The sequence below is a fragment of the Sprattus sprattus genome (genome assembly GCF_963457725.1).
Source record: "Sprattus sprattus genome assembly, chromosome: 3".
Classification (NCBI taxonomy): domain Eukaryota; kingdom Metazoa; phylum Chordata; class Actinopteri; order Clupeiformes; family Clupeidae; genus Sprattus; species Sprattus sprattus.
In genome coordinates this window covers 9,321,090-9,392,656 of record NC_137922.1, presented here as the reverse complement: position 1 = coordinate 9,392,656, position 71,567 = coordinate 9,321,090, and the positions used below count along the sequence as shown (strand labels likewise).

The following is a 71,567-nucleotide window of genomic DNA, read 5'->3' as shown; positions in this document are numbered from 1 at the left end:
CCATATCTCTTGTTCATTTATTTATATTTTTTATCTAGCACACCTTTTATAAATGATCCTTCCAGGTCTAAGGTCATTAGTATTCAATCAGTCTGGGTTGACTAGTGTTTGTTGACAGAGTGACACAAATGCTCCTGTTGCTCCTGGCCAATGAGATCAGAGTAAATATGATGCCACAGCCTTGGCACATTTAGATCATCACTGTCACCATCACAATCTGGCAACATGCTTTCAACATTGGCAGCCTCATCTAAAGGGATCAGATGGAAAGCAAGGGCCGTAGCATGTTAGCATTTGTGCTCCATTTAGCCCAGTGAGTGAGTGAGTAAGTGAGACCACACTTCCCACACATGTCTCCAATCACCTCTCCTGCAACCAGGTGGCTGAGCTGGGATGCAAGGCCTTCGCCATCCTGTTTGACGACATCGACCACTCCATGTGCCAGGCAGACAGTGAAGCCTTCTCCTCATTCGCCCACGCCCAGGTCTCAGTGACCAATGAGCTCTACAGCTTTCTGGGGGAGCCACCTGTATTCCTCTTCTGCCCCACAGGTGGACACCCTCTAACAGCACCACACTACATTACTCTTTTATCCAGTCTATGTGAACAGCCTCACTCTTAAAACATAATGATGAGTATGTTTCTATCAAGTGTATATGTGTCGGCAAGTGGACTCAAATTGTATTTGGGAGGTTAACAATATTGAGGAGTTATTAAAACATTTCAGCTTGGGTCACTAGGCAGCAACGGAAACCTCCATGAATGTGATGATTCCATGGCACTCTCCTCTCTCTCTCTGCTCCCCCATTCTCCCAATGCTGTGTTATGAGCACGTGTTACAGTACAACATAACACAATGATATGCAGAAGCAGGCACCTAATTTCCCTGATGTGTGCCATGTTCTGTCAGCTAGCCACAGGAAGACATTTTCAGTGCATGTCTTCATAGGGTGTTGTGTACTAGTTGACATTTTACTTTAGAAGTCTATTGTGTGTTTGCTTACTCATGTAAGAGGTAGCGTGTTGGTTCAGTGTTATGTTTTGAGTTGTGCTCCTCTTCTGTCTACGATCTCCAGAGTACTGCGACTCTCTGTGCTCCCCAAGTGTGGCCAAGTCCCCGTACCTGCTCACCATCGGGGAGGACTTGCTGCCTGGAATCTCTGTCATTTGGACAGGTCAGTCACACACACACTAACACACACACACTAACACACACACACACACACACACACACACACACACACACACACACACACACACACACACACACACACACTCACACACACACACACACACACATTATGTGTTTCCCATCACCCTTGGACCCATAATTTCCTAACTATGTTGAACACTATGTGGCTTGTGACCGCGTTTCGTCCATCCCTGTTGAGTTGTTTGGAGGTCAAAAGCTCAGCATCTCTTGGTTCTGGACACCCTGTGATGCTGTGGCTGATATTTGATTTGACAGATTTCACAAATCACAGCCATATCAGGACTTACAAAAATACCTGGTTTTGGACCCTGGGGTCCAATTTATCAAGACACACACGGTGGCATATTTGTCCCACATAGGTAGCCATGGTGTGTTGGGTGTGGCTTAAGCGGGTCCAGCCAGCCCAGTTCTGTCGACTCTGTGGGGTCCTCCACAGAGATCAGGGGCTCACTTAAGTCTTGACCATTTCCTTATCAGCTCAAGAAACAGAACGGCAATGCTCTTGATGTACTAGAAAATCCATGTATAAGATGTCTTACTATGGTAATGTGCTTGTAGTACATTGTAAAACATAATGTTAGACAATATAAAAAATACAACCTGAAACAGAACATAAATATAACATAAAACATGAAGTACAAAGTCTCTAATAACCTGCTTTAGAGTTGTGTTTAATTCAATAGTAATCGTAGATCCACAAATAAAAACTGTAATCATAACGTGTATATGTCCTTTTCAGAGAATAACCTTGAAAACATTATACTAAATCATATTTGCATTCCTTAAACAGGAAGTAAGGTAATTTCCCGTGAGCTGAGTGCTGATTCGCTGTCTGAGGTGCGTTCGGTGCTGCAGCGGCCGCCTATGCTGTGGGACAATCTCCATGCCAACGATTACGACTCACGCCGAGTGTTCCTAGGGCCCTTCAAAGGTCGTCCCCCTGGTCTCCATGGACACCTGCGTGGTCTCCTGCTCAACCCTAACTGCGAATTTGAGGCCAACTACATTCCACTGCACACACTGGGCACGTGGCACCAGTACAGCAATGAAGACAAGAAGGGTAAGAGGAGAGGAGAGAGGAGGAGTGGAGAGAAGAGGAAAGGAGGGGAGGAGACGAGAGAAGAGCTGGAGAAGATAGGAGAGGAGATGTGAAGAAAAGCAAAGGTTGACAATTGAAGGACAGGGAAGGAGAGGCAATTGGATAAGTATAGGGGAAGTGAAGACAGAAATAGAAGTGGAAAGAACAGGAGAGAATACCGTTAAGAAGATGAGAAACAATTCTCGCCTCTCCCCCAATAGACAGGCCTGTGAAGGAGAGATGAGAGAGGAAAAAAAGATTGCAAGAGAGCTGACATATCATGCTTCAGTTAGTTATCATTTGACCTGAATGACCCTCAGGCCAAAGGGCAGTGGCTATAATTATAAGTGACCATCCATAAGTGATAAGGTGAACGTGTTTAGCTGTGATGCCCTCACAGTGTTAAATACACCCCAGCCCTGATTTTATTTCCAGAGTGGTACTCAATCTCTGTGCCTATTGTATATCAGGCGCATACATAAACAAGAATGCCTGAGATATCACATATTAGTGGATCTTCAGATTGTGTGTGTGTGTGTGTGTGTATGTGTGTGTGCGCGTGTCTGCGAGAGAGATATTAGGCACTACTATGCCTCTCCATGTCAGTGATTAACACTCTACTGCTATATAGATAATTGCTCATCAGACTGTGACTGTTAGCATGGTTACCCAAGAAGATGGCTTGTTCTGATATCCCTGAGGCTGTGTTAGAGCCAAGGCCTGCACGGAGATGGCCACATGTCCAGATATTTTTGTCTTCCTTACTAAGTAGATGGACCATACCAATGGAGTTTAGTGCTGGGGGTAAATACATACAGTATGTAGTACCTATTAAATCCCAGCATTAGGGGTGATGTTTGTTTTACAGATCTGGTTTCAGTGCAGATATGTAAAAAGCCAGACAGGCAGATAGAGACAAACACACACACTTGCTTATGCATACATAAACACACACTCTCTCTCCTTCTTTTTGCTTCCTCACACAAACATAGCCATAGGCTATGTACAAACAAAGTCATCTACGGTTCCGAGTGTAACTGTGGTGTTTTCTGCAGATGATGCAGGGGAGTACTGCTCAGAACGAGCTCTTAATACTGCCCTGCTCGACTGGATGGAGGAGCTCAACCAGCCTCTGCTGCCTGGTAAGACCTGAGTGTGTGTGTGTTTGTGTTGAAAAGAGTGTTCTATAGAAATGATTGTAAACAGTTCATCATTCCCTGTCTCCTGTTTTGTCTCCTTTTTGCCCTCTTGTTCCCTTTTTATCTTCTTTCGTCTTTTTCCTCTTTTGTTCCTCTCCCTCGCCTCATCTCTCTCTTTTGTCCCTCTCGGCCTGCCCAGGTCGCCAGGTTCGAACCTCCAGAGCCTCCCACACCTCTGAGAGCACTGCAGACGGCTCTAAAACGGTGGATCCAAAGCCCCCCCAAACCCCCTCAGAGCCCCCACAGAAGGACAGCACTGCCCCTGACAGCCCCTCTGAGCCCCAGAGGCCCGAGGGCAACCAAGAGACCCCCACCTCTTTCTGTAGCAATGGAGATCATGCTTTGCAAGGTGACAACCAGGCTTCCACCAGGTCGCCCTTGGAGAAGCCCAAGGGAAGAGGGCTCTGTGCTGGGAAGAACCCACTAAGCGAGTCCCAGGTCAGGCTGCTGGTTGGCCTGCACTACCTGCCCCATGAATATGGCCCAGCAGCTAAGAGTTTGCTGCAGAACCTCACATGGCTCAAGGCCAACTGCCAGTATGTCAGTGCCAATGGCAACAAGAAAAAGGCACTGCCTCAAAAGGTCAGTCAGAGGTCATTAGAGATCATATGAAGTCTTCTTGCTGTATGGACTAGATTTTGTCAAATTTTTCGAGAATGCAGAAGTGCTTGGTGCTTACATCTGTCTTTTGGAGATCAAAGACATCCAGAGGGGTCCGGAGATACTTAGAGAGTGGTATCGACTTTTCTGTCAATGAAAACATTTCATCTCCTTGAGGCTTGAGGAGATTTAATGGACTCAGGATCGGCTCTTTAGCTTGGCAATACTTCACTAAGACGCACTGCATGCAGTAAATTCACTCAATCTGTAGAAGCGGTAGGTAATACTGTTTCTTTTCATGTAGAGCTAAATCAGATGGAATTATTAGGGGTGTAAATCACAGCCTTCCCAGCAACACCATGGAGATTGGTGAGGCAACAATTCAGTTTTAGCTTGTAACATATTATGATGTATAATACAGTTCTATACACTGACCTAATATGGATGTGATCCATATGATGTGATTGTTAGGTGTAGATGAGTCATGGTAAGATCGTATTGTTTGTCTATTGTATTCCTATCTTCAGTTAAATATGTGCTCTGACTGCTATACCAGTGAGCCTGACTCTTTAATGTTGTGGTCGGGGAGCAGGGTAATTGCATCGGAGACTCAGGTTTGATGCAGGGTGGGTTGACTGCTCTCTCCCTTCACCATAACTGGAAAGGATAAATGGCATTAGGGGGATGCAAGGTAAAACAAAAGAGACTTACGGAATAAACCAGAAAGGAAATGGGGGCGTTGGTTTTATAGTGATCTCTGATTATTTTTCTTTCTGTCACTCTTGTTTCCTGTCAGGTGGAGGAGTGGCGTTGCCGGGCAGGGCAGTTCCTGACGTCGTGTGATCAGGTGGTGTATTTACACGAGGGCGTGGTCAACAGTGTGAACCGGGCGGTGCTCTATGATCTCTACCCATACGTGTGGGACCTGCGCAACACACTGCTGGTGGCCAAGGCCTTCATCAGCTGGCTTGGTGAGTGGTCAGATGGAGGGAGGAGAGGAAAGAGAGAGAATGAAGGAGAGAGAGAGAGAGTGACTTGGAGAGAGGTACAGGAACGGGCCTTTCGATTGTTTGATTGTGATGTGATCCATGTGCTTTTCATGTACCCTGTCATTCTGAAAACCTCTATTGTTATATCTTGTCTTCTCTTCTCTTGTCTTCTCTTCTCTTGTCTTCTCTTCTCTTCTCTTCTCTTCTCTTCTCTTCTCTTCTCTTCTCTTCTCTTCTCTTTTCTTGTCCTCCTTTCTCTTCTCTTCTCCTTTTGTTGCTCCTCGTTCTTCCCTTCTCCTCTGCATTCTGCCATGTAATCCCAGCATCTTCTGAAGTCATCCTTTGCTTTCCTTTCTGATGGAGTGCATGTTATCTGATTCTTATTTGTGTGTTTGTTGGTCATCTATTGACAGACATGCAAAACTGTTGTCGCACTGCATCTACATGACACAACCTGATGGTGATGATATACCTGAATCTTAAACTCTCCTCTCTTGTCAGTCTCTGTTGCCTCTCGCTTCTCTTAACCTCCCTCACCTCTCCTTTCATTCTGTTTCATCTCTCTCTCCTTTCTTCCTTTTCTCCATCCTCTTTTTTCATCTTCTCCTCGTAGAGGGCCGCGTCTTGAGTGACAGCTCCTCCTCAGGCTCCTGGAAGAACTGCTTCCAATGTGAGTGCTCTCATTCACATAAATGCCCATTAACAACACGTTCACATAAACATCCATTAACTACCACTCAGTGTCTTACAAACAAAGCTGTAAACAGTTCAGACTGAGCTATTCATGAAATTGGAATTGATCTTCTCTGGCGGAGTTACAAAGCCATCCCAGAAGTTGGCCCTTTTAGCATTTTAACACCGGTGACTCCGTAATACAAGCTCTGTAAAGTGCCTTGTAATTGTAAAAACACCATAGCTGACACTTAGGTTCCATAAATCACCTTGACAAAAATGTTCATTTTTAATGGTGCTTTAAAGAACAAAGAAATTGTAATCATATTGAAATGAATGGAATTGAACTGGTACTGATAATGGATTGATGGAGGATAGAGATGAGGTGAAAACTGAGAGGCTCGGATTCTGCTGTTCTCCCTTCTCTAAGGGTGTGGTACCACCAGTGGCTCGTTAGATTCTGTTGTTCTCTCTTCTCTTAGGGTGTGGTACCACCAGTGGCTCGGAGCTGCTGGGTGTGGAGGCGGAGCCTTGGGCTTTTAAGGGAGGACTCTGTGGCGAGATGCAGGTAGGAACACATTACTTGTTATGTTGCCAGGATACATCCTACTGGGGAGCACCTTGTATTTTTTTTTGTATTTAAGTTTTTTTTTTTATGCTATTACATATATTCATAGAATGTACACATATATGTTACAAAGGGAAGCACCTTGTTAAAGGGTTTCAAATTCTGTAACACTAACTTTAACAAAACATAGTTTAGCATAGCACAAGAATTTAGCAGGAGGAGAATCCAATTTAAGTGTGATTATTTCTGGACACCTGGAATATACTATACTGAGTCATGGTGCAACATCTACAAATTAACAAAAAATACTGTTTGACTAATAAAGGAGTATACTGTACTGTTGAAAGTGATCTTTTTAGTCACTCAGAATCTATAGCTCATTTGACAAAAGGACATTTTACATTTCAGACTTTCTTTCCACTTTACGTTTATCTCTTTCTTTCTCTCTCCTCTCAGTTGCTCCTCCCATTGGGCACCACACCTGAGCTTTTCATCCATCCTCCGCCCCTGTTCCCCAGTGCACGGCTCTACAACATCCGCCCCTTCCACAGTAAAGACAAGGTACACACACATGAGCACACGCACACGCACACACACACACACACACACACACACACACACACACACACACACACACACACACACACATGCTAACTCACATACTGTATATACTTGGCAAGTTACATGAGAGAGCAGTAGCATAATAAAAAGTGACTGTAGCAGTAGTCATTTCTCTACCGCTACTTACTAAATATCTGTACTCTGTAGCTAATATTTACCTGTCCTGTAGGTAGAGCTGTATCGTATGGTGCGACAGCTGCACCAGAGGTCACGAGGCCAGCCGGACCTGAGTGTGATCCATCCTGACTTCTTTGGTGATCGGTAAAGAATCAACCTTTCAGTCCTCTTTGATTCACTTCAGAGGAACACTTAAAAGCAATTTGTTACACTTGTACACATAATGTATTTGAAGTGTACATGCATTATGTTTTAATTATCCATTTAATTATTAAAAATACATATTTAAAATGTCTTTGATTCTTCTGTGACAAAAGCATACAGTATGCCATGGGAATTGCTTGTATTGTATAATTATAGCTACCTATGCTTGGCTGTGTCTGCATGTGTGTGTGTGTGTGTGTGTGTGTGTGTGTGTGTGTGTGTGTGTGTGTCTGTGTGTGTTTAGGTGTTTGGGGGCGGCCCTGGCTTTGTGCCCAGAGTACAGCTTTGTCCTCGAGGATGAGCTGGGAGTGTGTGGGTGTGTGCTGGGCATCCTGGACGTGCGCCACTTTGCCAAGCGCTGGCAGGCTAGCTGGCTGCCCGCAATGAGGGACAAGTACCCGCCTCAGGCCCCAGGGAGCAGCGGGCACGGTGGCTTAAAGGTCAGGGGTCAGGGCATAGGTGCTTCCAGCAACAATAATATTAGCATGCTAACAAGTGTTTATCAGTCAGCCACGAGGAAGGAGACATGTGTTTTGTGTCTGGTGAGATTTTTGACAGCAGTTTTAGTAATGACAGTTCGTTCTCCACGTCTGTAGGAGGCGCTGCAGTGCTTCCAGGAGGAGCAGCCGGATTACCCAGACTCCCTGCTGTTCCATTTCCCCTCGCAGCTGCGGCTTGACGCCCTGCCAGAGCTGGTGGACTGCAGTGTCAGCCGCAGCCTCCTCACTGCACTCCTGACCGCACTGAAAGCCAACGGTCAGTGTGCGTGTATGTGTGTGTAGCATTTAAATCGTTTGTGTGGAACAGTCAATCAAGCCACAGTTTTCATTCATCAAAACGACCTCTGGTGTGCGTGTCTATATTCGATGTGCATCATTGTGTGTGTGCTGCAGGTTCGCGGGGTGTGTTCTGCGAAGTGCAGCCCATGGACCAGCTGAGGATGGAGTTCCTCACCAAACTGGGCTTCCTGGAGATCCTACGAGTGGAGGCCAGCGCCAGGGAGGGCCTGGTGCTCGGGCGCCTGCTCTAAGCACTGTTTGTGTGTGTGTGTGTGTGTGTGTGTTTGGCTGGGGCAGACGCAGGGCACCTGTTTTAGTATTTGAATGTATGTGTTTAGGAGTGTGTGTGTGCGTGCGTGTGTGTCAGATAGGGACTAATGTCGGTACAGTGCTTATGAGAGTTTTTTGGATCAGGTTGCTAATAAGGGTAGGTCTATGTGTGTGTGTGAGTCTGCGTGTGTGTGAGACTGTGTGTGTGTGACTGAGTCTGCCTGTGTGTGTTTGTCAGGGACCATGAGCAGCTAGACCACCTCCTGGAGTCTTGTTTTTACCGTTCTCCTTAATGGCTTGAATGATTGTAGTTATTTTTTCCCACACATTGCACACTCCAGCACTCTTTAGCTCTTGCTAGAAATATGGCAATCATGGTTAAAAGATTAAAAGATTTTGCACTGCATGTACACTGATGTTCAAATACACACGTTCCAAAGAACACTGAATCATCTCATAAGTGTAGTCGTTTGAATCACAAGATAATTTTATCATTCAGCCTTTGAATCACCTACCTAAGGTATGATAACTGAAGCACAGTTAAAAGAGAGAAAAATTATAATATAAAGTGCCCTATAATTGCAAGTAAGGGTCGGTTAAGTATGTTCACGGAGTAGTATGTGTAGTATGATTATATTTGTCCTATTCTATGAGATGCTGTGTGACAGCGTTTGAGATGCCTTCTACCATGGTGAAGACCTAGGTCTTGTCTAACAGATTAGTTGCCAGGCCAGTTTGAACATTTCCTAACGCATTAGTCGTTAGCTCTTTTTTTGTGGACTATAATTGGGACAGGTGTTGTTAACCTTTCTATCCAGAGAAGCGGCTTGGAGAGGCAACCTGTCTGGACCACGAACAGTGGGCCACTGCTCAAAGATGGTGACTGTGGTTCACATCCATTGTTTAATTACTGTGCGTACAGGTTTCGTATTGACAGTTTTTTCTTCTTGATGTGTAAGCATGTTTTTCTATGGGCTACTTGTATGGAGGCATAGGCAAACCATTACTCTCTTCTAATTAAACCCATCCTCGGAATCATTCATGTACATACACTGTGTGCACAATTATTAGGCAAGTTGTATTTTTGAGGATTCATTTTTTTATTGAACAACTACAGTGCTCTCATCAACCCTGAATGTCAAGAAACCTCAAACCTAAATATTTAAGAAAGTAAAAGTGAGGTTTTGGCTTTCTTAGGAGAATATCTATGTTTGAAGAATTATTGGGCAACTATGAGTGTGCAGAATTATTATGCAACTAAATGAAAAAAACAAATTTCCCATCTCACTTGTTTATTTCCATCTGTTAAAGTGAGAATAATAAACAAACAACTCAAAATGTACAAATAAACATTTCTAACATTTCAAAAAAAAAAAGTCAGTGACCAATATAGCCACCCTTCTTTTCAAAAACAGTAATAAGCCTTCCATTCATGGAGTCTGTCAGTTTCTTGATCTGTCGACGATCAACGTTTTGTGCAGCAGCAACCACAGCCTCCCAGACACTGTTCAGAGAGGTGTACTGTTTTCCTGCACTGTAAATCTCCTGTTTAAGAAGGCTCCACAAGTTCTCAATAGGGTTTAGGTCAGGTGAGGAAGGAGGCCATGTCATCATTCTTTCATCTTTAAGGCCTTTACTGGCTAGCCACGCAGTGGAGTACTTTGATGCATGCGCTGGAGCATTGTCCTGCATAAAAAATCATGGTCTTCTTGAACGATGCAGACTTTTTCCTGTACCACTGCTTGAAGAAAGTGTCTTCTAAAAACTTGCAGTAGGTTTGAGAGTTGATTTTGAGTCCATGATCAACCCGAAAGGGTCCAACTATCTCATCTTTAATAATACCAGCCCATACCAGTACACCACCTCCACCTTGCTGGCGTCTGAATCGAAGTGGAACTCTGTGCCCCTTACTGATCCAGCCACGTGCCCATCCATCTGGTCCGTCAAGAGACACTCTCATCTCATCAGTCCACAAAACCATTGAAAAATCTGTCTTCAGATAGTTCTTGGCCCAGTCTTGACGTTTCATCTTGTGTGTCTTGTTCAGTGGTGGTCGGGTTTCAGCCTTCCTTACCTTGGCCATGTCTCTGAGCACTGAACACCTTGTACTTCTGGGCACTCCAGGTAGGTTGCAGGTCTGGAATATGACAGCACTGGATGATAATGGGTTCCTGGTAGCTTCACATTTGATTCTTCTCAAATCTTTGGCAGTTAATTTGCGTCTTTTTTTCTCAGCACGTTTCTTGCGACCCTGTCGACTATTTGCAACAAAACGTTTGATGGTTCTGTGATCACGCCTCAATATCTTAGCAATTTCAAGCGTGCTGCATCCCTCTGAAAGACATTTTACAATTTTTGACTTTTCAGAGTCAGCTAAATCTCTTTTTTGGCCTATTTTGCCTGAGGAAAATAAGCTGCCTAATAATTATGCACACCTTGATATAGGGTGTTGATCTCCTTAGGCCACACCCTCCCTAATTACACAGATACACGACACCTGGTATGCTTAAATCCTATTAGCACCCAAGTTTATACAGCTTTGAGTTGGAAAATATGCATACAAATGATGATATGGTCAAAATACACACTTGCCTAATAATTGTGCACACAGTGTATATATTTTAAACCGAATCCCAACAAATGGCAACCACATTGAGAATTTCCATTAATCTCTTACGGTGGAATTATTTTCATTAAAATTTAAGAAATCAAGATTAAGATATTAGATTCACCAGAATATCAAATAAACATGTGGTGATATTAATTAGCAAAAACGCTGCATTGTCTCAGAAAAATTGATTTAAATATTTTAGGAGTATGGCTTGCCAACCACACTAAGCTAGGGACCCACATACTACCCACATGTACTTGCTGTTTGTAGCAGTTCACATGATGTAATTTTAAGCTGTCATTTTTATCTTCTTTGCTTAAAAACATTTCTATTTGCACAGGCACCTCTTGATGCAATTTTAAGTGATAGTTTGAAGGCGTCTCCTGGAAGGAGTTTTGTGAGCCGCACTATGAGAATTACTATAAGATGCGGTACTTGTGTGGCATTGCACAAATATCCAAGCTAAGATAGTATGGCCTTTGTCATTGAAGGTCAAACAAATTCACAAACTCATTGTCAGTCTAACAAGTTTGCTTAGAATTGAAAAAGGCCTGTTTAAGTTTGTGGAAATATAATCAGTTTACAACTTGGTTTTCTTCCCCTTTAATAGATTTACATGACATAACAAACTGTACACAATTTTTATATAGTATGTTATGAACTTTGTGTTACTAAAAAATAAATAGAATATTTTTTTCGGTTTTCTCTCAATTTCTCTGAATTGTGTGTGTTGTTTTTAATACACCATCTACAGTATCTTGGGTTAAATCTAAGAGCAATCTTAAGGATACCAGTTGTAACAGAGTTATGTCTTGGTATTGGTGGCAAGCTAAATACCTTAAAACATCCAGACATAATAATAGCAAATATCACCAACAGCCTGGTTGGCATTGATAAAAGCTTGCTCACATGCTGACTGGTTTCTTTTGTGGATATTGTTTGTGGTGTCTTGCTGTTAAAGCTTTTTTTAATTTCTTTCAGGTATAGCCTTGATGGGATGGGGTCTTCACATGGTCTTTTACCATCAAAATTAATTTAAAGATGATACCAAAAGCAGTTGCTTAAAAAACATACCTCAAAAAGTGGCAAATTGTTGCATAGCGTGTCTTTAAAATGGCAGTGCTGGGAAAAGTTCTCCATTTTAAATACATCAGTACTGATGCTTGAAATAAAGCAAAAATTATGCCCGGCTAGAAAGTAACTAGAGTGATGAGAGACATCTGCTCCATTCCAAAGGTCTGTGGCTTAGTGACTATAGACAATGATTTAAAATGGGGAAGTTTTATGTTCAAATAAAACCCCTTAATTGGAGCATTTTGGGCATTTTGAATGAAGTGAATGCAATAGAACTGTTTGATGTAGAGGTGTTGTTTAATACACTCCAACACACTGGATTAGATCATGGTAAATCTCTTGACAATGGTTTAAAAAAGCAACACACAAAACATCCATGGCTGGGCGTTTCAGAGAGGAGGGTCCCTCAAGACCACAGACTTTTGCATGAGAGAGTTAAAAAATAAGGGGTTGTGCCTTTCAACAGGGTCTACTCAAAAGGCAAGTTCTTCAGCGATCCAGCTTAGCTTTCTTGGCATCTGGCTCTGCCTCGGGTAGGGGTAAACTCACTCCAGGGATCTGTAGGACAAAACAGTCATTATAAACACTCCCAACCACCAGAGTCCTGTAGCTTAGCTGGTGCTAAACACACCAAGGTCATGGGTATGCACCCAGGGAACATGCTAACCACACCAAGGTCATGGGTTTGATACCCAGGGAACATGGTTACCACAACAAGGTCATGGGTTTGATACCCAGGGAACATGCTAACACCACCAAGGTCATGGGTTTGATACCCAGGGAACATGCTAACACCACCAAGGTCATGGGTTTGATACCCAGGGAACATGCTAACACCACCAAGGTCATGGGTTTGATACCCAGGGAACATGCTAACACCACCAAGGTCATGGGTTTGATACCCAGGGAACATGCTAACACCACCAAGGTCATGGGTTTGATACCCAGGGAACATTCTAACACCACCAAGGTCATGGGTTTGATACACAGGGAACATGCTAACACCACCAAGGTCATGGGTTTGATACCCAGGGAACATGCTAACACCACCAAGGTCATGGGTTTGATACCCAGGGAACACACCTACTCATGGGAACAACGTATATCTGTATTATAATATAAGTTCCTTTAGATAAAAGCATCTGCTTAAGGTATAAATGTAAACGCAGGCTGCAACATCACAGAGAGGGATCAAATGGCATATTCACATGTCGAACACCGGCCGAATAAAGCTGGCAATATCTGGACAACTCGTCAAAGCCCATGCAGATATAAACATGCAGATCAGCACTGAACAACTGCTTACCACCGGCTCCAGAAGAGACATCCTGATCTTCTGGTGCTGAATGTTGGACGCATCCAGACTGATGGTCACCCTTACACGGTCAAACAGGTTAAATGTGTGACCTTCTACTGTCAGTGTGGGAACCTGTGGAGGGAAAAAAAGATAATTTATTTTATTTTCACGACTGTGGTGTGTACTAGTGTAACTAAGAATCTTAACATCACTAGGCCCTAAGTAAGGGTGATGGTAGTATTGGTGATGCTTTCATACCTCTTCGTTGAAAGTCATCTTAGGACTGGGCTTATCTTTGTTTTCAAAGAACACTGTTCCTTCCAAACCAAACTTGGGAATGAGGACAATGATTGCATTCTTCCTCACAAAGAGAATGAAGCCTTCTTCATTCAGAATCCCTCTGCTTTTGAAAAACAACTGAACACACAGACACAAACACACACACACAAACACACAGACAGGCACACACAGAGACACATGCACAAACACATACATACATACAAACATACATACAGTGCCACTTTAAAGTATGTGAACCCCTTGAGCACTTAAGCGTTTTCTGTTGTTTTACCATGATTTTTTTAAACAAGAACATGCAAATGATAAACATAAACCTGACATTTCATCTATGGAAAATTGGTGATAAAAAAAATTAAAAATATGGTAAAATAACAGAAAATTGGTGATAAAAAAAATTAAAAATATGGTAAAATAACAGAAAACATTTAAGTGCTCAAGGGGTTCACATACTTTAAAGTGGCACTGTACATTAAAACAAGCTTAAAGTATAATTAAACAATAACTGTTTACCAACTTTGCTAAACTAAAGGTAGCTGCCAGACAGAGAGTAAAATAAGGCCAGTAAGCCAAACTTGACTGACTGTGAAAAGTCAACCCTAGCACAGAGGTGACCTCCTACCTGAGTGTGGAAGGCGACAGAAGCTCTCTGGGCGTATTGCGCCATCTTGTGTCTGTAGTTGAGGTTGTTGCAGAGGGCGCCCTGCTTGTGCTTGTCCATCAGGGCCGGGTAGGTGCTATCTGCTCCGATGGCCACGGCCAGCATTCTGTGCACGATAATGTCAGAGTACCTGTACCACACCCAGACCGTCAATCAAATATATGATACCAATACAATATTAATAGAGGTGGGGGGGCACGACATTCTGAATTTTATGGCAATATGTGCATGTGTGTATTTGCATAGAGTCATGTGTCTGTATATGAAGTATTTGTATTTTGTCAAGCTGTAGAGGCTATAGTAGCTGTGTTACCTCCTGATGGGTGAGGTGAAGTGTGTGTAGATGGGCGTGGCCAGGCCATAATGTCTGAAATCGGAGTCCAGGCCTGAGCAGAAGTAGACAGCCTGCATCATGCAGCGTGTTGCTAGGATACGCAGCAGAGTGTTAAAGTAAGGGAAGCCCTCGATGTCTGCCTGGTTCAGAGAGTCCGCCAGCTCTTTGGCGGAGTCAGTGTGGATCACCAGGTTCTGAAAAGACAAAATCAGCAGATCAGAGATAAGGACACATGCACCAGTCTGGGAAACACAACATAATATTGATGGAACTGGAATTATTGTTATTATTATAGGTAAACATGTACTGCTCTGTATCTACAACTCACTCTAAATGTGTACTACGTCTGTCTCTCACTGAGATCCAATGCAAATGACATGTGACCCTCCCCCCCCTCTTCCTGCTAGAGGCCTTGTGTCCTGGCATCCCCATCCCCCCATAGGTGACCATCTCACTCTATGAAACAGCAGAGAATACAAGCTGACGCTCAAACATTGCGAAACGGGACAGGTAAGCTTTTTACCATCTTTCTGTGTGCAGAGGTTGTGTGGGGGTGAGAGACAGAGCAATTTAGGCATAAATATATAGCACTTAATTCAGCCTCAACTCTTTACATATCCAGCGCTAGGCGTAAAGTGCACAGGCATCGTATTCCAGTTAAAACCAGAAATTAACAACGTTATAGTTACGCACGTGTTTTATGCAAACACCGTGCCGGACGTTGTCAGACGTTTTTATCATTCGCCGTTTAGTAGACCTATGCATTTTTAAAAGCACTGTGTCGGCGCTGTTATTGGGAAGGCACGAGTGCTAGACTGAACACTGTGTCTTGAGAGCGGCTTTGGCTCAATTTGTAACGCCATACAAATTGAGATAAGTCTACCATTGTCAACTTTCAACGGTTTAAATAACTTGGTACTGTACGGGTGTGAAAGAGATCTCTCATCGGCTAAACAGGCATCTGCATATAGAAAAAGTCCCGTTCGCTATAATTGACTTATACTATTCATTATAAGGACCAGGAAGAGTCGGTTTCGGTTGGTTTGTTTCAGCGTGCTATATGTTTGTCTGTTCCGTGTTTTATGTTCATTGTGTAAGCCTGTGTGCGTCCATCTGTGTTGTCTTTGTTCTTATAGTGGCCAGCCTTGACTAGCAGTAGCGACTCAAACAGCACCATCTAGCCCATTGTCTAAATGTATCTAACTTAGCCAGTTAGAAGGAGAGGAGTGAAGACTTTTAACAAAGCCTTCATCCTGGGTGTATATGTTTAAGATACATGGAAATAAGACGCCTTTTCGGAAAAACATACGTAAATGTATAGACACATTAGCTGGGCCCACAATAGGTTGGAATGCCCCTTTTAAGTAAAATCAAATGAGCTCGCTGTTCAAGTGATCTGTCGCTGTCTGATAGTCAAATAAAGCCAGTGAATGTTGAGGAGGCAGACTTCTGCTAACTCTCTGTTCTGTTCTGTGTTGCCTACATGTTGTAACCAGATTATTAACTTCTCTTGTCTTTGTTTCCCCGCGAGTCAGACAACGCGTGTTCTGAGCGAACAACTGTGCAAGCGCGCGCGCGTGTGTGTACGTATGTCTGTGGGCTGGCCAGCCGATGAATGAATGGACTTTACACAACTCAATGCCACTCACTGACTGAGTGAGAATATAGAACGACATACTTTTGACTGTTTTGTTTATATGACTTTTGACTGCTTTGTTTATTGTCTGGTATATGACTTTTGACTGTTTTTGTTTATTGTCTGGTATGATTTAAGTCTGACAATGCCTTGCTTTAACTTGTATTTACTTTTCAAAGGTGATATCTTCCAAGCTATCATATAGGGGATTTGAAGGCTTGTTGTGTTTGTCCCACCCGTATTCCTTTTTATTTTATTTGGTCAAAGTCTTGTGCTATTTTGTTTCCTGTATTCCTTTTTGTTTTATTTTGTCAAAGTCTTGTGCTATTTGTCTTTCCATTTTATTTTACCATGCCCTGTGCCTTCACTCATGAAGTAGTCTCGCATTTCCTATTACCAAACACCCCTCCCCCTCCCCCATACCACAGTCAAAAGCAAATGCTTGAATGTTCTCCAAACACCTCATGCTATTGTTGGTTTCTCATGTGAGACTTGATAAGTACCCGAAGCTAAGAATTTCAGGAACCTGAGATCACCCAATTCACTTCAATTCCGAGGGAAAGATTACCCCTCCCCTGCCCATCTGCAGCCATCAACACACCCTATCTAACACCTCCCTGTGTCCCGGGGCGTTTTTGGCTCCGGCTGAGGTCATGGACTGTCCAGCTCTCCTCAGAGTTACACACACTCAGCCTAAACAAAAGGACTATTGACAACCCTGTGACCACAATGGAAACCTGAACTCATCAACTGGCCATCCACGTGCTTGGTGTTCCTGATTCAGCACGTCTTGCCATGGTGACTACCCACCCAGAATACATGGCAGAAGGACTCTGCATGTGGGCTCTGGGTGTTTACAAGATAACTACTGATGGAACTACAAAATAGATATTACACTGTTAATTTGTATCATCCCTATCTCTAACATATTTCGATGTGTCCTGCCCTGATTGGCTGTTGCCTGGTTATTATTGTGCGAGCATATATATATTCTCAATTGGGGGACTGATGGAACTGGAATTATTGTTATTATTATAGGTAGACATGTACTGCTCTGTATCTACAACTCACTCTAAATGTGTACTACGTCTGTCTCTCACTGAGATCCAATGCAAATGACATGTGACCCTCCCCCCCCTCTTCCTGCTAGAGGCCTTGTGTCCCGGCATCCCCATCCCCCCATTGGTGACCATCTCACTGTATCCCCCCCCCCCCCTTCTCTCACCTAAAAGGGTGTGGCCCTTCCCCTCTCCCTTTGTACTGTAACCTGAATTGTATAAAATGCGGTAGCATACTGCTATCAGGTTAGACCGTTCTTGAACCAACAGCTGAGAGGGGTCTCCATGCTGAAATACAACCTCCAGAAACTGACTCTGCCTCCAGTCCATTCTTCAACTTTAGCGTGCTTATTAATATTCTATTAATATCATGAGCTTATAGAGAGAGTATGCCGACACAATGACTTATGCTGCTACAGCTAGTGTATTGACAAAAAACTCCAAAGATGATATCCCTTAAACCATACCTAAGGCCCCGTTCACACCTGACTTCTTTTTTTCAACTGCCAGCACCTTTTTTACCTTAAACCCTATGGGAAAAAGCAAAAGGTGGACGCCTTTTTAAAAAGCGCAACCCCCGACGCCTTTTTAAGTTCAATTTTCTCAAACTTTCCGAAAAGCACTGGGTGACGTCAAGCGCCTTTTTGACAGCTGACCAATGAGGACGAGGATGTAGGTATGCGCGTACCTTCCCTAGTTACCTACTACCTTAGTTAAAAAAAATGCCGGACCAAACTCCGTAGATCATCGTATTTGTACCTAGAAGTTTTTAGTTTTACTTTTTTTGCTTAGATTTTTAAAAAGTATCGAAAAATAGACACTGTACAATATAAACACCACATTATTGTAACTGAAAAATAAGTCTAAGAGACTTTGCCAGGTGTCTGAGCTACCTATCTAATGTTAGCATGCTACTAGCCGTTAATGATTAGCAATTCCTCTGTGTTTTTGCAAAGCATCTGCCCCAACTTTCTTTTCCCGCCATTTACATTTATCTTGTACATAATCCATAATGCCATTAGATACTAGTGCAACTCCTGTCAAAGAAATGTGTGTGTGTATATGTGTGAGAGAGTGTGTGTGTGTGTATCAGATGAATGTATACATATGTCCAGTGCATATGTCCAGTGACCAAATGCTGGCTGTGTATTGCCCCTGTTGCTTCCTTTCCCCTTCTGCCACACAACCCTTCCCCCCTTCCCCCCGTCCCACCTTCCTGTCTCCACCCAGCCGACCTCAAGCAGATGGGTCCCCCCTTATGTGCCGTGGTTCTGCTTAAGATTTCTTCCTGCCTAACAGGGAGTTTTTCCTTGCCCCTGTTGCCGTTGTGCATGCACTAAGGGGGTTCAGGCTCTGGGCTCTGTTAAGCGCCGAGAGGCAATTGTATTGTTATGGCGCTATACAAATAAAATTGAATTGAATTGAATTTGGAGAAGAGGGTTCAGTAGTGATCAGTCAACCTATGTGTTGTTTGCCAATAATGGCACTTAAGAGGTTGCAGTCTGCAGAGGCTCCTCAAACAGAGGAGGTTGCAGTCTACAGAGGCTCCTCAAACAGAGGAGGTTGCAGTCTACAGAGGCTCCTCAAACAGAGGAGGTTGCAGTCTACAGAGGCTCCTCAAACAGAGGAGGTTGCAGTCTACAGAGGCTCCTCAAACAGTTTCCTGAACAGTTGGAGGTTCCCACCTTTGTCTTGATGGCTTTGTGGAGGATGTCATAGTTGGAGGGAGGAGGAGACGGATGCTTTCTGAGTAGTGCGCACTCTGAGAACTCGTCGTAGATCTTCTGGGCAACGGAGATGTTGGCCAGCAACATGAACTCCTCCACCATAGAGTTAGTCTCCCTGTATGAGAGCGAGGATGATGACATCATCGTGCATCACTTAATAATATTAAGCCTAGCTGTGAAAGTACTTTCTGTGGGGTTTCACGAATTTCCAACAATCAGGAGCAAAATGCTTAGTTTTTCAATATCATTACCATGTCATCGAAAGGATAAAATTGATCTTTTGAGGATTGTAAATATTTGACTTTTTTAAAAAACATTTTTGCCTAAACACATGTTGATGGACAACAATCATGAGGGTGAGAGACTCACTGGAGTTCCTTGGTCTGAAGGTCGATGGGGTCGTGCGTTTCACTATCAATGTGGAAGCGAACTTCAGGAGAGGACAGCGTCAGAGCTCTACAACAATAGAGAGGTGGCTATGACTCACGTGACTCAAGACAACTGAATGCACCAGCAGCACAGAACAGCCATTAAGAGGTGCGGGTGTCTGCAGAGCTCCATAGGTCAAGTACTGACCTTTGAATGCAAATGAGCAAGGCAATCGGTTTTAAGAATATCTTACACATGTTGTAATATTCAGGAATAGTGAGCGTTCGGCTTAATCGTACTGTGATATTTGTGCACGCTTGCTCACCCCTTCTCAATTCTGCCCGCCTTCAAGATCTTCGCTAGCTTGTTCAGACCTCGTAAGTTCTTGGTGATGTCATCATTCATGTTCCCATCATCAATTCTCATCTGAGCCTCAGCATAGGTTAGAGAAGCCTGAAGCGACCAACACAACAAAACATATTTTAATACATATATATATATATATATATATATATATATATATATATATATATACACACACACACACTCACACATACACACAGTATATATATACACAGTAAATATATATATATATATATATATATATATATATAGATAGGAAGAGAGATCGAGAGATAGATATAGATAGAGTGGTAGACAGACAGACAGACAGACACACACACACACACACACACACACACACACAAAGAAAGCAGACAGGCATTTATGGGTTGCATGCTCTGGTGGGAAGTTGAGATTGGATCCCATTTGGTAGGTGCCACATGAGCAGCAGATATGAGATCATTCATACCATAAATAAACAAATGAATAATCGAAACAGGACTTTAAAGATTCCCACCCAATACCTTGGAGTTGATGACGCTTTTGGTGAAGCGGGTGTTGAGGATGTCCGCATTGTCATTCATCTCCCAGATGCAGGAGAAGGCCAGTCTATACAAGGAGGTTTACAACACGAATATATAAATCATAATTCATCAATCCAAACGTCAAACACAACACATTTTGCATATGAAATACGTGTAGAAAAAGACTTTTATGAGAACAACGAGAGAACACAAGGCTGCCGACTATGTATACAGCCTCTTACAACTTAGAATCCTAACGAAACATATTGTAATTCATCACTTTGTAATATAATACTTGTAATACATTAATCACGTAATACATGAGTTCATTAATTTAGCAACACAATCATTCACTGATTTCACAAACCTTATTAGTTTTTTGAACAATTAACTGATCTCTGACCAGCAGAGTCTTACCGTTCAACATTGGAGCGCAGAGAACACAGGTTGGAGCTCAGCAGCTCTGGAACCATGTCGATTCTCTGGAACCAAACAAACCCCACATGTTCCAATGAACTCAGGCAGCAAGATCAGAATAGACTAGGGGGGCATTCCAAGTGTGTGGTTCAGTGACAAACCTAGGTAAGTTAACTCAGAGGAGGTGGTATACCTCCTACAACAAGCAACCTATGGCTTTGTTTTGCTAGAAGAATGAAGCCATAGTGCTTTATCACTTATTCAGAGTTAACCTATCCAGGATTGTCATTAAACCAAGTACTTGGAATACCCCCCAGATCAGACCAACAGTTAACACGGCTGTTTACAACCAGTCAAATTTTCATGAGCTCCAATCAAAACTCAGTCAGACGAAAGACAAGTAGTACTACACAGGTTATATATGCGTGTGTTTACCTTTCCACACAGATACACGGTGGTCCCTCTGCTGGCAGCCTCTTGGTCCATAGCATTCCCTGGGCGAATGAAATGGCTGACGTCTGCTATGTGAACACCAACCTGCGAATTACCAGTAAATTATCAACACGCAACGCTTTTGGAATCAGAGCACTTTTATATTAATACAAACTCATTCACTCGCACACACACACCTCTAGGTTTCCATTCTCAAGTTCTCGACAGTGCAGAGCGTCGTCAATATCTGTGCACCCAGGGGGATCCACACTGCACACACACAGATGGCGAAGGTCCTCCCTCCTGTTCATGTCCTGTCAGGACGAGAAGCTACTTTCAGACTTGTTCAAACAAAAACATACAAGATTAACCAGTAAGATGGAACACAGCTCCCATCCCTCAAGGTTCCTATTGAAGTAAACGGAGGCACTCACGTCCTCAGTGATGGCCCATGGCATGCTGGGTAGGAAGCTGAGCACGTTCTGGGAGAAGGGGAGATGAGGGACATCGTGTTCCAGCAACAGCACCTCCGTCTCGGTCTCCTTGTCTCCAGCACTGCCCAGGTTCTTCATGAAATGGCCCTGAACAAAGTGCCAGTAAAACCACATGAGCACAGAGACAGAGACAGCACAGAGTCAGTGTGTTTCCGTCACTTGGGATGATGCCCAAATCATCATAGCACCACATGGGAAAGTGGAATCTTTTTTAAGGGCAGGGCTGACATCCGACCGTGTGGGTTGTCTATGCGGGGCTTACCCTTGGATATCTGGAGTTTTTGGGCCAGCCGTCAATGGCCACCATTATCCTTTGGCCTTCCAGGGTGGCTGCCTGCCGGGTCTCGATGCGGATCCTGGGGATGCGACGGTCTGCCGGCGTGAACAAGTGCCTTGTGGACTGTGAACAAAGTTCTCGCATCATTAACAACCTGATCCACAGGTCAACAGAGGAGCAAATTATAGCCTTTAGTAAGGTGACCCGTCATGATTTAGATGTCGCAGCAAATTTCTATTCCAACCAGCAGGGGCATGCCTGATCAGACTCTTCTCATAAATTGATCTCAACAATTCAAACTAAGCATTAGTCAAAACAGGGGTGCAACCGCTTGGTTTGAATGAAAACCCCAGACACAATAGCCCTGCGCAGATAAGACTGCAAGTTGAAGTTGACTGTAATGTGTGTTCCAGCGCTTCTGGCCTAATACCTCTTTGATGTGGGACAAGGTCAGCATTCCACAGTAGGGCCTCCAGTTTCTCTTGATGATGCCCACCACTCGGCCTGTGGGCTTCAGAGCGTCACAGTGCACCTGTTTGGTTTGCAGCTGGAAGCAGAACAGCACCTCAATTACAGCAAATACACGTTTACAGTTTAGAGCACAGCTTCTTTGAGCAACATTTCCAGAGCACGTTCTTTTTAGACAATCGTACACTAAGTTCGTCAATCCGTAGAGGCTTCAAAATACACATGTTTGGAGAGTCTACGTCTGGACACTTTTCAATTTCCCCTCACTCAGGACAGCCAGATCTATTGACGACTGAATCCAAACCCAGCAAAACACAACTCCTAGCAATGCAAGCTTGGAACAGTAAGTCACCAAAGAATAGTTTTTTGGCCATTTGCTAAAGGAAATTGATCACAATTAATGGATACTACTGATATTTCTAGATTCTGGTTAATCGATCACTGGCACACATCTGATCTGCATGGATGAGAAGAAAAGTAAGAGAAGAAATCAGTTTAATGGACTTGGTTCCACAGGGCAGAGTTCTGTCTCACTTTTTTCTCCTCTTCCTCCTCCTCCTCCTCCTCATCCTCGCCTTTAGACCCGTCGTCTTGCAGGACCACAGCAGATGGTGCGACCCAGTCCTCCTGCGGTAACAGCTCCACCGCAACCACGTCCTGGTGCACAGCCCGATTCAGCTTCTGAAGACCTTGTAACAGAATCTTAAGAACAGCAACTGATCAAACATCAAGAGCCATAATGGATGTTCAGGTAATAGAGGTGATTCAAAACACAAGGCTTGACCTCTGAACTGGAAACACTTACCTCAGTGCTTTCATCTCCTTCCCCATGGACAAAGACAGTCCCTTCCAGGAAATTATCCCTGTTGGCCCGGAAGGTTCCCTGAATGTATTTGCCACTCTTGATACCTGACTGAATTTGAGACAGTGGAAGATGCTCTGGGAACAAGATCTTAGAGCTGGTAATTTCATTCTGGAGAAAGAAAAACACAACATCAAAGCCTTTTAGATTCACTGCACACAAATCAGTACGGAATGATCCTTTTGGGATGCTGCTGATGAATCTGGAAAGAGTGGCAAACCTTCTCATCTGAGGTCAAGGCAAGCCGGTCCACAAGCTCAGGATTGGCGATTAAACTCTTGATGTACTCATCACCTATGTGAATAGAGTGCATTATAGACGAATGAAGAACAAAAATCTTAGTATCAAAGTATCTAAACAAGACAGTGTCCTGAAAGCACACTCTACACGCCTAGACTTACATCTATAAACGAGCAAGCCAGTCTGTTCTGCATTCTCTTTATTCAACCGGTCATTTGTCAGCATGACAACTTTGATCTCGGCACTATCTGGTATGTGCTTGCTGTACCACTGTGCAGCCGCGCGGATGGCTCGGTCATTTCTGTCATTTGCACTCTCTCCTGGCTCGCGCTCGATGAACGTTTCCCTGCAGAAGACCACAATACATTTAGAACAGAGACAGCAGAGATATTCAACGTGCCATCTAAACTGGAGTGACATAGGCTCTAACCGATGATGTTCGTTTGTGAATGTGTAGAAATGTTTCTCCTTGTTGTGGATAGCGTCTTTGATTCTCTTGTAGGCTGGTGCACTCCTGTGTCGAACCTCTTGAAGAACCGTCTGTAAGATGATGACGTTCCTGATCAACGGGTCCTCCAAAACATCGATCTAAGAAAGTAACATAATTGGTATGGAACAGCAATATCAGGACGAGGGGGGTAAGTAATCCCATAAAAAGAACCGTGCAATCGCAGGTATCTATACTGAAAAGCAATTTAATTATTTGTATTATTAATGTAAGCGCTATAAGGTTTAAAGACATACCTGGTGCAGAACAACATTCGTGTCAGGAATGATATAGTGAGGAAATGTACACATGCTGCTCTCCATGCATGGGTCCTTTTCCAGAACAGGAGATTCATCTTTGCACTCCACGCAGACTTCACTTCCGCACCAAATGTCATCTCGGAGATAATGCTCACGAACTACCTTCAATATTCCGCCCGAGCGGGTCTTCTTCACGAACGTTTTGGACTTCAGCATTGTCTAATAGGAGTGTTTACAAGTCCGGTCAGATGGACACATCCGACAGCTCCGTAAACATAGGAGAGCCACGCGGGGAATACTGGACAACTAAAACTTTCCCGGGGTTACTGAGGAAAGCCACACATCGTACAGCTACACAATCTTCTATTTTCCTTTATAGCCTTTGTTTCGGTTACAGCATAATGCATACAAAATACATTCGAGCTAACTTGCCATAATAAACGAATATGAAAGAGAAAGCTAAACGTTAACTCTGCACATAAGTATGGTTGTCTCAAATATTTTCTTAACTTCTTCCTCTTTGACAAGTTTTAATTCAATTATGTTCAGCAGTACCATGATTAGCGCCATCTACTGCACTGGAAGTCAAAACTGGATAGGTTTATTCATCTGAGGTACATTTCCCTGTGTTGTGGGATGTTCCTCATCCTGATGGGCTTTTCACAGTATTATCTCTCTTCTTCTAAAAACATCTTTGAACATGGTAAAGAGCAGCTTTGTCTGATAAATCAAGACTGGTAATTTGGCTTACATTAGGCTACAAATGTCATACACATTCATGTTTTTTTTTGATTATCTAAGGTTTCGTAGTGACTTTCCTTTCCTTTTTTCTTAACATTGAGGTGTTCACTGCAAAGAGATAATAATGCGAGATGAGTTTTCCTAAAGTTTATAGGTAGACTTTTACTGACATTTATTCTCTCTGTAGGAGTGTAGATGTTACCTCCCCATAGCCTGGTACAGAAGCATTGAAACAAGAGTGTCAAAAGCTTTCTTCATTTACCCCCTGGCAAGAGAGCCTCAGCTTCTCAGGTAATGTGTTCAATACATTACAAGATATCTGAAGCTCACACATTTAATTGTCTTGACTGATTAAATAAAAGGTTTAGTGATGCAGGTTTTAAAATGCTACCACCAAAGTTTTTTATTTAGTACAGGCACAAAAAAAAAAAAAAAAAAAAAAGAAAAAAACAACAGAAACAGAATTTTAAGACACACATTTCAGATAGTTTAACTTGATTTGTCATGCCAACACAAAATTCATAAAAAATCTCTACCCACAGCTAACAGAGAAAATAAATTAATTTCTTAAATCCAGCTACATCGGGTCAAATACTGGCCACTGTGTGCCTTCCTAAGTGGTTCAATATTCAAGTATGACTACAGATAAAATATCTACTCATAGCACTCTGCTATTGCATACCATAGCACAGATCTGTCCTGATATCAGTTACATGGCAAAAACACAAAGACTAATCAAGTCCAATGAATCAGATTAACAACCGTTGGCATTGCATTTACTTTGCATTAGTATTAAATAAAGTGCATTAAAATGATGCATTGGATTTACTGTCTTTTTTCGGACGGACAAATGAAGATTCTCTGTGCGTTTTTGCTCTCTGTTGTAGTTCTTGGTTTCTGCCAACAGGGTCCCCAGCACAGTGGTCTCTGGTCATCCATTTAATATTTGTACACAGTAATTCTCATGACACAAACTACTTCAGCAGGACAAAACCGCAAGCTTAAAAATCATTCAAAAACAATTATTAGAAGAAGCACATCTGAAAAATAGAGGAGGATTCCTAAAGTGCAGTTAACTCTTTTTTTCAGATGGTCCTGGTTACTTCAAGTGGAAGTAAAGTCCTTCTTTTGCTGTTTTTGTAAACCGAGCTTCAGTTAGTGGCACAAAGTATTCCAACCTGTGTACAAATCATGTGGTGGCCTCTCCAGATTAAAACCAACAAACAAACGTCAAAAACAAGTAAAATCAAAAAAACACAAGCATCAGCTCATTTTGGAAGACATTTCAAAACAGGAATTTCATTAAGAATTTGTCATTGCTCATGAAACTGATCTTCAAATCTATATACACACACACAAATACACACATAGACTTCAGGAGAACAAAAAACAAACATACTAGAATGTTAGTTCTTCGTACCATAACCTGTAGTCACAAAACATCTCTCCCACACACACACACACACACACAGACTCTGTCCCTTCAAGTCTAAAACACACAGGTCCTCTGGCTCAGATGCATGTTCAATGATGGGTGTGTGTGTGTGTGTGTTTAGATCAGGGTCTCCGCATTTCGGGGGACTGCACTGCTGCTGTACCAAAAAGTTCTGGTTCATAGTTGAGGTTGGGGTTGGGGGGGTAGTGTCAGTAGGCAGTATGTGTACAAGGCAACTACATCCGAGAAGCAAACAGAGCGCATGTGCTCCACCTACTGGCCAGAGTGCATTTCCATGTTCCATCTTCCATCAGCCTACTTGTGCCCTGAGACATGATGGGACAAGAGAACACAAAAACACGGTGTCAAGAATGCAACAGCTACAATGAGATCATGGAGTGCAAATCAAGCCTGAGTCTGGACATATTTTGGCAAAACAAGATTCAGACCATCCATATTTAAGGATAAGTCTATAGAGTATCTACACAACCAGTAAGTTAAGGTCTAAAACGAAGATTGAATCCACCTCTAAAAATATACAACACCAAAGGAAACAAATGTGCTAAATGTCATTTACTTCATCTCATACCAACAAATCCATATGTTCAGTATGTGTTTGTGCTTTTACATTTCATAAGCATGGCAGTCATGCATTTCTTATTGTTACAATCATTGTAAAAAGGCATACTATGCATAAACTTGGTAAACTTGCTAACAGGTTTAGCCCATATTAAGTGCACAGTTTATAACAGTACTTTAATAACAATTTCCGCCAAGCTACAATGAACATATCCGACACAGGTTTGACTGGTAGCCAACTACTGAACCTACTAGCATGTTAGTTGAACCTAGCAAATATGGTAGCATTGTTGATAATAATATAGCAATGTGATTGAGACAAAAGTTATTAGGAAGCTGTGGGAAAGGCCAAGTGGAAGCACAGAGGAGCAACATGAGATGACAAGCAGATGGTAGGAATTAGGATGCAGGTGCGGTACACGTGTGATGAACCAGATAATGACAAAAGGGTGACATAAGGTGAAGTGGCATGGCACCCTCCTGCCTCACCAGGGATGCAACTTACACCCAGCTATTTCAAGAACCCAGTCACCTTGTCACTTCATTATCTGCTTTTTGAAGCCAGCATTTAAGAGGAAGACAGGGAGCATGTTGTTGGGGAGCAGCGGGATAACAGTAAGCAGAGTGGAGGAAGAACACAGATGAAAGAATGGATGACATCATGGGGATGGGGGTTCTAGAACAGGTCCTGCTTGTTCATGTGTTCCAAATCCAACATTCAGAAACCCAGTAGACCTTGAAGAGTCTCAGTTTAATGTTTCCTGATGCGCCTCAGAAAGCTACATCAGATTTAATAATGTAATTACACACACATCCTCCATATTTGGATTGGTTAGGAGAGGTTTGCGGTGTGAAATGGAAATGAATCAATGTATTATTTGTGTGGTGAGGTCTATAACTACATGGTCTCAATAAAAGCAATGTCTGACCTCACCAAGATGGCTTCTATATTTAGAAAAATGTAGAGCTAGAATACATTTCTCTAATTGCCTCCTAATAATTGTATGTGTCTATATATGTGTATATATACACATACATACAGGCACACACACATAGATTGAGACAGTTCTAATTTTGTAATTTCAAATTGAATTAATCTTTACTAGCCAAAATTATTTATTTTTTTATTATTTATCTATCAGAGACTAGGGCATTATGAGAACCTTTAAAAGATACTCATGGCTGTTGCATGTGAAGTGGAAATTCGATGGATTTGGCGCACTTGTTCATCAGTTTTAGGTTCTTAGAATTCTATAACTGATAGCTCCAAGACATGCAGGCCTGTTCAACAACTACCTCTACTTGTTCTGAACTAACACATGCACTCCTGCATCTACGACCACATCTTTCATGTTTTATAAATGATACTAACCTGCAATGTACTTAGCTCCGATTAACATAAACATGCTACCAAGAATGTAAAAGCCCAGAGGAATACTACTGAAGATATTAGGCTCCTCTGAAGAGTCCCGAACCAGCGCGGTCCACATCAAACAGGGGGAGCAGGAGAAAGAAACACATCATCAGCACCTGAGGCTTTCCAAGAAGCCGGTTCAACAAGGCAAGCTAGCGTGACTTCATCTTTCTGTAGTGACAGCAGCACTATCTTTAGCGGCGACTCATTTTAGGGCGATTATTTTGCTTTGCAGTTTTGTAGCTTGAATGATCACACGACACAGACACAGAGGAAAGAGCTCTGATTGAAATAAAGTGCTTAGAAATAGCATGTCATTACCACAGATAATAAAAAAATGGCCACTTAACACTTAGGGATGTACATTATAAATCACTTGCCTGAAAATGTGTTTGTGCTAAAAGAAATCATGTTCTATTGCTGGAAAAAAAGTTATCATGCATCACTAAAATCTAAAATACCAATAGTTATGATGAAAATTGCAAATTGAGAACTGCGAATCGGAGTGATTAGGCCAAGGGAATTGGTCAAAACATTTTAGGATGTTACGCCGAAGAACGTAAGGATGTGAGGGGATAGACGGAACAGAAACCAACCATTTCCATTTCCGACAGGCTCAGTGGTCTCCCAGTTCATGCACTTCTGCACGGCCTTCTTCCAGCGTGCATAGCGAAACTCGCTTTCTGTAAAACATACAACCAACAGTCAGAGTAACAAACATATACCACCAATACTGTTCTAGGAGACTTGATCACTAGCATATGTTTGTGATTAGCAGCTAGGTCATTTGCAGGTGTAGCGACAACCACCTGTAACATTAACAGTCCAGATGACTGGCATCTTTGTGATTGAGACTAGTATGAATGATTGCCTTGTTAGTTATGTGTCTATGCGAATGGTGACCTGAACAGTGAAACTGCATTTAACTATTGGCCTCTTAGCCTAATGACTTGTCATAACCAGTAGCTATGTAATTGGTGGTTTGGGAAGCTATGTGAAGCTGTGACCAGTGGCTGTGATGGTGAACTGCATCTGCACTTGGCGTGGCTCTGCTGTACCCTCAGGATTGATCTGCGGCTCAAACTTCTCCGACGTGACCTCGGTAAGGTCCTCGAGGTTGAGGCTCCACACGCTGACGCCCTCAGCTGATCCAGCTGCCATTGCAGCGCCTAGCGCGGTCGTCTCCGGCATGGAGGGTTTCACTGCGATGTGAATGGAACAGTGTTAGGGAACCTTGAGGTATTGTTGTGTAGAGTATTTGCATTAATTGTGTTTGGTTCATAAAGGGCAAGGAGGAGTCGAACAAGGATAAAATATACAAGTGACAAAATACCATAATTATAGAACCATAAAAAAAAATTTCTGTGTAATGTTAAACATAACACTGTAGGCGTCAGGATGGAAACACATACACACACTTACCAACAGGGATGCAAAGTATATCTGCTTGCAGCTGCATGAGCAACCTGTTGGAGGTCATCCCCCCATCAACCTGCAGCTGAGTCAAGGGGATCCCACTGTCCTGGTTCATGGCGTCCATCAGCTGCAGCATAAAGAATACACACACATATCCGAACTGAACTGAATACACACACATATCAGAACTGAACTGAATACACACACATACAGTGCCACCCACAATTATTGGCACCCCAAGTGAATATGAGCAAACAGTCAATGAAAAAATGTCTTTGCTGTTTATCCTCTTGGTCTTTCACTCAAAATATTCATAAAAATCTTTCCTTTTCATTGAAGTAAAATTATGGAAATAAAAAACTGTTGACATTAAATAAATATTTTTCCCCAAAACATGTGTGCCACAATTATTGGCACCCTTAGAAAATCTTAAATCTAAGGAGGATGGTTCGACTGGCAAAATAATCTCCAAGGATCACAGCTGGAGAATTGCAGACACTAGTTGAGTCTTGGAGTCAGAAAGTCTTTAAAACTACCATCAGATGCCACCTACATCACCACAGGTTGTTTTGGAGGGTTGCCAGAAAAAAGCCTCTGGTGTCAATCAACAACACACTAAAGTGCATAAGTTTGCCAAATGTAAGTCAGACTTTCAATGGGACAGAGTTATATGGTCAGATGAGACCAAAAGCTTTTTGCCAACAAACAACAAAGGTGGGTTTGGCGTAGACAGAAAGATAGCCTTACAGAAAAGCACCTCATACCCACTGTGAAGTATGGTGGTGGATCTTTGATGTTGTGGGGCAGTTTTTCTTTCAAAGGCCCGGGACATCTTGTTAGGATACATGGTATCATGGACTCCATCAAATACCAGCAGACATTAAATGAAAACCTAACAGCCCCCTCCAGTAAGCTCAAAATGGGCCATGGTTGGACCTTCCAGCAGGACAATGATCCAAAGCATACCTCAAAATCAACACAAAAATGATTCACGGAATGCAGAATAAAGGTTGACCTCAGAATCTGAAGGACCTGGAGAGATACTGCATGTAGGAATGGTCTCAGATCCCATGCCATGTGTTCACCAACCTCATCACGCATTATAGGAGAAGACTCAGAGCTGTTATCTTGGCGAAGGGAGGCTGCACAAAACATTTAATTATGGGGTGCCAAAAATTGTGGCACACCTGTTTTGGAGAATAATATTTATTTAATGTCAACAGTTTTTTTTTCTTTCAATTATTTTACCTCAATGAAAGGTAAGATTTTTATGAATATTTTGAGTGGAAGACCAAGAGGATAGACAGCAAAGACTTATTTTTTCATAGCCTGTTTGCCCATATTCACAAGGGGTGCCAATAATTTGGGGCGGCGCTGTATATCAGAACTGAACTGAATACATGACACACACATACAGAAACACACACATACATATATATCAGTACTGAACTGAAAACACCCACACCCACACACAGACACACACACACACACCACTGTTTACCTCTCTGGTCTGAAAGCACACAGCCTCCAGAGCTGCAAAAGCTATGTGGCTGCGGTTGGTGAACTGAGTCAAACCACAGATTATTCTGAGAAAGGAGGAGAACAATCAGAGAATTCATCACTGAAACAGAGAACTGCATCTAAAAAAACAGACCCCAAGCTAGTGTTGATATGCAGCGGTGCAAAAACTTCAGGAGGAATTTTCTCTGTCCACTCTTCAATCTACCCCCCCCCCCCCCCCCCTTGCTGAGACTCGTCCACTCACCCTCGGGCACTGGGCTCCCAATAAGGGGCATAGAGACCAGAAAATGCCGGAACAAAGTAGCATCCATAGGATGTTCCCACTGCTGCCGCCAGTTTCTCTGTAGACGAATGAGCCAATCTCCTGTTACTACATCATAATAGCACTGCCGAAACTCCACAAAAACCATCCCCATCAAACCCGACCAACAATGGACACAAGCAGATGCAATACAATGCTTGTGACATTCATTTGCAAATACTACAACAGATACTTGTCTCAGCTGATACACAGACATGGTCCTACAAGTTTCTAGTGTCAACAAAGCAGTAGGGAGCAGAATGCTACAAACACCAAACAAAGATTTCTCTTGCTGGGTGTGTACTGCCTGTGGCCATCTACAGCTTTCTTCTCCCTTAGGAATTTTGCAGGAATTTAGATCTAGATGTCAGATCAACAATCCCTCCCTATCTACAGGTCCCACCCCACCCCTCCCAGCCCTGAAACCCAGGTCCTAATGACAGACTCTATACAACTTTCACTACAGTTTCTCCCCCGCCCCTGGGCTATGTACATCTAGTTTCTTTTAGGCTCGGAAGAGAAAGAGAGGTACACACCAAGCTCCGTGGAGGTCTGGATGATGCCCAGGTTATCCTTCAGCCAGCGCACAACTGCCCCCCCTATGGCAACAGAACCCTGAGAGAACACAGACAATCCTAGATGAGATCTTATTCACATGGCCAGGACAATACTTCTGAGGGTGGTGTCATTTTACTTGTATAATGCAGGACTGTTGATTTTACAAACACAAGTTGCATAGTGTGATTTAAAACGGCCTGAGCATGCTATATCCATCAGAACAATTTAACAGTAAAGGAACAAAAAGAAAATGAGAGTAGCCATGTACCTCTAGTGCATAACACGCTGGTTTGTCTCGACCAAGTTTGTAAGCTATCGTGGTCAAGAGGCCATGGTCTGACATCACTGGCTGTAGAAGCATGAATAGAAGCATTTAGACAGGGGATTATGATAAATATTAAAAGTGACATTTAAATCAGCAACACTGCACATTTCCTCATTACAGAAATTGAAAGAAAAGATAAGTACCTAAACATTATTTTCTCAAAGGTCTGATAACCTCATTTGTCTACCAATAAAACTCAAATTCAAATTAATGAGTATAGTTTAAATAACTACCTTGAGGCCTGTGTTCCTCAACAGGAAACAGCCAGTCCCATACCTGTAGGGAAGAGACAATCACAGGCAGGATGCGTTAGGATTGGCAGAAGCCTCAAACAGCAAAGCACATTTAAATACAGCTGTGCAGAGCTCAGTAGTGGTAGCAGGAGTAGAGGAGAAAGGGCTCACGTGTTTTTGGCCTGACCATCCTGGAAGCACATCTGCCCCACAAGAGCTGCTGACTGGTCTCCCAGACACTGTAACACACACACACACACACACACACACACACACACACACACTTTAAACCCTGATCCCATCATGTTGCATTGGCTAAGATATAATGACAAAAAAGCAGAGAAAAGGGACACCTACGCCTGATATGGGAATTCCAGTTAAACAGCCAGACTTCTGTATGGAAAAAAAAGAGACAAATGCTAAATTAAAAACATCAAAATTAACTTTCCTATCCAACTGACCTGACAGGTCCCTAGCTTAGTCTTATCCCATTGCTGCCATTGCCATTTTTAATTGTTTAGAGCTTCATTTTAATGCTACTAAAAACTAGGAAGTACAACAGAACTCCCTCTGTAGGGCCTGTAGAACACAGTTGCTACGTGTCAATAGGCCAATCAGAATGAGCTTTGCCTCAAACTAACTTGTGAAAATACTGGCATAGGCAGAGTGCGGTCCAGCCAACAAACAACATCAGAAATGTTTAAGTCTACAGCAGGTCAACTAAGATCACCCGACATACAAAACTAGACAATCACAAGTAAAAGCAACATGCACTGTTCACACATTGCAAACTTTGTGAAAAGTTGTGACACTCATTATTTTCCCCTAGTGGTTCACTACATGTGTTTAGGCCACAAGGAACAAACCACAGAAAGTCAAAGCTGCTGTACCAACTGAAAGAAATCAAAGGGAGGAAGGCTGCAAAGGAAATGGACATGAGTGGGGGTCTTTATGACGACATATCCTTTCAGGATTCATTCCATGAATACTGACATCACTGTCAATATTGTCATGGACCAAAAAGAGAGGCAACAAAATGGGAGATACTTGTCTTATACTGTAAGACAAGTACTGTTCTTTACTGTATGTGAATGAAACAAGAAATCATAGAAAAGTATGAGCTCTCGTGTTTTATGAACTGCATCCATATACTGAGCCCATCCTACAGTACATCACACACAAGGATCTGGCCTTTCCTGGAGCAGTCAGGAGGAAGAGACATCAGTAAGATGACATTGCATGGGTGTAGCCTGTAGGGAGTGGTGGCTGTGGCAGGGGGCAGTGGAGAGCACAGCAGGTGCCAGGCATGGGGCCAAAGCCAGTTGACTGAAGGGATTCATCACAGTCACAGAGAGAACATCAAAAACTACCAGCGACAAGTGCATTTCCAACAGAACTGAATCTGGACATACCTAAAGCCAGGATTTGCTTACATATGCTAGATGGAAGTGGTATCTGGATGTCTGTGTGCATATGAATATGGTCAGCAGGAATGGTAGTGAGGTGTGTGTGTGTGTGTGTATGTCGTCAAGATTCGTATCAGTCTGTGTGTGCTTGGATGTGTGGGGGTGTTCATACTCATTACGTGCTCTTTTTGCAAAATAGTTTCCGTCTGTGTGTGACTCTGTGCACATTGTTCAAAATAGTTTGAAAGCAATAGTTTTCAAGTGCTTTTGGGGCACTGTATTGGAAATGCACATCTTTAATGGCGGGGTGTGAAACACTGTGCATGAGCGGGAGCAGACAGGGGGGGGGGTAAGAGCTTCTGCTGCTTGGCGAAGCTGGCGGCAGCACATGGAGACGGAGAAGGAAGGCCTACTCACCACGCTAGAGCTTATTTTCTAGTCCGCGCAGAGGAACAAGACACAAGAGAAGATTTGTGACACACACACACACACAACAGAAAACTCACTTGCAGCCAGCGTCTGACTGTTGCTGATGGTATAAATAAACCTGAGTTACTGTCTGCTGCGGCCTTCACTCAGGGGCAAGGATCATGCCAACACAGTTCATCATTTACAGCAGGCTAAACTGTGCTGGACCCAGTACAATAAATACCACTCTATGATGGCTGAATTCCAAAAGGACAAAAGGTACATACAAATAATGTCATTCTGACCGACAGACAGATAGACAGACATACAGCCAGAGAGAGAGACAGACAGGCAGAATAGCGCAAGAAAAACAAAAACATATGAGAACACTGGCTCACCATTAGTCCGTAAATCTCAGAAGAACTCCTGACTTTGGGCAGAATCTCCATGGGAATGCCAAAATATCTGTTTAAAAAAAACGTGTTCCAAAAGACATTAGTAAATAATGTTCAAAAATGTGTTTATTATTAATGATAAAAAATATAATGTAATTGTTGTTTGTGTGTGTGTGTGTGTGTGTGTGTGTGTACCCACGTGCAGAGTTCAGGATCCCAGTCCAGGGTGTGAATGTTGAAGAGCATTGTGCGGCTGGCGTTGGTCACGTCTGTGCAGTGAACCCCTCCATTCTTCCCACCAGTTAGACACTAGAACAGGAATGCTGTCCTTGTTACACCCACTTCCAAAACACAGTTAAAAGTCCTCCAGCTGACTGTATCCAAATTAGCTGGTATGGTTGGGTACCACTTAAAGCCCATTACCCTCTTATATGGTAATAGCAAGCCGTGATAGATTGCTAGTGTGACTACTCAATCGCACGCAGCAATGGCACACTTGACTAAATTGGCACAGAGAACAGTATTGCAGGATGTTACTTCCCCTAATCCTGACTGATATGGTAAACTTTACAATGTTAATGTGTTGCTACTAGAGGTTGACCGATATGGGTTTTTCTATAACCAATGCCGATGCCGATACTTAGAGGTCAGGGTTAACCGATAGCCGATATGGGCTCCCGATTTTTTTGGCCGATTTGTAGGGCCGATATCTAAAAGTTTTCCCATTAATTTGCATGCTAAAGCGTCACACTAATAATAAGTAGATGCACACAATTTTACTCCCCTACTAGCATCTTAAATCTGAAGTCCCTGCCCCCGTACACACACACACACACACACAGCCTAATACTTACAAACATCCATAATCTAGGAATCCAGAGAACCCCCCCCCCCTTTTTTTTTAATTTATTATTTATTATTTTTGTTATTATTATTTTAGTTATTCTTTTCTTCAATGTATATACATATATGTATGTGTACAGACTATGATTTGTCTTTATTTTAGGGTTGCTGTCTGGGCCGTGGGAGGGGGGAAGGGAGAATTGTTTGTAAAACTTGAATCCGTCACATTTTATGTTTTCATGTGTTGTTTCTTCAAGAAAAAAAAATCAATTTTTTTTTCCTTTTTTTAAAAAAAAAATAAATAAAAAAATTCGGCCGATGCCGATAGATTAAAAAATGACAAATATTGGCTTGATACATCGGCCGACCGATATATCGGTCGACCTCTAGTTGCTACACAATGTGCACAAACTCTTTAGTCTGAGTGAGTGACTAGGTACAAACACATCATTTACATGGTCTTAAACATCGGAGTGGTCATCAGGCAAATTTCAACACATGTATCTTTGTCAAGCAGTAAAGTGAACACACAACCAGACAGATTTCCTCTGACCAATCCAAGTCAATCAGAATCATCAGTAAAGTTACCTAACCCACAACCCATCAAGCCATCCGGATTTCTGCGGCGCTAAGCCAACAAGCAGGCAGGTTCCGTGCTCACCCATATGAGCCAGGAGTCGACGGTGCCAAACATGGCTTTGTGTGAGTGGATGGCCTCGCTGACCTCGTCCACATTATCCATCAGCCAGCGCAGCTTCACTGCACTAAAGTAGGTGCTGATGGGAAGGCCGGTCTTATGCTGTGGGGAGAGGGACACATTTTTACTTTGTTCATCTACACGTGGGAAAAAAAAAAGATTTAGCACAATAGGTCTCTGTGTGTGTGTATCTATCTATTTATCTATCTATATATCTAGAGAGAGAGAGAGAGAGAGAGAGAGAGAGAGAGAGAGAGAGAAAGGTGCGTAGATTTGTATTTCAATGTATGAGAAATACAAGAGGCATTTTGTTATGTAGCATAACTTTCAGCACTGGATCATTGGTCTGTGCAGACGTGTTTTGGCAGTCCACATATGGGCCATCATCATGCCATTGAGGCCATAGTCCAACCAAATAACTTACTAGAATGAAAAGCAGTGAAAGGGCCTTTTAACTGTTTTTGTCTGAGGGTTTTGTGTTGAGCTCACCTTCAGGTGGTTCTTGTTTCTTCCGGGGGTTTTGCTGATGAGCCTCTCCACCGTGGACTGAGTCCGCAGGTCCAGCCACACTGCGAGAGTTTGACAGAGTTAGCATCTGCTCATAGTTCACTGACTAAAGAGTGCCGTGTCTATTTGTTCTGGAGGAACTGACCCCACATCAAAGACTGAAACACAGCTGCTGGACTGAGGGCATCACTGTACTGCTGAACCCGGACACCGCTAGCTGACAGACACAGGTGTGACATGACTGCTCTGAATTGTGAAACACAAACCCCTGCTACTCACCGATGGCATTATAGAGCGGCTCTCCTGTTTCCTTGTCCCAAACGAGTGTCGTCTCCCTTTGGTTAGTCACACCAATGGCTAAAACGGAGAGAGACAGAAAGATCCCCCAAAAAATCAGGGAAAATAGCTTTCATAAATTCAGTTAAGTCACTGAACCATCAGCTTTATTCTCACTTACAGATTGACTTCAAAAGTTGAAACTGGCACATCATAATTAGTGTTAACACTGTTTGCCTGAGCAGTATTTGCGCATGTTATCCACCATGACCATCAGTTACCCAATTTACCTAACCCTGGTTAGAAAAAAGGGCATAAGAGAGCATAGCATATACCTTTGATGTTGGAAATGTCGATGTTGAGCTGGGTGAGCTTCTCGCAGGTCTTGTCCATGCACTCGTACACCGACTGCAGAATCTCCTTTGGGTCCTCTTCCACCCATCTACAAACATGGAGGAGAACACCACAACACAGACAGCTCAATTTACAACATAGCAGACTAATAATGCACCATCTGCCCCAGCAGATGCCAGTTTAGATTCAAGGCAGGATGGTTTGCGGGGTAACAAGCCTGGGATGCATACAGAATTGTTTATTGAATGTGGCATGTACTAGCGTTTGAACTCATCAGACAGGACACTTCTGCCACAGATAAGACTGCTTTATCAGTTCGGTGGGGTGTTTGTGTGTAGACTTACCCTTCCTTAGGGAAACTCTGCTTGATCTCCACCTGGTGATGACTGAGAAGCTCGGCGGTCTTTGCGTTGAAGACCTGAGGAATTGGAAAGGGTGTGGGTGTGGGGGTAGGAGGAGGGTAGAGGATGGGTGAAGAGGAGAAGGAGAGAGGTCAGCAGGTGACAGAGAGAGGCGGGGCGTTGGTGGCAAGACAGAGAGTGAGGTTAGGAAGGTCCTGAGAACTGCTCTTTGACCCCTACCAGACTAAAACTACAACACCAGGCTTTTTGCCAAATTTTGTGTTTTAAAACAACATAGACACCCGAACATTTGAGCAACTTTACAAATTACAGATGGGCGACACATTACACACCTTCACCTAAATCAAGACACTGCCACACCAGACACGAATAGATGAATAAGAGGTCAAATCATCATGTTTAGTGTAACAGCATGCCCCTGCACCCCCCGGTCAAGATTTCCAAGATCACTCTTTGGCTTGCATGACTACATGACTGCACACTGGGCTCTGCCCAAATCAGATTACTTGAGCAAAGTTCCCTAAACTGAGACTGCTAAGCCAAAGGTCAACATTGGCACGAACACACATAAATACACACTCACAGAGACACACAGAAACAAACAAAAGCTGAAATGTTCTTAAGATGCTTCATACCCAGAACAATAAAAGTGGCACAACAGTGCTCTTAAGTTTGTTATAAAACCGCTTTTCTGTTTTGATATGTTAACAAAAGTTTATTGGGGTTAACAAAATAAGACGAATACAAACATAGCATCAATAAATGAATTACATGACTTGTCTGTTGAGCATCCAAAACCGACCAAAGACAGCTAAGCCAGATATCTAGCTGAATATGAATAACATCCTCCTCAATCACTCATATGAATCATGCCTTTTGTAGACAATATATGAATGCATCGCACAGTCTGAGGAATGCATTCATTATAAAGCAATCCAATTGAGATAGTGGGGCAGAGCAACAATAAGGACAGACACACAATCTAATGCAACTGTCCCTTTACTTTCCCCTTGAAAACAGCTAATTTGGCATCTGAACACTAAACGGGCCACACCCCCTTCAGCTAACTGTGACCACTGTATATCTATATATGTCTATGGCTGTGACCATTTCTAGCACTGAAAGACTAATCCTGTTCTTCTATGAAACACACCTTCAGAACTGCCCATAGACGTATAGATACTTGTATATGTCTATGGAACTGACAGTAATTACCACCATTCACAGCCTGGGGGAAGGGCAACACATGTTCACAGATTGTGGCAGCACCATTAAACAATTCTCCTGTGGTGTCTGATCAGCGGCATTAAATGTGCATTTTAATTGGAAGGAGTATAACAGCGTTGTGAAAAGACCTAGATGTTCTGGCAAAACAGGCCATACTGTCCATAAACCAATCACCATACGAGCAACATTAGTATCACTATAAGTACACTATAAAAAGCAGTATTATCTACTCTTATCTAATTTGTGGCCTCCACTGATAAAACTAAACCACTAATCTCAGAAGACATAAAACTATGGCGTGTTTGGCCAAAATCACATTAACTGGAAAATTATGAACTCCCGGTTAATTCTCTTCTCAAACTGCCAAACCCTTTTCAGCATTGCTCATGCACAAAAAAACACAACCAGATGTTTGTTCAAAACATCCGAGGAATTCCAAGTATGTAAATACTACTACGCCCACCACCAAACATCTCAGACACATCTCAAACACCCATATTAATGGCCCTACCTTCCAGTCCCATGTTCTAAGACAAATGTCTTCAAACGTCTTTCACATTTGATTTCTTTGGCTTAGCTTAAACTTCAGAATGATTCACTGATCTTGAAAAAAAATAAAGGAACGCTGTTTTCAAATACAATGAAATGCGGCAACCTCTCCTTGAACGCTATTGTCAGTTCCTGCTGTGGAATGCGCCTCTGGGTTTAGCTGAAAGTATTTCCCGCTCATCTGTTGCTTCACACACACACCCCCAACACAACTCCCTTAATGACCTCACTCGCACACTCTGACCGACCTAGACCCCGAGCCGCCCCCTCAAACTAAATGGGGAGACACACCCTGAAACCTGTCTGATCTGGTCAAGACCAGCTCGACCTGACAGCTGTTTCGCATTTTACCTTTTGTAGACCATTTTTGTTTGTTTGCTTTGATGAACGACTAAGGCTCCAAGGTGGTCGTTAACCAACATAGCCAGATGTATAACAGCACTAGTAGCCTAACCACCAATTAGCCAAGTTGCCAACTGTTTCTTGTAGATAGTATGCGCAGCATAAGTAAAATCATCTTTTCAGTGCATCTATCTCGCTACAGGGTGCCTTTTCTCTGTCCCTCTATGGCAAGCACAGAGGATGGTCGGATGACCGATGTGCCGGTGAAAATATTGGTGAAGTAACGCTACAGAACCATTGGTCTGACACCGTTTCCATCACACCTAATCCTCATGGCAAAACCTACAGTACACGATGGCATGACAGGCGAGTTTACATAACTTTCAAGTTAGAACTAAAAAACACACACCTATAGACCGACCCCTGGGCTATCTTGACTCCCTAGCTGTTAGAGGACATCACGTACCACTCGCACCATGCTAACGTTACTGCGGTAGTTGGCGGTGTCACGTTGTCATTCAAAACAAATACAGCAACTTACGAGGAAACGCGTGGAGCTCGTGCCCTGGTCGATAGCCGCCACAAGCGGCCCCAACATGATCCTGTCCCGCGAGGCGGCCATGCTGCCGTTCATGGAGACTCTGGCCTTAGGATCAAGCGTTGACCCGGAACACCCGGCAAACTCTTCGTTTATTCCTCCCGTTCCACAGAGCTCTAATGCCGGTGACGCAGAATGATGACGCAATTACGCACACAAATAGGAGGTGCGATGGGAGGGCCAGAAACGAATCAACTTGCACCAGATTTTCTTCACTCAGGAAAGTTTCAGATTGTTAACACTGTTTTTAAGCCATCCCAAGATATAGCAATACATGTTATATAAATAAATTCACATAAATTACTGGCACAACCAAGTCATTATAGCTGCCACTAGTTCGCTAGTACAGCAAGACATTACACAGAAAATGTCCCAATGAGAACACAGATGCCCTATTTTTGTGTATGTTTGTTGTGTGCATGTATTCAATTGTATCAGCAAAATACTGTACTTAGTCACACATCTTATTGAGATCAATTATTCTTTAATCCTTTTTTGTAACACACATCTGTAACACATCATATTTTTTACATTTCAGATAAAAAATTACTGTGACACAGAGTAGAGAGTGCAAGTGATACACTCGGACACTGATCTTGCTCATTTCATACTGCCAACTTTACAGACATCTGAAGCCACACACAGCTGAGTGGCCAAGCAAACCCCAGTGGCTTAGATCTTGGACAAGTGGTTCAGTATGTGTGGAGCCGTGTATGTCTCCTTGAAACGTTTGGGGCTTCTGTGTGAGTTATCTTCCCTTCTTCATGTTCAGATGTACCAGGGGGGTATTCCAAGTTTGTGGTTTAGAGACAAACCTGGATAAGTTAACTCCCAGTATGTGGTAAACCTCCGAACAGAAGAGCCCTTTGGCGTCATTCTCTAAGCAAAACAAAGCCATAGGGCTCCTCTTTTGGGAAGGTTTACCACTTAAGTTAACTTACCCAAGTTTGTCACTAAACCACATACTTGGAATACCTCTCAGTATGCGTTAGCATGTCTCTTTCCCAAAGATAAATAAAGTCTCTTCTTAGGCTAGGCATCCTTCTCATTCAGTTTGTATGAAGGTGCTCATGGCCGTATTCATTGGCTGGATGGTTCTGGGGCTGCAGGCTTATTCCTGGGGCGGTTTAGTATTTCGTCAATCTTCTTCAGGTCACCTGCTGTGTCCTGCTCACTCTCTCCAATCTCATCAGCCACATTATCTGTGAGCTGAAGTCGAGCAGTCCTGCAAACCGCAAACAGTGTGATGGTCAACAGACTTTCACTACACAAGCTTTAATTGTATGCTAAATATACATATACCACTACCTAAGGTGATATGACTTATTATCAGCATTTCCCACACTCTGGTGCTCTTGTGCCACTGAAAGCTAAGCCCATTCTCAAAACTCAACTGCAGGGCCACAATTACACTAACAATGTTAAAGCTGGGAAGTAATTATTTATTCTATGTACATTTGCATGCATAAGGAACTCACTCCTGTTAACCACCCTGATACAAAAAACTCCCTCTTATCATCAACAATGACAGAAACTGATGGAAAAACCTGCCAAACCTGGTGAGTATTTCACAACAGCTGTGTTGGTTGCCTCACTTGTACGCCTGCCTAAAAGTCTCCTTGTAGGCACAGATTTACACATTCAACAGCAAATATGTGAGTGTTGCTAGAGAGGTGTAGACAATCTCTTTTTTCCTGGACAATTGATGTGGATAATCTTCATTTACAGTCAGTAAACAATTAAATGAAAATCAAACCCAAGTTAGGAAATCAATGCATATTTTTAGCTGCAGTATCCCCTTATTTCATCAGCATATTTATTTCACATGAACACCCATCTTTTTTCCACCTACAGCTATTAACCCATCTCCTGCCCTCCATCCCTAATGTTTTAGAGCTTTTTGCTGTTCTGTGTGATATAAAACACCCCAATAACACTGCAGGAGGACACCGGAGCATTTGAATGAGCGTACCACTCAGCAATCTTGAGGTCATGGAGCTCCCTGCGCTCTCTCTTCCTCTTCTCCTGCAGTGTCTCTCCACCAAGCTTCTGCACGCCCACAATCAGCGCACCTGCTGGCAACCTGAAACCATCCCTTAAATTAGTTCTGACTGATTTCACATCAGCTAGAGCTGATAAACATAAACATCTCTTTAGTTCAGATTCACATGGCCCTGGGTCGTTTCAACTCACAGGATTAGTTCAGAATGACACAAGGTCAGACAACTTGACCTCCACAAAAACAGGAAGTTCAATTTGGGATTTGATGTGAGAAATTAAAATACCTTAAGGATATATAATAATAAAAACATGGCATGAAGACAACTACAGAGGTTCTTATTGGCAACAGAACCAAATAAAGTTTCCTCTCCAAGAAATAAGAGCAATGGCAGCTATTCATATGATAAGGTAATAGTAATTCAGTGAGCGCTATTGGGTCATGATGTGGCAAGAAAACCACACACACTTTTTGAATGCTAAACTCGTATACTGTATCTATAGCTAACACCTATGTTTACAAGGTTCAGAGTTCAAAAGTCTCGCCCCGAAACAATTTCTGAGCACCTCTGAATAAAGGTTTTTGTAAGGGTATGTTAACATTTGATTTAAATACAATTTTATTGTACTACATTCCTTTTGCTCTCATGTTACTGTTGCAGATGTGTTATATAATATAATCATAAATGCCACTTGTGCATCGATACTTTTAGTTAGGGGAAATATACAAAAACATAAAGGCATGTTAGACTTCCTAGAAAAGTCAAAGAGACTTCATGTCATTTCATTGAGCAACTCAGAGCAGACATCCCTGATGGCGTTAGCTAGTAAGCAGGAGTTAAAAAACACTGAGCTCACCCAAGCACTCCACCAATGACTGAGCCGGCCAGCATCCCCACTGGACCTAAACTCATTCTGAACATTCCTCCCGTCATAGCTGGACAAAACACAAACCATTCAACATCATAACATAGTGACCTGAACATAAACAATCAAAATGGCAACACACGAAATGAGAATAGACAAACAACAACCCAGTTCAAAGGTTGGTTGTTCAGACTCACCTCCAGCTAATGCATAGTGACTCAGAGCATTTCTGTCTCTGTACACACACAGGCCTGTGCTCACAGTGCTGTAAAACACACAAAGCATGGGTGAGTGCACGCACACACACACACGCACACCACAAGACAAAAATGCACATATCAGTGCTTCTTGTGCTGAATCACATTGTTGCATACACACAACTCTAGTCACTCACTTGAAGAGCGTCACAAAGGCAGCTACTCTCCAGCTCCACCTCACGCCATAACGCAGGAACCCTCTGATGGCAGCGTTATGTGCTGAACGCTGAGCAGCAGAAAACAAAACAAATAAACAAACACACACATGCTGTCCCATTACACTGGCTTACTCTTGTTGCCAACAAGTATTTAGTACTGATACTACTAACGCTACTAATATGTTTACTACTACCACTACAAATATTACTATTATTAAAAATGAGTACTGCTCTAGTAAAATCAATCAGTGCTGACCACAGCTTCGACGCGGCTGGTGTACACCTCGGCCTGGCTGAGCTGGATGAAGCGCTGGCGAGCATGTCGTGCAGCCGGCACCCCACCATACACCATTCCAACCAGCGCTGCTGAAATGCCACTCTTCACCAGGTACTTCACCTCCTCAGAGAACCTTTGACCATCACTGCAAGGGAAGAGGCATGGGAGGGAGGGAGAGACCGGGACAGAAGGATTCAGACAAAAATGCTAAGAGAAGGAATGGCAGAAAAGGTTCTGAAAAATGTACTTGACATCTACGATATTCTTCAGGAATCACTTATCAACACTACTGTCGGTAGTGACCTTGAGACAGGTGATGCAAAAAGATAGAGGCACAACTGGACCTGGTGGACAATTCACACTTGATAAACAGGCCAAGCTGAACAGGCACAAATAGACATCTGTGGTCTTTCTCACACACCTTGTATCGAAGATGTCTTTGATGCGTTCCCAGCCCGTGTCAGGAAACTCTGGTTTGCCTATGAGTGTGGGCAGAGGGGAACTTTCAGCTGCATGGACATGGGGGAGAAGGGATGGGAACACTCCGAGACTCTGCCTCTGTGGCATAGATGTATTCACGTTTCCACACGTGGGATCCGGGAGATCCATGATGTTCCAAAGGGCATCAGTCGTGCTATTCTACAGACTCACAGATTTGAGGAAAACAAAACAAATATGGACTGAAGATCATACAATTAAGTGACATAAAATTAAGCGTACTGTCTCGACAAACTGTTAACACTACCGCTGGTAACCTTGAGAAGCATATCAAAGGCGTCTCTACGGACAGACAGGGCAAAAAGTAGTCCAAAATCTGAAAGACCAAACCTTGACACTAGATCCTTCCAGCAGCAATGCAAACCAACGACACTTGACTGCTTTATGCAACGATCTCTGTTAGCAAATATTATCACCGAGTCTCTCAATGACAGGAGTCGTTTTTATAAGCAGTTAGTTATGCCTAGCCAGCACCGTAAGCTTTGTGATTGTTAAAACACTAACTCTCTCCTCCGTTCTTCATTGCGGCGATAGTAATTATGAAATTACAATACAAGTGTTATCCAACAGTAAGTTAATACCAAATGTGTCATACCGGTCACAGTTTTTCATTAGCGTCACCCGTGTTGATAGTTTTAGCAGCGTGTAGCCAGCGACAATAACGAACATTTCAATATGGCCACCACGCGTATATTTTTTCAAAATAAAAGTCGAAATATGTTCAATAGTTTTAAATTATACAATGACGAAAAATTAAGAAAAATGCTGCCAAAGCTAGGCCTACACTACAGATAAGACAATACCAACCAAACTAGAAAAAAGCTTGAAATACCTTTGTTTAACACAAAGAACCTATTAACTGAAAAAAGTTATTTGTTTCTTCAGATTCCTAGAAAATGACAAATACAAAATTGTTCAAAAGGTGTTTGAACATCTATAGAAGTCATACCAACTGTCTGAGTCTCTGAGTTGAAAGGTAAGAATCACCTAATGATGAACTTTAAATTGTGTGGCAGATAAAAACAGCAAATTGTGTATTCTTGATATGGTGAAATTAAATTCTTATAACAAGTACTTTACGGAAATATATTGAAACCTGAATCGCCTTTGTAAGTACCAGTGTAAGTGGTTGCAATTACACTGCAAATATACAGCAACACTTCCCATGTGGGTCTGTGGTTCTTCTGTCCAGTATACTAGACATTGGACTATGCTCACACTCAGTAAGCTTATGTGAAACATCTTCATTACAGCCTAACAACATGTTGTCATTTAAACTCCTTATGTAATAAGAGTGTTTCTTAATGTTTATGTGGAGTGTTAAATAGTTCTACAACATGTTCTCTTGCATCTGGTGCAATTTATAAACAGTACATATCATAGCCACCTAAGTTGTATTTTCTGTATATAAGCATATGGCATAACTACTGCAAATACTTTATTCATATTATAAGTAAATGCTGAACATTGAAAGATAATAATACAAGTTGTTATAATATTGGCTAGTAGTTGATGCCAGTACCAGAGGACTCGCTGTTATGTACCTCTACTCTTTTGCCACTAGGTGTCCTGCAATACCCAAATTACTGCAATTACGGTCCGTATACAAACTGTTGCCGTACTTGTTTGATAAATCTAACCCTAACTCAAATCTGAGAAGCTACAAATATGTAGGCTACGTTAAACTGTGCACTGTCTGTATTTGTCCACACTATTCCGTCGCTTACGGTACGTTTTTCAGACATTAAGTCACTGAAATATAGGTTTTCTGTTCATTTACTACAAAGTTGGGAAAGTGGGTTTAATTGATGCATCAGATTTTGCATTAGACCGTCTTCTTTTTGCCCTTTTTATCCATTGGAATCTGCAATGTTGAGAAAGTGGGTTTAGGGTGACCAGGCGTCCTCTTTTCGAGAAATACGTCCGGCAGGGATTCCAAAATTGTCCGGGAGATTGCCTTGTCTGATATTTGTGTTTCTCTGGGTCTTTCACAATCTAGTTTTTATGCCCTTACAAGTTTTGGAAAGGGTTCCACCTGTGGTGATTCTACCTCAGACCACTAGGTGTCAGTGGCGCTACTCATATGGTTTAGAATAGCTACTGCTATAGGTTAGAGTTAGAACAACATGCAGATTGAACAAACATGGTTGTAATGTGATTTCCGTAATTGAAATTAAAAATAATATAAAAAACAGTTCATTTATTGAACAGAACAAAACATGGTACCAGAAGTAAAACAATTTTGAAAACATAATTTGAGGATTGAAGCAGATTGTGGAAAGCGACATGATGGAAAGTTTGAAGCCACCAGAGCACCTGAAGCTAACTGGGAATGTCGACAGCAATTGGCGTGGTTTCAAGCAGCGGTTTCGCCTATATTTGGAGGCCATGGGATTGGATACAAAGCCGGATGCCAGAAAGGTAGCATTACTGCTTACAATAGCTGGTCCAGAAGCCGTTGAAGTGTTCAACACTTTCGTTTTTGATGAAGATGGTGATGGTGCAAAATTGGATAAAGTGCTGAGTAAGTTTGACGCTCACTGTTCTCCTAAGAAAAATGAGACATACGAGAGATATGTGTTCCGTTGTAGAATGCAGCAACAAAGTGAATGTTTTGATCAGGGATTAAAAACGAAATATTTTTCATTTCGTTTCGTTCTGACCAGAAACGTTATTTTTCTGTTCCGTTCCAGTGTTCCTATGCTTCTCTTCATGTTATTAACCGGTTAGAACCCTATAAAAGAACGGTTAATAACGTTCTTTTCAAAAATGTCATGAGGGGGGGGGGGATGTTTGTCATTATGCCGGGGGGGGGGGGGGGGATGGGGGGGGGGGGTATGCGCGTGCTTAATGTTTGTCATTATTCGGGTGCGTGCGTGAAGCCTATAGGCTAAATGCAATGCGCACTTTTCCAACGTTGTGGAAACGGAGTTTGCCTACAACTTATAATAAATAATGAAACAACATTATATCACCTTGCAGTTCAATTTTATTTGTTTCCAGTCGGCAACATGAAATTAGGCTGCAGGACCATTTAAGCGCAAACATGTCTTTCGAACTGAAGTCCGTTCAAAAAAAAGATAGCAAGAAATGCAGCAGCTTAGACCCATGGCTATTCAAAACAAAATGACAACAAACTCAGCCGGTCACATTTAGGCCTACATTCAAATTCGGAAAGCATCTCCAACAAAACGTTCTCCATTAGGCGCAAAATAAACACAACTCATGTCCATAGCTAGAGGCCTATGCCTACTCTCTTCTATTAACTCGAGAGTTAGCCTATTTGAAATGGACAACAGATAGCTTACATACCAAATTGCTTATTCAGTTTAAGGAAAAGTATGTCCTCCAAAACATTCTCCTTCAGATTGCTGCGGAGGGAGACAGGATATATTTGAGAGGCGAAAAGGCACGCTCTACACTGACCTACACTGACTGGGGGCGACAGTGGTCCAGGAGGTAGAGAAGTCGTTTAGTAATCAGAAGGTTGCTAGTTCAATTCCCTGTTGAACCGTCCTTGAGCAAGACACTGAACCCCTAATTGCTCCTGATGTGCAGTTTGCCATCAGTGTTTACATCCTTGTAAGTCGCTTTGGATAAAAGCGTCTGCTAAATGACTAAGTGTAAGTGTAAGTGATCTAGGTCAGGGGTCCCCAACCTTTTTTGCACCACGGACCGGTTTAATGAGGCAATTGTTTTCACGGACCGGCTTCAAGGTGTAATTTTTCACCACTTGTAAATCATGTCATCCATTCATATTGATGTGAATCAATCAATTGCACCCGTGAGGCGAGTTTGATAGAATGGAGTCTATAACGTGAAGTGGCGTTAACTTGCGACCAACACCATTGTATTACGAATGTTAAGTGCATGAAAAATACAACTCACCATAACGCTAAAATCAGTTCTTGGTCTCCCTGTGCCGAAGCAGTTTTGAAGGCTTCATTGGCTTATTTGCTAGCTTGTCGCCAAATATTATACAGAGCAGACTTGTTGCGTGAGAATCACCTGTTGCGATAAACCCGTATTTTAAGTATGACTCCTAGATTGTCTGTTAAAAGAAGCTTTATGTTTTGTAGGCAGTAGGCTCCTTAGTGGGCCTTTTCAAATAAGCTCTCCAAAGATTTTAGTTTTGTACTCATTTTCGCTAGTTTTTGAGTGACGTATCACTTGAACGAGACTAAGCGTCTTGACGTGACAAGAGGCACAAGCGAATCATACGTCCTAGAAAATCCGGTAATTTTTCAAAAATAAAACACCTCTAAGACGCTAATAATGAATGAGCGGAATGAATGCAATGAATATAGCGGAAATTATATAAATTATTTATTCTTTCTGTGCGGCCCGGTAACAAATGCCTCACGGCCCGGTGGTTGGGGATCACTGATCTAGGTAACGGGCACAGGCAGCACAATCATTGCAGATCTGTTAGGCTACTAGCAGCTCGCTAGTGTCAACAGTAGTTTCACTTCAGCCAGGCGGTCTGGGTAACATTTAGCTTTTTTCTAAGATTTATTTTAACAATTATTTTTTTTCCCACAATATTTCAAGAAAGGTTATTTGGAACGAAAAATAACGTTATTAACCGGTTATTTAAAATTGAAAATATTGTTTTCACTCCGGAACAGCTGAAATTGTTTTTGTTCCGGTTTTCGATTACGTTCATCACAAAATTTCGTTCTTTACCGGTTTTCGTTTTCGTTCTTTGAACCATTTCTAATCCCTGGTTTTGATTGACCTGAAGATAAAAGCACAGTCATGCAATTTTGAACCACTGAGGGACTCCATGGTGAGAGACCAGATCGTGTTTGGCATTGGAGACAAAAAGGTCAGAGAAAGGCTACTAAGAGATGCGGAGCTAACGTTAGAAGCAGCCATCAAGGTTTGCCATGCAAGTGAGATCTCCCAAAAGCATTTAAAAACATTCAGTGAAATGGGAGTTAACGTGAAGGAAGACGTGGATGTTGGTGCCATTTCAAGACCTGATGATGCTCGTCACAGTGCGCGCAGCAGACAGATGGACTCATTCTCCTGCAAAAGATGTGGCACACATCATCAACCAAGGCAATGTCCAGCTTTTGGTAAGCAATGCAGTAACTGCCAGGGTAAGAATAATTTCGCAAGACAGTGTTTTTCAAATAGAAATGAGAAGCAGAACAGGAAAACTGTTAATGTTGTGGAGGACACTGTTTTGAGCGACACATTTTTTGTTGGAATGGTGAACTGTGAGGAGAAACCAGAAGATGAGATACTTGCTGTTAAAGAGGATAAATGGATAGTACCATTCAAAATAAATGGGACTATAATCACACTGAAATTAGATACTGGTGCAAAAGCAAATCTGATTAGCATGTCTGACATCAAAGCAATGCGAGAAAGACCAAACCTACAAAGAAAGACACTTGCACTGAAAGATTACAATGGACAGAACATGTGTTTAGGCACCTGCAGGCTGCAAGTTACAGTGAAAGACAAAATACATCACCTACTCTTCTCAGTCGTTCCTGAAGGACTTGATTCACTGCTTGGTGCCTCATCTGACACTGTTGACTCAATAGTGCAGAACTTCTCAGATGTCTTCAGAGGTTTTGGTGCACTGCCATTCACATACAAGATTCAGCTTAAGGAAAATGCACAGCCAGTTGTGCATGCTGCAAGAAGAGTTCCAGTGGCATTAAGGGACAGTCTGAAGAAAGAACTCGAACGAATGACCACGCTTGGTGTGATAAGGAAGATTGAGGAACCAACAGACTGGGTCAACTCCATGGTCTGTGTGAAGAAAAAGAATGGAGAGTTGAGAATATGCATGGATCCGAAAGTTCTCAATGAAAACATCAAGCGTGAACACTACCAGATACCCAAGCGTGAAGAGATCTACAGTGAGATGGCAGGCGCCAGATGTTTCTCAAAACTGGATGCGTAACAAGGTTTTTGGCTACTCAAGCTGGATGAAAGTAGCACCAAGTACTGCACTTTTAACACACCCTTTGGCAGATATTGTTTCCAGAGATTACCTTTTGGAATTATATCCGCCTCTGAAATATTCCACAGAGCAATGGAACACATCATTGAGGGATTAGAAGGTGTGCGAGCCTATGTTGATGACATCATTGTGTGGGGATCAACACCCCAACAACACAGTCAGAGACTGACAAGAGTTCTTGAGCGAATACAAAAGTATGGGCTAAAGCTCAACAAAAGCAAATGCCAATTCGCTGTACAGCAAACAGTTTTCCTTGGAGATAAGCTGTCAGCACAAGGCATACAACCTGATCAAGAGAAGATCAATGCGATAATCAACATGCCAAGGCCAACAGACAAGACAGGCGTACTACGCATAATGGGAATGGTGAACTTCATAGGGAAATTCATACCCAACCTGTCAGCAAAGACATCATGCATTCGTGACCTCCTGCACAAGGATAATGACTTCAAGTGGACATCTTCTCATGAGAATGAATGGCAAAAGCTCAAAAACACACTGACCACTGCACCTGTACTGACATTCTTCAACCCAACAAAGAGGATTAAAGTGTCTACAGACGCATCAAAGAATGGACTTGGTGTAGTGCTTCTACAGGCTGAAGGTGAGCATTGGAAACCAGTAGCATACACATCCAGATCCATGACAGTCACTGAATGTAGATATGTGCAGATAGAAAAAGAATGCCTGGGATTAGTGTTTGGCCTGGAAAAGTTCCACAGCTACATTTATGGCCTTCCCACCTTCACTGTAGAGACTGACCATCGGCCACTAGTTTCCATCATTAAGAAGAATCTGAATGAGATGTCACCAAGAATACAGTGCATGATGATGAAAATGCAGAGATATGACTTTCAACTCATCTACACACCTGCAGCCGGTTGCACCAGTCGAACGTAAGGTGGATCGTAAGTGAGGGCGTAAAGTTCTCCTTAACCCTACGTTCGACATAGCTAGTTTCAAACTAAAGGTGTTCTAAATTTGGGTTGCACCACCGTAACTTAAGTCTTAACTTAACTAGTACTTCGTAAAGTGTACCAGTGTCGCATTTAATGACGTTAAGACAATTTCAAGCCAATCATTATTACAGATAACAATGTAAACAGGAAGTACCGGCGAGTTTCTTTACACATGACATGTGTTGAGTTAAGACGCGTTTAGCACCCGAAAATGAGAGGGTAAAACAGTTCAACCGTCATTTATTCTCTAAATTGACATGACTGCCTGGCCACCCTAGGGCGGTATATGCGTGAGGTTAAGCTATTTGATGGCGGATTTTATAATAAATTGCAGCTTATTGCTGCTTTGTATGTATTCGTTGTGTGTCGTGAGTTTTTGTCTGAGTTAGCCATTGTTCACACACGTTATGGTTTGTAGTAGCTGGGGTGGAATTGTTTTTAAATGTTTTATCCCTCGAGGAGGTAAGTTGAGTTGTTCAGCAAATATTTTCACGTGAAGAATGTTTTAACCGAATTAACTGCCTGACATGGAACTTACACCAGCTAGTTTGGAGGTGTAAAATCTAAGTTAGGACTTAGCGTTACGTTGGAACTATCTGCTTGGTGCAACTGCAATTTTTTTAGTAGAGTGTAAAGTCGAACGTAGGGGCAATCTACGTCCATCGTAGCCTAAGTTAGAACTTACGTTCGACTGGTGCAACCGGCTGCTGGAAAGCACCTGATACTGGCTGACGCGCTGTCAAGAGCGCCCACAAAGAACAGTGTTAGTACAACTGAGGATGATGTTCAAGCACACGTCAACATGGTGTCTGTCACACTTCCTGTATCAGACACAAAGACCAAGCAGATTGCTGAAGAAACTTAGCCTGGTGACACCAGGCTACGTATTTCCGCGTGAAATGATTTCAAGCTCATACTCAGTCTGGCCCAACCCCGTTGACAATCGTCTCCAGGACTCAAAATCCAACCGCACCAATCAGCGAACAGTTCAGAGCTGTGACGCAAAACTCACCTTGGAGGAAGAGACACGAAAAGCCAGTGGCGTCGTAGGGGGGGGGATAAAGGGGACTGAGTTACCAGGGCCCCATTTGGGGGAGGGCCCTTGAGGAGTGTGGAATTTTATTTTTCCTTTAAATATTTATATCATTTAAAGGTCCAAATTTTCTTACTAACTAATATAATTTTAATCTTTTGGGTAAATAAATTGGTTGAATGATGGATTGAATTGTGTGTCCTAGTCTACATATAATGTCTGGAGACCCTCACCCCCCCGGCTCACGCACAAAATGGTTTAGTCCGCCTTCAGTGGGCTTTTTACCTATAGGCGCATTTGACGAATGTTAACGTTCATTCGGCTGAGGCAACGGTGCGCATTGAAGATGTCCAAGAACGTTAAATCCGGGTTTCAGAAAAGAAAAGAAAGGCAGGCAAGAGAGAGAAAAAGAGACGAGGGAAAGCGACTACTAACAGACTTCTTTCCTAAGAAAGGTGAGCCCGAATGTGAAAGCAAACACCCTATTAAATGAACTCATGATGTGGTAATGTAATAAAACGAATCAATACCACCGCGATTGTCATTGCTAAAAACGGCATAACACAAAATTAGAAATAACATGCCCTATCTGTAATCTGAGGTAAACTCTAAATACATGTTTGTTTGCATAGCCTACCACAGTTGCAGAGTGTGTTGCACGCACATCCAATCCAGGTGCAGGGTAAAAAGAGATCCGTAAAAATGAAAGAATACCCACACTGTTGCTGCTGACACCTGACGAACACCTGACGAACACCTGACGAAGACCAACAATGGTCGAAACGTTGTGCCAATAAAATACACGGGAGCTGCAGCAACAGTGTGCGGGTATTCTTTCATTTTTATGCATAGCCTACCACACCATTGCAATAGTAGGTCTAAACTAATTAGAACATTTGGCTAAATTAATATTTGTTAGGCCATAACATAATTAGGCTAATAGCCTTTAAGTAGGGCTAGTCTAGGCTCAATAAGTTCATAAGGTTAGGCTGTCAAATTAGTTGGCTAGCAAAGTTAACTTGTGAAACATGGCACTAAGTTTCAGAAGCAGCTAGTTATGCAGACCCCTCATCCTCTGGCACTGTGGTCTTGAGGCAAGGTGAGCAGTTTAAAATGAAAGTACATAATTGTAGCTATTTATACTGTAGGCTTAATGTGTTTAGCAAATAGCAACACAGGCTGTTCCATCCAAAGGTGACTTTTTTTTGTTGCAATCAGGGTGTGAAGGGGATTTTAAGCAATATAGTAAAAAGTGTTCCAGGAAAACATCCCATACTCTACCTTTAAACATGTTCAGTCACACAAATTAGGCTACATTGGAATTGCCTGTTACAGTAATATCTATCAGATGCTTCATGCTTGTAGAGGGTTCTGTCCAGGAAGATGGAGAAAATGTGGTAGAGGATGACACAAGTGAAGGAAGTGATAGCAGAGAAGATTCTGAGAAAAGTGAAAGGGATGAAGAGAGGTCAGAAAGTAGTCAGAGCAGCGCCAGGGAGTGTATGCCAGAAGATCCAGCACTATGGACAGAGAAATGAACTAATGAAGAGAGAGACACAATTGTTCACAGACTGGCAAGCAACATAAAAACAAATAAAATTACAGCAAAAGACAAGGAAGGGAAGCCATTTCCTAACTACCTTCAATTTGCAAAGTTTCACCGTCAGGGGGGAGGAGGCGTGGCACTCTTTTTTTGGGGGGGGGGGGGGGGCCCTATGAACCTACTGTGCATAGGGCCCAGAATCTGGTGCTACGCCCCTGCGAAAAGCTATCGGGAAAGTTGTCTCAACTCTCGAGAACATCAGAAAATTAAAAGGAGAACAAGAGTATTGTCTTGTAAGTTTTATGAATGGAAAGGACGTCGTAGCTCTTCTCCCAACTGGCTTTGGGAAGAGTTTAATCTACCGAATGCTTACCAAACGTTGCTGATTGGTTAAGGGAACTCCAATGATTTTAAACCTCAAGCTAAGCACCCGCCCATCTCGGAAACGAAAATGAACGGGGTTAGGCCAGACTGACTGACGGAAAAAAATGGTGTCACAGGCTGGTAATGGCCAGGCTAGAAGAAACTGCTAAAGACACAGAACTTCAACGTGTCATCACGAACATGCAGAATGGATGGGCAACAGGAGACTGTCCACAGTTCTTCCACATAAGAGGTGAGCTGAGTGTGGTGAATGGACTGCTGTTGAAACAAAACAGGATTGTTATCCCACAGGTCTTGAGACAGGACATTCTGCAGAGAATTCATGAAGGGCATTTAGGTGTCGAAAAATGCAAAAGAAGGGCGAGAGAGACTGTGTTCTGGCCTGGAATAAACAAAGACATTGACAAAATGATAAGCAAATGTGAAACATGCCAGACATTCAGGTACAAACAAACCAAAGAGCCCATGACTGTCACTGATGTACCAACAGCAACATGGTACAAAGTAGGGATGGACTTGTTTCATCTTAAAGGAAAGGACTACTTGGTAGTCATTGATTATCTCTCAAATTATCCTGAAATGGCTTTACTATCAAGTACTACTTCCAGCTGTGTTATAACTCATGCTAAATCAATCTTCGCCAGACATGGCATTCCACATACAGTCATGAGTGACAATGGACCATGTTTCAACAGCAAAGAGTGGCAAGACTTTGCAAAGGCTTATGATTTTAATCATATAACATCCAGCCCTCTATATGCACAGTCCAACGGAAAAGCTGAGAAAGGAGTCCATATTCTCAAGAATCTCCTAAAAAAGGCAGCTGACAGCAGCTCAGATCCTTACCTGGCTCTACTCAGTTACAGAGCTTCACCTTTGGAGTGCGGGCTGTCACCTGGAGAGCTACTGATGAAAAGAAAACTCAGGACAACACTTCCAAGCTACTCAAAGCAAAAGAAACATCCTAAGCTGGAACAAAAGCTAAAACAACAGAAGATGAAGCAAAAGACTTTCTATGACAGAACAGCTAAGCAGCTTCCACCTCTGTCAGGATTGAAAGTCCTGAAGGATGGACAACAAAAGCCACTGTCCTTCAAGAAGTTGCTCCACAGTCCTACACAGTGAAAACCAAAGAAGGACAGATCATCAGACGGAATCGGCGCAGTCTTCTAAAAACACCAGGGACTGTTGCACTAGAGCTCAGTAATGAACAAGCTGAGTCCGAATCCAGCTCTTCATCTTCTGAAAATTGCAATACAGACACATACACTGAAACTCAAGCCAGTACACACACCACTGATGAAATTGCAACAAGGAGATCTGCAAGGACAATTAGGACACCAGAAAGACTGAATTTGTGAATATAAAAAAAAGAAAATGTCTTTGGTTAATGAGCTTATACGTTATAATTATCTTTTTGTGTGATGTTTAGTTCAAGGCTCGAGTTTAATGTTGTGTAGACCTGATAAATGTCTTACTGGATAGCTAATGATTAAGCATTGTGAGATATGTTGTGACTTTGATAAGTTTAATTAAAATACTCAAAGAAAACTGACACCTTTGTAATGTTTATTAATCTGTTGAGTTTTTCATCTAAAGAAAGGGGGATGTGGTGATTCTACCTCAGACCACTAGGTGTCAGTGGCGCTACTCATATGGTTTAGAATAACTACTGCAATAGGTTAGAGTTAGAACAACATGCAGATTGAACAAACATGGTTGTAATGTGATTCCCGTAATTGAAATTAAAAATAATATAAAAAAACAGTTCATTTATTGAACAGAACAAAACACCACCTACTTGCGCGATCTCTGACTGTAGAGAGAACTGTCATTGGTCGACCGCCCTCTCAGTGTTGCCAGATGCACGATAATTGACCGATCGCCAGGGCTCCGCCCCCTAGTTATTGTTGCTACGTCCGACACAATTCACGGAACTGTCCACCTGAAAGCCATGGCGAGTACGGGTACAAACGCTATAACTGTCAGTATGAGTGATGAATTTTGGAGTAATACCTCCGCGATATCCTCCAGATCAAGCCAAAAGGGACTGCAATATGCAGTGGAAGGATATATCCAAAATATTAAGATCAACAACGAAGTGGACACAACAATAATTGAAGCAAAGGCATACAGGTCTCAATAAAAAAAAAAAAAATTGAAACCCTACGACCTCTTCATTGAAATGCAACCAGTACAACCTTGTAGACTAGTCATGTTATTTCACCACTGGGTAAGATCTGTATATAGTATTTCAAGCTAGCTAATAACCTCCAAAAGATTATTTATTCTTATTATGTATTCCGTCTCTGGCGAGAGACTGGAGGTATGTAGCTAGCTAGGATGGTGACTATTAGCTAGCGATGTTGATGTTACCGTCAGTAAAACCTTTTTTAAAATTGCACTCTGAGCTATCAAAGATGGCGATTGCGAACGCCAGCAGCATACATACAAAGTGTTCGTTAAAAGTTTTGTTCAATGTTGGCGTTTGCTTTCGATAGCTACGACAGCTCTGCCTGCAATTACACAGACAGTACATTGACATTTAGACGGTCACATACATGAACATTTAAAGGTTTAACATGAACACTTTAGTTGGAGAGACTAGTTTAAGTTATTTTACTGGTAATAATACAAGTATTCATGAACCATAACGGTTTTGGGATTTTCTCTCTCAACTAGATAGTTAGCCATCAAACCTAGCGATAGCTGGCTGCCAGCAAGCAGCTTAATTTACTTTGGAGCCGACATATGTGAATTTTGCGATATATTGAGTTGGGCGTGGGGTGACCACACTGTTTAATACACAGCTGGCACCTTTGCGCCTGTGTTTTGCGCTTTGGGGAAGCGGGGAAAAACGATATCCCTCTAATCTCTCAGGGTACCTTATGTCATACCTACAAGTCCCGTAGGCACACTGTTTAACCATGCTGCTCAGACCTCAAAGTTGTCGGACTCTCTTCTCTTAGTAGCGGTTGCTAAGGTATGATTGGACAAGGGCCGTTCTAGGGAGGAGTTTCGCGATCGGTCAATTATCCTCCAAAGACAATCATTTTGAGCATTTGGTACGATACTTCGCCATTTCCAATCTGGAAGGTGCGGTGCACAGATCCTGTGTGAGACAGGGGAAGGGGTGGGGGCACACAGATCCTGTGTAAAACAGGGGAAGGGGTAGACAGAACAAATCTGACAGTACAACTTTAAGACCAAATGAAATATTCGCTGCTAAGTGTTCCACACTATAAAGTGTTTTTGTGGGAGCTTAAGTTTCTTTCCATAGTCACTCACGAGAGTGAATGTAAACATGTCAACGCTGAATGTGTCTGATAGTTGACGCGTGCCGGTGTTGTACCCGATTCAGACCCCCCCGTCAGAATAATCCCCCCCCTGTTCAATTCTACTAGGAAAGTGTCACATGCATGAAACTCACTGTGCTTACTCATACTAGTCCCATGTCTGTACTCTGAAAAGCATTTGATGATCGGATCAACAGAATTCTTTTAAAGGGGGGGGAGGGGGCATATCACGACAGGCCTATTTTCACACCAGTCAGATTGCTATTATCCGAGGTTTTTGGAAGAAAAACATCGGTTGTTTGTACTCTTTAGAACAGTTCTAAAGACTGTAATCACTTGTGTTCTTCTCTTCCATCTCTTTCACAAATAATGAAATCGTAGTATAGTATTTTTCCATGCGTTTATTTAGGCGAACTGCTTTCCTTTCCGATCAAGGGGGGGGCTTATTCTGACGGGGGGGGCTGAATCGGGTACATCAAATGCTTTTCAGAGTACAGACATGGGACTAGTATGAGTAAGCACAGTGAGTTTCATGCATGTGACACCTTCCTAGTAGAATTGAACAGGGGGAGGCTTATTCTGACGGGGGGGCTGAATCGGGTACAACACCGGTGTTTGATTTTAAGATATTAAACTTAGTATTTTGATTGTGTAACCCTGTGTCTACAGAGAGACTCTGGGTAGACAATATTATCAAGGAAACTCTGTATCTATCTATCAAAATCTGTCACTAGATTCACTCAGGGGAATCATATCTCTAGGTTCGTATAGGAGGACTGCATGTGCTTAATTACATCCAGATATCCACCCAAACCCACAATAACAACAGCAACCACTACGATCATGTTTCAAAAAAGTATTTTATTTATATTTTAGGCTAGTGACAAATTGTAAAAAAAAGAGCTTTTTGAGATACCCCTACCGGAGGTAGAACTAAACCCAACAATGTTTTTCCTCATGTCTAAGCTCTCCCATATATGAAATGGATTCTTGCATACAAATATTTTACTGCAAAAATGGTTAATTTGATAGATATTGTTATACACCCCAAAACTAAAAAAGAACTAAATTATAGCCTGGCCGTATGGGAGTTAAGAAATATAAACTGATGCAGATTGAAAACACAATATCTGAGAGCTTTGAAACCTGACATGCTTGTAGTCAGGATGTTGCTTCATCTACTTGAAAAGACTAAATGTGAATATCTTGTTATATGCTATATATACAGACCTAGGAACACATAACTAAAAACAGGACATGCAAAAAAATGATATCTATTCAAAATGTTCTCATTTACTTTGTAGTTGCTTTGTCAGGGATTGTCATTGAAACAAATATGATAGCTTGTTGGAAAGGTGAGGTTGTGTAGATTCCAGCAATCATAAATATGTATATATGGCTTGCATAGTCAGGGTGCTATGTCCCAAAATGTATGAGGTGTCCCATATGAAAGAAAGCGAAACATTGACATAATCAAGGTTCCAATCCTAAGCCCATTGTCAGTGGTGAGAGGAATGTTGACAAATTCAATGTTACTGCAAAGTAAGTTACATGAGGTAAGTGCTGCTCTATATTTATGATACATTTTATAACTAGAATGCGTTTCGTGAACGAACTGCGAGAGTGTGCTTGCTCTGTGACAGAGAGAACAAGTGCCAATGAATTAACATGTATTTACATCTACTCAATCAGTGTAGTGGGGCCTTCTTCCAATATATTTTAGCAAGCAACCAAGCTCAACCATTATATTTTGGCTCCACTGACGTTTAGACATATGAGGGTATCTTTGTTGTTCTGTTTTTGTTTGTTTGTTTGCTTGTTTATTGTGAAAGGGTCTAGTGTGTTACATTTGGTCATAGCCTAATAGTTCCAGAGTTTCGTTATACTGACTTACTGAGCTAAGTGAATTGTTGAAATTGTTATCTTGGTAAAAGGAAACATCTCTGCAACAATATTGGAATGAATGCGGTTACATAGCCAGCTTTACTTAAAGTTTATTGTAAGATAGGCCTATATGTTAGACTTAATGCAGTTCTCTCTCAACAGTGACGTCTGGCTTGTTATATGTTTTATCCATATAAGGAGGGGGCAGCTAAACTCGAAGACTCTCAGAAAATATCTAAAGTGTAGCTCACTAAACTAGAAATATATTGAAATGCCATGAGATGTAGGCCTACCACTAACCATTTCACATTTACAGACATAAACTTATAGACATGACACAAAACATCTTCCAAAGACTTCATTATCTCAGCTGCATTATTCAGTAGCACAAAGTAGTCTATTACATTCATATTTACTTCATGTAACCCTGCCATAGCGATACAACACCTTTTTGACAGCCTATATAGCCTAATTGCAAAATTAAATATATAAATAAATACTACACTGAAATAACGCAAACAAAGTGAATCTACAGTGAGCCAACGCTCGTCCACTGACAGTGTGGAAGAATGACAGCGACGTGAGCCAGGCTACATTCCAAGATTACGTTACTAGAAATGTCACTTTACATGAGCTTTGTTCATAAGCCATGCAGTCCATAAAATAGGAATACTCTGTGTACTAACAGTATAGTAAGACCGGTCATATGTTCAGAGAGCTTTCTAGCAACCAACAAGTTACAAGTAGGATAAACATATTAGCGAAATCTGCGTTGTCGACAGACCATCGTTTTGACTGGAGTTTTGATGTGCTTGTTAGCACCAAGTGGATTACCTCATCTACAATACATATGGGCTTGGACTCAAATCACTAGTAGGCCTACTTCACGATCATCTATGGTTACCAGCAGATAAGGTAAATAATAATCGCCATATTTGCTTTAATGTTTTATAGAGTAAGAGGCTATGTGTAGGCTATTAGCGTAGCTAATCAGAAATGTTGTAGATGCCAGAGTTGGCAACTATGGCTCAGATTTAGGTTGTTATCCATCAACATTCATTTTACAACTTACATTAGTTTCGTTGTCATTCGACTCGAAAATCTCTGGCTCAATTTGGCAAAGCACTACTGCTTCCTCCAGGGTAAACATACGTGGACCTCTCGGTGCTGTCATTTTGCCAATCTGGCTGGCTGAGGTAATCGAGTGATTAGAGAAGGCTACAAAGTGGAATACTAAGCAGTTTGTAGCGGGAAAAATTGAGAGTGAAATGTAACAAATTATACTGTATAATTACCAATGTCACAAATAGCTTAGCGGTAATATGAATAGCTTAAATGGGATGGCTACATTAGCCAGCTAGTTAGGAGAATCTCCGCTCTCTTTCTCTTATACCATCCTGTTCTGCAGCGAAGGCACATCACGTAATAACGTTATCATTTCTCAAAATAGTTAAATACAAATATATATAGCTTTTAAGATAAAAATATGTCCAATAAGGCTTAAAGAATTAAATCAGGTGTGTAGATGAAGTTCAGCAACAGCATTTCTAGTGTTTATATCCATGATTGTATGCTGGTCGTCGCTGGCCGTCAACTGCCGTTACAGGAGAATACAGAGCTTCGCCTTAGTGGGTGACGTCACAATGGCTCAACCTTCCTCCATGTTAGTCAATGAGAGAAAAGGGTGATGAAAAAGAGGAATAAAAAAGGAGTGGCAAAGAGTACCGCCACGAAAAGTCATAGCAGGTTGCACCGGATCGAGCCGGACATTTCGGTGTTTGAATGGCGTCTCTATCTCAAACGGGCGAGGAGTAGTTAGCTGCAAGAAAATCGGGCAGAATAAATAAAGAAAACTTAACGATAACAATACTGTGCTTCCCTTCGGGCAAGCACACTAATGATACATTTCATGACACCTTTTATTAGTGTGCTTGCCCGAAGCGAAGCACACTATTGTTCTTCGTTTTTTACTATTTTTTTTATTCTAGTAGTTTTTCTTGCAGCTAACTACTCCTCGCCCGATTGAGACAGAGACGCCGTTCAAACACCAAAACGTCCGGCCCGATCCGGTGCAAGCTGCTATGACTTTTCGTGGCGGTACTCCTTGCCACTCCTTTTTTATTCCTCTTTTTCCATCACCTTTTTTCTCCATAGACTTGCATGGCAGAACTTTGAGGCATTATGACATCATAATAGGCTCATTAAACTGGCTTGCACCTGTGATTCACTGACAACTCTCACTGACACCTGCGCACGGTTCCTCTTCTCTCTCTGTCCCTCTCCATTCAACTGTATAACTAGGAATATTAAGAGACACCTTCCATACCAGGGCTCTACTCACTCATGCATACTCACTCATGTTTACTCACTCATGCGTACTCACTCATGTTTACTCACTCATGCATACTCACTCATGCATACTCACTCATGTTTACTCACTCGTGCATACTCACTCATGTTTACTCACTCGTGCATACTCATTTGTGCATGCTCATCCAGCAGGGAGAGCTGGAGAGCTGACACCTGCCCCAATTCCAAGGCACTTGTTCTCTCGGTCATGGCCGCAACAGAGCAAGCACACTCTCGCAGTTCGTTCACGAAACGCATTCTAGTTACATATACAGTTCATATGGAAACAAAGATTGAAATCAACAGATAACACCTCAGCACACACAGGAGAGCAGGAGACAGGATTGCTGTTTGGCCTTGATGGGCCTTTTAATAAATCTATCACTTAACTTCACATACAATTCAAATTACTGTCTCAAATAGAGCAAATAATCATCTAATAAACACAACTGCACCACATCACTGTCACTCATCCATAATTTCTTCAGTGACAAAGTGGGTCATATTTGGACAGTCTGGGAAAGAGCAGGAGCAAAACTCAGCGCAAGGTAAGCCCACTGAGAGACACTGGCATTTCTTGGGATCATTGCAGTTTCCATCTTTACAGTACAGGTGGGTGATGTCTCAAAGGTGCTGGTGCCTTCTGGAACATCACTGGTTTAATAGACAACTGGGTTCCAGAGATGAAGTTTAGCCAGGTGGCTGTGATGCCACACTACTGATATAAGGCCCTGAGCACATGTTGCTGGAAGGCATCTTCCGTTGGGGGTAGAATTGTTGCTGATAAATCTGTGGAAGATGCTAGTGTGAACCTCAGTTCATCCAGGTTGGTGCAAGGATGTCCACCCTCCTTTTTCTTTTTGCCATACAGGAGAAGGGCATACTTTCTTGCTACAGGCAAAGCTTGTTCCAGGCTTCAGATAGTCCAAACCGGGCCATATCCTTTAACTCACTCATATGGGTCTTTAGTCTTGCAAAGGCAGTGGTCTTCCCAATTCTGTACAAGCTGGTTGTGGTATTGCAACCTGCTAGGGCATGGCATGCAGGTAAACACTCACACATAGCTGCTCCTAGTTTCTGACTGATCAAACAGACTGGAACAAATCTTTCCTCAAGGCCGTGTCCAGAGTGCATGAACACTGCTGAGGATCTAAACATCCCTTTGCTTGAAAAGTAAACAAGCAAAACCAGTACATCCGTATCATCACATTTCACAATGAGACGAGAATGGGCCTGTGCAAGGTGTATTTGCATGTAACACCAGTCTTGTGTCAGCCTGCTCCTGGTCACTGTAAAGGTCTGTCAAGCAGTCAATGCCTGACTTGCTAACCCTCTTGACCTTCCCACCATTTTCAAAGCCACCTGCCAAGATGACAGTGTTCTCTGACGTGATTCTCTTTCGCCCAGCTCTGGTGATATAGTTGCTGACAAAGCTACATATAACAGCCTTGTTTCTACTGATCTTCAGGTATTTTCTGTATTATGGAACCCTTGCATGTCCTGTGATTATATGTGTTAGTCTGCTGGTTTGGATTGTGCCTCTGTTTTGCCTTTCAATTTTTTTTTGCTGCGTGTTGATGGTCATATCTGTCAAACCCAAAAACAACACAGCTGATGCCTCCCTTTTAGGGATGGGGGAAAAATCGATTCAGTAACAAATCGCGATTCTTGTCAGTGACGATTTTTTAATCGCCACGCTGCCTCAAAAATCGATTAAAAAAAATATATATATATATATATAATTTTGTCTAGCCTGCTTTTAATTATTGTATATAAGGCGGGAAAAAATGTTGCCGCTTATAATCCTACATATTGCGCAATGCATTCTGTTTGTGAGTTCCTTACAGCTAGAAGCTCAGCTTCACACATAGTAACTAGGTATGAATACAAAGGCTAACATGTTGGACTGCAAACATGTCAGACGTTACTTCCGAAATTCATGCTGCACCTCAACAGTTTAAATCGCACGCCTGGAAGAACGTTGGCCAACTCTGTAGCAGTTTGGGTTGCCGGTAGTTGAAGACGGTGGGCTGACTGAGGTGATTCGAATTGCTTACCCCTAGAGGGGCACCATTGTGTCTCGCATACATTCCTCGTATGACGGCGAGAGAGCATGAAAAAAATACAATTAAACAACAGTGTCTAAAATACATGCTGTCTGAAGTGATAACTCGTTAATTTAAAAGATGTAGTCTTGAAAAGAAAAGTAAACTTTTAATCGCGATAAATTTAGAATCATGAATTTCAAAATGTTTTAAAATCTATTGACAGCCCTTATTTTAAGAAAACTTGTACTGATTCTATTTAACTTACTTTTTATTTATTGTTTAAAAGTAGCCTAAGTGGCATTCATTTCTTAATCTGTCAGTTTGTGTGCAGTTTACAGGGGCTATACAATAAAAGGGCACATTTGTATTTATTTTCTCTATTGGCTGCCCTGCAGTCATTAAGTTAATGTTAAGATTTAGGAATTCAAACTTGAAATTAAACTGGGAAAGCTCAAAGTGAATTAGACTGTGTTGTAATTTAATGTATGATTCAACTGTTTCCCATGGTCCAGTTAAAAAAAAATAATAACCAAAAGAAATTGCAAGAATTCGTTATATCGAATATCGCAAAATCGCAATACCCACAGAATCGCGATACATATCGAATCGCCATCTAAGTATCGTGATAGTATCGTATCGGGAGGTCCATGCCGATTCCCGTCCCTTCTCTCTTTCCCATTAGCCGTGATCTTTTTCCAGACACACTCGCCCAGGTCATTGAAAGTCTGAAAGCCTGAGTCATGGAGACTCTGTAGAGTAGCCATGCCATCAACGATGTATGCTAATGGTTCTTCAACTTTAGGCAACTACTGTGTCTCTTTCAATCTCTTAGCAAGGTCAGCTTGTCTGTTTCCAGGTCATGCCGCTTTGCGCTATACAACATCAGCAAAATCAGGCCTTACCTAACCCAGTATGCCACCCAGCTGCTGGTGCAAATCTTGGTGAGTTCCCGCCTTGACTACTGCAACGCCCTCCTAACGGGCCTGCCGGCTTGCATGGTGAAACCACTACAGATGATCCAGAACCCGTCGGCTCTCCAACTCTTCAGGGAGCACCTCCCTTCCTAACTGGCACCTTGGCTTAACTTGCACTTCAGAGGTGACAGTCCCGCACTTCTTTTTCTATTTCTTGAAAAAAAAAAAAAAAAGCAGTATTTATTGTTACACCAGGTTTTATTGCTCTTAGCTTGACTGTTCTCTCCCTTGTACGTCGCTGTGGACAAAAGTGTCTGCTAAATAACTAAATGTAAATGTGAATGTTATCAAGGTCAAAGGGATTCTGCCTCTGCAATTCAGGTTAAGTTGAAAGTCAGCTTCTCGCTCTGAACGAAGGATCCTTAGCAACAGATCAGCACAATATATGAACGTTAACCAGTATGCGAAGGTTGCTGATTGCTTGACTCCCTCATTTGTGAACATCTGGATTCTCTTCTGGATCTGCTGGAGTTCAGTCTCCACCTCACCAATGAGCAGTTGAGCAGAGGCCTTGTCATTTCCATGAAATGCATGCTGTACATCTCGTAGGAGCTGCTCTTGTGCTTCAGTCATTGCACATAGCCCTTGTTGTTCAAGCTATGATTGCATGGCTTTCCAGAAGAGCCTAAACAGGGCCTCAGAGGCTAACTTTATGCTTCTTACTCCTCTTGCCAGCTGTTTCCCTTGAAGCAACTGTTGAGCTGTTCCCTCTGCATACACATCTGGCTCAGTTAGTATGTCAAAGAGTCCCCCATCGCCATAGAGCTTTCTGATGCTCGCAACAAGGTAAGGCATCGTGATATGCATTCCTCCCAGACTCATTGTGATCTTTCCTTGTAAGGGCAGTGGTTTGCTCCACAAGATCTGTTGAGCTTTACAATAAATAGAAAGGTCCGCAGTCACACGAATATGGTTGACAAATCTGAGGGTTGTGCGCTTCCCATCCAGAGTGTCTTCATTTTGATCGAAGTTGTTGATGGCTGCATCAACAATTCCGTGTCCAGCGACTCCAATGAGGCCAGTTGGGATGTTGACACCACTCTCTGTCTTTGATATCTGGTCTGCTGCCACAGATGTAAGAAAGTGCCTAACCTCTGTATAGGAAACACAGTGCCCCATTGCACTCAGCTCATCAATAAGTGTCTAACTACCAAACTCATGATGTATCAAAATGGCAAGTCCCAGTACATGAAATAATGTACATGTACATGAAATAATAATTTCATTAATAGCATAGTCTGGACTTGGCAGTTGTTCGGAGGGGGGTTATGCTGAGGAGCAGCCCAGACCAATCGTACAAGCTAGCCCAGCTAGCTCTACCAGTGGCAGTGCACTACCACCAGAGGATCTAAGCCAGACTCCGGGTGACGACCTACGTCGTCCTGTGCTGGGATCATATCCAAAGAAAAAATACAGCTCTCAGATGCGCGCCTTTAACCCAGGATGGTATCAACAATATTCGTGGGTTGAGTATTCAACAATCAAAGATTCTATGTATTGTTACGCATGCAGGCACTTCGGGCGGAGGGGTGCAGGAGTCCACCAGGAAACAGCCTTTAGTAGCCAAGAGTAACCAGGAGAGATGCTGGCTCCAGGATCTGCAATGCGCTGGACGAGGGCCATTCTAAGGCAGTGAGAGAGAACAGAGAGTATATGAAGGCTATTGTCGAGGCCCTGCGTTACACCGCTTGTCAAGGGATCGCTCTACGCGGACATCGGGAGGGAGAAGAGTCCTCAAACAGAGGTCATTTTTTGGAATTTCTCCATTCAGTCAGCAAGTTCAACACCACTGTGGCTGAGAAAATGGCAAATTGTGCACAGAACGCCAAATACACTCATCACACCGTCCAGGACGAAGTAATCGCAATAATGGCCAAAATGTTACGAGACCAAATCAGTAGTGATGTGCGAGACGCAGGGATGTTTGCGCTAGAGGTCTGCACTCCCGCGGGAATCCTGCGGGACCCGCGGGCTGCGATGCAAATCTGTGCAACGCGGGACAAGTTTGAAAACCTCTGTGCGGGAACAGGCGGGACAAGGGAGAGCTCCCGCGGGATGCGGGATAAAAAGAAAAATGCATCACTCCCGCAAATTGAATATGCGCGCAAAAATAAAACTATGAATGAACAAGAGCAATCCGAGATTTCTGACCTCCAGCAAGGGTCCGTTAATTTATTGCAGTACTGCGTTTCAACGACGTTGTATTCACAAAGTGACGTTGTATACACCCAAAACTCAGTGTAAATCTTGTATCAAGCACTTGCTCGATCCCAATGCACAGTTTTCGATTACAGTGACAACGTATCACATACGTTTAGTTAGTCACGCGAAGCAATGTTAGGATAAATATCGTATTGGGACATTGAGAGAAAGATCGTGTATTAGTCTAAACATCATTCCTTGTTTTGACAAATAACCTCATTGGGATTTTCCACGAACCAAAATCATCACCCATACTACAATGTTAATCATTGGCGAAATCTTGGATTGCTCCAAATCTGAAATTTTATTGGGGATGTCCCAGGAGCAAGATCCGCCTCTTGTGAAAATTTCAGAAAGATCCGCCCAGTAGTTTCTGAGAAATCTTGTCCACAGACAGACAAACAGACGGACAAATAAATAAATACATTAGCGGACCCGATCGCATAACTCTTCTCCTTGCTGGAGGTAATAAAGTATGTGTACATGATTAATGTTATGCTGGAATTCTATGATTACAGCAGCACTAACTGATGCTTGAATATGGAAAAACTTCATCAAGTCGCCATCATTTTGTTTTGTTAGTTAATTATGGTAATGAAGTGATAGTCTTCAAGTTTTCTCCAGCAAACGGCTACTATTATTTTATTAATATGGACATTTTTTTGTTTTGTAACCAAGGCTATTGCCTTTGTTTAAATGGTCTTGCCATTACATTTGGTTTAAAATGGTAAGGAGTAGCCTAGTGTGCATTTACTTCCAATGGGCCATGTGACAAGCACTTCGTGAAATAGAGAGCGGAAATGAATATCCATCTTGCATGGACTGTCTTGCGCGGGATTCTCGCGGGCGGGAGCGGGATATATTACTACAGCTGCGGGCGGGAGCGGGACTAAAACATATTTTTTCTTGCGGGAGCGGGACATAATCTTGCGGGAGCGGGACTGAAAAATGTGTCCCGCGCAGACCTCTAGTGCAAGCCAGTTTAAAGACCCTATTATGATGTCATAATGGCCCAATGTAAGTCAATGGGAGAAATTTATATTCGTTTTTCTTTAATATCTTAAAAAGTATAAAGTTTAGAAAACCTACGCGACAAAGTTTGAATGAAGTTTCTACGTTAAGCGGTTCGGGCTGAATTAATCGCAGAAAAAGGTAACAAGAATAAGAAGAAGAAGAAGCCTAGGAATAACAATACAGGGCATTTCATGCACTGTAATAAATGAAACTTACCTACCACTAATAAAACAGGTGGCACATGCTATATAATGCAGATAATCAAGAACACATTTCAATACAATACATATGGAATACAAAAATCATCAGTCTATGTTGGATCCAACACCAAAAGAAAATGTAATGTCTTTAAACCTGAGATCTCATTAAAAAAAAGAAAGCTCGAGCTGATCAATATCCAAGGGGAAAGGGGAAAAAATCTGTACGATCGCAATGTCCCGTCCTACCACGCTCCTGAAACGCCGTGGCTACACCAGACGCGGACATTTTGCTTTGCGGACGCGGTGTGAACACAGCAGAGTTCGGAACCGTTGAAAGCAATGAGAGTGGCCAGAGCCAGAGAAAACAGAGTTGCGACATGCTTTGATGTCGCGGCTAGGGCTGTCACATGGTTCATGTAAGCCTCAATAGTTCCAAACCGCAAGCTGTCACTGAGCTATTGCATGGTAAATATCATATCGTAAGCACACGTATGCTGTATGTAACGTATTTCAGTGTGTTATGCTTTTGAGCTGTGGGGTTAAACATGGGAAGTACTGCATTTATTACTTTTAAATAATAATAATAATACACTTTTGGTGGGAAAAGTTTGTGTTAGCTTGGCTAGGTTACTTACGTGAGTTGTGCTAACCCAATCAAGGTTGTTCTGCATTTGCCATCTAACTTGTACTGTTATTGGACTCCAAGTTTAGTTATTTTGAAAGGACATGTAGGAGACTGAAGGACAATAGGTGACATTAAATTGTAGTTATTTTTGTAGGACATGCATCAGAACCATGGATATTTTAATATGGAGCCATGTATCAGATCTATCAAACAGCCACTAATTATGACTGAATATGTCAATACAGTCAATAGTACCAAATCTAACTCTAGAAGCAACTATTCTCACTTGCAATTTATGTCAGAGCTGATGAACTGGAATAATAATATGGACTGGAATAGACCAATACACAAGCAAACAAGATCTTTTATTAAAGTTCCATTCACACCCTTCTCATGCTTTTCATCTGTATTGATATAAGCCTGGCTCAGAGCAGGGAACAGAGAAGGGAAGGCCACACGCAGAGTAGCTATGTACTGTATGTATTAGATTTATTAAATGAATCAAACTGAACAGAAGTCAGTACAGTCAGTATTGGAGTTGGAAAATAAAAGTGTAAGCAATCAGTATAATGCGGTGCAGTGAATAAGCAAACAAAATCCAAAATCGGTAAAAAAAAAAGTAAACAGGGTCAGGGAAAATGGTAAGATAACACAGCAGTTAGCGCTTAATCTATACTTGATACAACACATTGCCAGCATCATATCAATGGGTGATATAGGTGAGATAGACTGCTAGATAAACAGATAGACAAATTACACCCCCCCCCCCCCCCCTCCAGGATTTCGCGATGTCGCAAATTCAGCGCGACATAGCAATTTTAACTAGGGCTGTCAATAGATTAAAAAAAATTAACTAATTAATCTCACATTTTGAAATTCATTAATCTAGATTAATCGCGATTAAATTATTATAATTTTTTTTAAAAAAACTAGTAATCACTCCAGACAGTGTGTATTTTAGACAAAAAAGGCTCAGGCCTATAACTCCAGGTATTTATTTAATAATAATCTACATCTCTCTCAATTCCATCTGTCTCTCGTCTCAACCTCATTGATAAATGAAAACATTTTAAACAATTAAAAACTATTACATAGTCAATATAACACACAGGATAATAACAATTAAAAAATATTAAAAACTATTACATATTCAATAACACACAGGATAATAAGTGGCCTTGGTGAACCGAATTGACTGATTGAAGTGCTTAAACTGATCTAGTGCATGCTAACTCTTACTCTTCTTTTACCCTCAGCCAATTGCTGAGACAAACCAGCACATTCACATTTTCAGGAGCCAATGCGGCTCTTCTCTTTTGGACAATGTGTCCAGACAGTGAGAACAGGCGTTCCCAGGGCACTGTAGTAGCTGGGGTGCATAAGTATTCTTTTGATATACTTGCAAGTTTGTCGTGGGTGTGCTGCCTCACCGCCCACCACTTGAGTGGACAGTCTCCCATCTGGAGCTTTGGCTCTGCTTTGTAACGGTCCAGGGCCTTGTCAACAGAATCATCCTCTGAATCAGTGCCAGAGGAGGCCATTAAGAAGGTCGTCAATTTAGGCTTTTTAGGGCCATCACACACGCCTCGCCTCAGAGATGCCTGCCCCTCCACCATAAGACTCCGGAGAGAGGCCCAAACCTCGGCTCTCTCTTCCTTGGGAAGACATTTCAAGTCTTTGAATCGCGGATCACACAGTGTGGCAAGCTGTAAGATTTTCAGATTTGCGTTTTCCCTGCGATTGGCAGGGACGCAGGAAGTGGGGTGCTCCGGGTGCTGCCGCACCCCTTCTAGTCGACAACAGACGCAACTACAACACTTGAACTCAGGCAATGCCGCGTTTTTTTTTTCTTTTTCGAATTATTATTCTTAAATAAAAACACAAAATATGAATGTTGTCTACTGTTTTTTCATACTTATAAGTAGTTTTAAATGTCATTTAAAATGTTGGTTTGAAATGAGTGGTACACTTTTAGACGTCAACCAGACCGGAAAGAACAGTGGCGTAGAACAGCGTTCCATTGACGGGGTTTGGTAAGCTTGTGTTAGCAAAGTAGCAGCCAGCAATATGAGCCAGAAAAGAATTTCAGATTTTTTTAAAGATGGAGGGGGGCAAAAGGCCAAAGAAAAAAAGTCATCTAATGATGGAGGGCACGAAGAGGAAGAGGACGAGATGCCTTCATCATCAGGGCAGCTTTCTCCACAGCTAATGCTAACTGGCTGTGAGAGCATCAGTGAGGCCACTGCCCCAGTCACGGTCGAGGCAACAAGTGTACCTGACGATGGACCAGTTCCCGAAGCACTCCTCCATCTCTGCCTGTCTCTCCCTGTTTCTGTGGCCTCATCCGAGAGGTC

The 71,567-nt window shown here is 42.3% G+C and overlaps 4 protein-coding genes across 6 annotated transcripts in view; 1 reads left to right on the top strand and 3 right to left on the bottom strand.

Moving 5' to 3' along the window:
• LOC308362617 (protein O-GlcNAcase) overlaps window positions 1-8,291 on the top strand; it is a gene marked incomplete at both ends in the record, with an annotated part of 11,170 nt that extends 2,879 nt beyond the window's left edge. The window contains 13 exons of the mRNA XM_080835348.1: window positions 380-551; window positions 1,077-1,175; window positions 2,004-2,273; window positions 3,347-3,433; window positions 3,630-4,072; window positions 4,887-5,061; window positions 5,693-5,749; window positions 6,234-6,319; window positions 6,776-6,880; window positions 7,110-7,201; window positions 7,506-7,701; window positions 7,858-8,017; window positions 8,155-8,291. Coding sequence (XP_080691474.1) covers window positions 380-551; window positions 1,077-1,175; window positions 2,004-2,273; window positions 3,347-3,433; window positions 3,630-4,072; window positions 4,887-5,061; window positions 5,693-5,749; window positions 6,234-6,319; window positions 6,776-6,880; window positions 7,110-7,201; window positions 7,506-7,701; window positions 7,858-8,017; window positions 8,155-8,291 — 2,079 coding nt within the window. The remainder of the gene's footprint in view (window positions 1-379; window positions 552-1,076; window positions 1,176-2,003; window positions 2,274-3,346; window positions 3,434-3,629; window positions 4,073-4,886; window positions 5,062-5,692; window positions 5,750-6,233; window positions 6,320-6,775; window positions 6,881-7,109; window positions 7,202-7,505; window positions 7,702-7,857; window positions 8,018-8,154) is intronic.
• A 4,040-nt stretch (window positions 8,292-12,331) lies between these two features.
• On the bottom strand, window positions 12,332-24,393 carry dis3 (DIS3 exosome endoribonuclease and 3'-5' exoribonuclease; the record flags this gene model as incomplete). Its single annotated transcript, XM_080833892.1, has 21 exons — window positions 12,332-12,553; window positions 13,302-13,424; window positions 13,551-13,709; window positions 14,212-14,380; window positions 14,564-14,778; window positions 18,964-19,120; window positions 19,375-19,461; window positions 19,700-19,827; window positions 20,241-20,325; window positions 20,658-20,722; window positions 21,093-21,194; window positions 21,287-21,403; window positions 21,524-21,670; window positions 21,846-21,983; window positions 22,291-22,407; window positions 22,863-23,030; window positions 23,134-23,301; window positions 23,411-23,484; window positions 23,592-23,776; window positions 23,861-24,018; window positions 24,175-24,393. 21 exons carry the CDS (start codon window positions 24,391-24,393, stop codon window positions 12,485-12,487), a joined length of 2,850 nt encoding a protein of 949 aa, XP_080690018.1. The 3' UTR covers window positions 12,332-12,484.
• Window positions 24,394-25,339: 946 nt separating this feature from the next.
• LOC308361435 (glycerol kinase) lies at window positions 25,340-40,737 on the bottom strand. 2 transcript variants are annotated; one of them, XM_080833780.1, is made up of 21 exons: window positions 40,608-40,737; window positions 37,931-38,004; window positions 37,568-37,674; window positions 37,236-37,313; window positions 36,939-37,018; window positions 36,414-36,551; window positions 35,109-35,218; window positions 34,913-34,979; window positions 34,524-34,541; window positions 33,058-33,093; window positions 32,872-32,939; window positions 32,701-32,743; window positions 32,411-32,491; window positions 32,121-32,199; window positions 31,528-31,624; window positions 31,264-31,348; window positions 29,769-29,889; window positions 29,405-29,548; window positions 28,943-29,029; window positions 28,305-28,391; window positions 25,340-26,679 (listed from the first exon to the last, which is right to left on the bottom strand). In XM_080833780.1, the coding sequence occupies exons 1-21, from the start codon at window positions 40,698-40,700 to the stop codon at window positions 26,669-26,671; spliced, it is 1,704 nt and encodes a 567-aa protein (XP_080689906.1). In that variant the 5' UTR covers window positions 40,701-40,737; the 3' UTR covers window positions 25,340-26,668. The 2 variants fall into 2 exon arrangements, with proteins under 2 accessions (XP_080689906.1, XP_080689907.1); XM_080833781.1 differs by lacking the exon at window positions 34,524-34,541.
• Window positions 40,738-41,128: 391 nt separating this feature from the next.
• On the bottom strand, window positions 41,129-45,383 carry timmdc1 (translocase of inner mitochondrial membrane domain containing 1). Of its 2 annotated transcripts, none has more exons than XM_080835855.1 (8): window positions 45,315-45,383; window positions 44,643-44,860; window positions 44,201-44,366; window positions 43,924-44,012; window positions 43,727-43,794; window positions 43,521-43,599; window positions 42,637-42,747; window positions 41,129-41,889 (listed from the first exon to the last, which is right to left on the bottom strand). In XM_080835855.1, exons 2-8 carry the CDS (start codon window positions 44,828-44,830, stop codon window positions 41,745-41,747), a joined length of 846 nt encoding a protein of 281 aa, XP_080691981.1. In that variant the 5' UTR covers window positions 44,831-44,860; window positions 45,315-45,383; the 3' UTR covers window positions 41,129-41,744. The 2 variants fall into 2 exon arrangements, with proteins under 2 accessions (XP_080691981.1, XP_080691982.1); XM_080835856.1 differs by having other exon boundaries at window positions 44,643-44,867; window positions 45,315-45,358.
• Between the last annotated feature and the right edge of the window lie 26,184 nt (window positions 45,384-71,567).

Bases quoted from the DNA above. Each gene is read 5' to 3' on its own strand.
- LOC308361435 (XM_080833780.1), bottom strand. From the start codon at position 40,700: ATGAACGGCAGCATGGCCGCCTCGCGGGACAGGATCATGTTGGGGCCG. The intron at 34,980-35,108 runs GTGGGTACACAC...TTTTTTAAACAG, and splicing joins TGGGATCCTGAACTCTGCAC to ATATTTTGGCATTCCCATGG. The intron at 32,744-32,871 runs GTGAGCCCTTTC...TCTTCCCTACAG, and splicing joins GATGGTCAGGCCAAAAACAC to GTATGGGACTGGCTGTTTCC.
- timmdc1 (XM_080835855.1), bottom strand. From the start codon at position 44,830: ATGGATCTCCCGGATCCCACGTGTGGAAACGTGAATACATCTATGCCA. The intron at 44,367-44,642 runs GTGTGTGAGAAA...CTTCCCTTGCAG, and splicing joins AAAGACATCTTCGATACAAG to TGATGGTCAAAGGTTCTCTG. The intron at 42,748-43,520 runs GTGAGCTCAGTG...GGATGGTTTCAG, and splicing joins GTCATTGGTGGAGTGCTTGG to GTTGCCAGCAGGTGCGCTGA.